Raw genomic sequence first — 60,948 nt, forward strand, 5'->3', positions numbered from 1 at the left:
TTTCTTCATTCTTTCTTTATAGATTAACGAATTTTCGTATGCTTCATGTCTTAATTCTTCTAATTCATTTAGTTGACTTAATCGTAGACGTCCGGCTTCATGTAAATCAAGATTACATGTCTTCAAAGCCCAAAATGCTTTGTGTTCAATTTCTACTGGAAGATGACATGCTTTTCCATAAACAAGTCTAAAAGGTGTGGTTCCAATTGGAGTTTTGTAGGCTGTTCTAAAAGCCCAGAGTGCATCCTCCAATTTAATGGACCATTCCTTCGGATTTGATCCTACGGTTTTCTCTAGAATACGTTTTAAAGCTCGGTTGGTATTTTCAACTTGTCCACTTGTTTGTGGATGATATGCGGTGGAGATTTTATGAGTTACTCCATATCTTTTAAGAACTTTCTCAAGTTGATTATTACAGAAATGAGTACCCCGATCACTTATTAAAGCTTTCGGTGTTCCAAACCTTGCAAAAAGACGTTTTAAAAAGTTGACTACAACTCGTGCATCGTTAGTTGGGAGAGCTTGTGCTTCCGCCCATTTAGATACATAATCAATGACTACGAGTATATATAGATTATTATTATATTTTGGAAATGGACCCATAAAGTCAATACCCCAAATGTCAAATACTTCACATACTTGGATGACATTTTGTGGCATTTCATCACGTTGACTTATTTTTCCGGCCCTTTGACATGCATCACAGGATTTGCAAAGAAGGTGTGCGTCTTTGTAAATTGTAGGCCAATAGAATCCAGCTTCATAAACTTTTCTTGCTGTTAGTTGAGGCCCATAATGCCCTCCTGTTGGTCCTGTGTGACAATGGTTTAATATTTTACTAGCTTCATCTCCAAATACACATCGGCGTATTATTCCATCGGGACAACTTTTAAACAGATGTGGATCTTCCCAGAAATAGTGTTTTATATCACTGAAGAATTTCTTTCGTCTTTGGTACGATAATCCTTTTTCAAGGAATCCACAAACTAAGTAGTTTTCATAGTCTGCAAACCATGGGATTTCTTTATAATCTATCTTCAATAGATATTCATCAGGAAAGTTGTATTGTATGGCCGATTCATTTAGAACTTCTAATTCAGGATTTTCAAGACGAGAAAGATGATCAGCGGCGAGATTTTCTGCTCCTCTTTTATCTCGGATTTCAATATCAAACTCTTGTAAGAGTAAGATCCAACGGATTAATCTTGGTTTAGCATCTTGTTTTGAAAATAGGTATCTAAGAGCAGAATGGTCGGTATAGACCACCGTTTTTGCTAGAACGAGATATGATCGAAATTTTTCAAAAGCAAAGACAATAGCAAGGAGTTCTTTTTCAGTAGTTGTATAGTTCGTTTGTGCTCCTTGTAATGTCTTACTAGCATAATATATAGGTTGAAATCGTTTTTCAATCCTTTGTCCTAAAACGGCTCCCATTGCAAAATCACTTGCATCGCACATTAGTTCAAATGGTAGATTCCAATTTGGTGTTATCATGATTGGTGCATTAGTGAGTTTCTCTTTAAGAATATTAAAATATTTGATACACTCATCTGAAAAGATGAATGGAGCATCCTTTTCTAGGAGTTTATTCATAGGAGTGGCAATTTTAGAAAAATCTTTTATGAAACGTCGGTAAAAACCGGCATGCCCTAGAAAACTCCTAACTCCTATAACATTGGTGGGATGTGGAAGTTTAGCAATTACATCTACTTTAGCTCTATCCACTTCAATTCCTTCTTTTGAAATTTTATGTCCAAGAACGATGCCTTCTTTAACCATGAAATGGCATTTCTCCCAATTAAGTACTAGATTTGATTTTTCGCATCTAATTAGCATTCTTTCCAGATTAACTAGACATGATTTAAATGTATCACCGAAGACTGAAAAGTCATCCATGAAAACTTCCATGCATTCTTCTATCATGTCGTGAAAAATCGCCATCATACACCTTTGAAAGGTTGCAGGGGCGTTACAAAGTCCAAATGGCATGCGTTTGTAAGCAAAAGTACCATAAGGGCACGTGAATGTGGTTTTCTCTTGATCTTCGGGTGCTATTGGAATTTGAAAATATCCGGAAAATCCATCTAGAAAGCAATAGTAACTATTTCCGGCTAATCTTTCCAACATTTGATCTATGAAAGGTAAGGGAAAGTGATCTTTTCTGGTGGCGTCATTTAATTTTCTATAATCAATACATACACGCCATCCTGTTACAGTCCTAGTAGGAATAAGCTCATTTTTCTCATTTGTAATGACAGTCATGCCACCCTTCTTCGGCACGCATTGAACTGGGCTTACCCATGGGCTATCAGAAATTGGATATATCAAACCTGCATCTAGCAGTTTAATAATCTCTTTTTTAACTACATCTTGCATATTAGGATTTAGTCTTCGTTGGCGTTGCACATACTTTTTATGACCTTCTTCCATAAGGATTTTATGTGTGCAATACGAAGGACTTATTCCTTTAATATCATGAATCTTCCATGCAATGGCTGGTTTATGAGCTTTCAACACAGAAATGAGTTGTGATTTCTCATTTTCAGTAAGAGAAGATGATATTATTACAGGTAATTCAGATTCACCATGTAAATAAGCGTATTCCAAATGGTTTGGAAGTGGTTTTAACTCTAATTTCGGAGGTTCTTCTATCGATGATTTATATCGATATCTGTCTTCTTCTTTTAGCATTTGAATTTCTGCTGTTGTTGGTTCATATCCATTAGCTATTAGTGTAGCTAACATTTCAGCTTCATCAATTGGTTCATTACCTTCTCCTAAAGAACATTCTCCTGTTCCTTGTAATTCTGGAAATTCTTCTAATAATTCTGCATGTGCATCTATAGTTTGAATATAATAACATGTATCATCTGCAGATTGTGGTTGTTGCATTGCTCTATCAACTGAAAAGGTAACACTCTCATCCTCTATACTTAGGGTCAGTTTCTTACCGAACACGTCTATCATTGCTTTAGCCGTGTTTAAGAATGGTCTTCCCAATATGAGAGGAACTTGAGAATCTTCTTCCATGTCCAAAACAACAAAATCTACTGGAAATACTAAAGTACCAACTTTAACTAGCATGTTCTCCATTATCCCTCTAGGATATTTTATTGATCTATCGGCTAGTTGTATGCTTATTCTGGTTGGTTTCAATTCTCCAAGGTCTAGTTTAGCGTATAGTGAATACGGCATTAGATTTATACTAGCACCTAAGTCTGCCAATGCTTCTATTGAACTAAGACTACCCAGAAAACATGGAATTGTGAAACTTCCTGGATCAGATAGTTTTTCTGGTATCTTATTCAACAGTACTGCTGAACAATTAGCATTCATAGTAACAGCCGAGAGTTCTTCCATTTTCTTTCTATTTGAGATTAGATCTTTCAAGAATTTAGCATATCTTGGCATTCCTGAAATCACATCAATGAAAGGAAGATTTACATTTATCTGTTTAAACATATCCAAAAATTTGGATTGCTCGGCTTCAAGTTTTTCTTTCTTCATTTTACTCGGGTAAGGAAGTGGTGGTTGATATGGTTTAACATAAGGTTTATCCTTAACTGTGTTATCTTCATTAACCTTTTCAACTACCGGTTCTTTTTCCTTATCTTGATCAGGTTGTGATTCTTGCGGAGTAGGAATAGTTTCATCAGAAGTTACAGGTATTTCAGGTGGTTTAAGTGTTGTACCACTTCTTGTGGTAATAGCTTTAGCTGTTTCATTCCGGGGGTTAGCATTTGTATCACTAGGTAGACTTCCCGATTTTCTTTCACCTATTAACCTTGCTAGGTTACTTACTTCTTATTCCAGATTTTGAATAGAAGCTTGTTGATTTCTAAATGCTTGAGCATTTTGTTCATTAGTTTGTTTTTGAGATGTGAAAAACTGCGTTTGAGTTTCAACTAGCTTCGTCATCATATCTTCTAAATTTGGCTTTTTATCATCGGTTTGTTGTGGTGGTTTGTTTTGAAAATTAGGTCTTTGCTGATTGTAAGTATTATTGGATACTTGTTGATTGCTAGGACCTTGTTGGTTGTTGTATGGAATATTTCGGTTATAATTCTGGTTTTGATTGTAAATCGGTCTTGGCGGTTGATAATTATTCTGATAATTATTTCCAGGCCTTTGGTTTATGTATGAAATATTCTCTCTTTGTTCCATTGTTAATTCAATACTGAGACAATCTTTTGTCAAATGTGGTCCTCCACACTGCTCACAACTAATTCGTATTGAGTGAATATCTTTAGTCATCTTTTCCATTCGTCTCTCCACAGCATCTATCTTTGCGGAAATGGAATCTAAGTCATGGCTAGAATCGGCTCTAGCTGCTTTAGATGATCTAATGATATCTTTTTCTTGGTGCCACTCATGTGAGTGGGAAGCAGTGTTATCAATAATTTTGTAAGCATCAGTTTCGGTTTTCTTCATAATAGAACCACCAGCTGCTATATCTATGTCTTTTCTTGTAGTGATGTCGCATCCTCGGTAGAATATTTGTACTATTTGACAGGTGTCTAAACCATGTTGCGGACATCCTCTTAATAACTTTCCATATCTTGTCCACGCCTCATATAGAGTTTCATTTGGCTTTTGTGTGAACGTAACAATTTCTGCTTGAAGTCTTACGGCTTTAGATGCAGGAAAGAATTGTTTAAGAAATTTGTCAATTAAAACGTCCCATGTATCAATCGCCCCTTCAGGTAACGATTCCAACCAATCTTTGGCTTCTCCCTTTAAAGTCCAGGGAAATAACATGAGATATATCTGTTCATCCTCCACTTCTTGGATTTTAAATAGTGTGCAGATTCTATTAAAGGTACGTAGATGTTCATTTGGATCTTCCTTCGGCGTACCACTAAATTGGCTTTGATTAGTCACCATGTGTAAAATTTGTCCTTTGATTTCATAATCTGGCGCATTAATGTTTGGATGAGTAATTGCGTGACCTTGGCCAGTGCGTTTAGCTCTCATTTGGTCTTCCATACTTAAAGGTTCCAGATTCTCCATAATTGAATTTGTTGAATCGGTATCACTAGATGATTCTGATTTAATGGTTCGTTCCTCAACAATCTCTGTTTGAATGATTGGTGGTTCCGGAGGAAGGTTTAGTGGTTCAGGATCTACGAACCGTTCCTGAATATTTTCCGGATTCTCAATTGTGAGGTTGGGTTCAAAAAATGGATTATCGGAAATTTGAACTGAAGTTCTTGGTCGACTGGATGACGATTCTAAAGAAAAATCAACGGTGGTTATATTTGCTAAATGTCTTGATCTAGTTACAGGTGGTGAACGTACAAAAGGTGGTGAACGTCTTGCTCGGTGCATTCACTGAATATCCTATTAGTTTTTTAAAAAGAAAGAAAAATTATAATAAGTTATCCAATCAATAGACTTTTCTGATTTTGCCCACGTTTCGAATAGCCAAAAGATGCAGCAGAGGGGCAGGATTCGTTTGGTCTCAATATAATTGAGGACTGTTTGGCTCCAATAACCCGGTCCACGTACAAATCCAACTATTACTACGAACCAGAAAATTTTGATGTCTATTAATTTAACCACTTAAAATAAATTTTCGTAATTTTAAGAAATTTAGATAAGAAGTAGAAAAAATTCTAAGTCCTAAAAACTAGAATAGCGAGAAATAAGAGAGAAAAAGAGTTCGTCGCAAAAGGTCGAAAAAGAAAAAAATGGTTGAAAAATAAAAGGTGACGGAAAAATAAAAGAAACTTATCAAAACTTAAAAATACTTAACTAACCTAACCTTATTACTACAACTAACTTAAAATTATAATCGCAAATTGAAATTACTAATTGGAATGATAATTGATACATAGTAAAAGGTCTAAAAATATTAAAGCTTACAGGAAAAACTAAATCCCAAATAGAAATAACTTAAAAAGAAACTAAAACTTAAAAAGGCGTCGCAAAATTTTAAAGTACCTAAATCTTAGTCTAAAGAAAAAAGCACTTAAGGAATTCTACGGCAAAGCCTAAAAATCTAGGAGTAAAAATAACTATAGCAAAAACTAAGTTTAAAATTAAATATGAGCTAAAAATACAAATATTACGCTAAAATGATTAAAAAGGGACAAAATATAAAAATATACAAAAAGTTGTAAAAAGTACAATTTTTATAAAAATATTATTTTTATATTTTTTTTTTTAATAAAACTACTAATTTTACAATTTAATAAAACTAATTTAAACAAAATAAAACAAATTAAATAAAAAGAAATTCTTAAAATAAAACTAATAATAATAATAATAATAATTAGGGTAAAATAATAATAATAATTAATTAATACCCGTAATTAATGCTGAATTAGGGCTTCTGTCCGTGTGTCAGGTACCCTCCGCGACTTGCGGTATTTAATGCTTCAAACCCCGCGACTCGCGGGGTTCAGAAATTCAGTTGACAGATTTAATTTTCGACGCGTTTTTTTCTTTATTTATTTATTTTTATTTTCTGTTTTCTATTTTTATATAAATAAAAGATATTAAAATAAAACTTATATTTTTATAAACTAAACTAAAAATAAAGAAACTTATAAAACTTAAATATTTAACAAAATCTTAAAAATACTTATATTTTTGTTTTTCTTTTTATATTTTTGAATAATTAAAACGTATTTTTACAAAAACGAATTTTTACAAAAACGAATTTTTAATAGAAGTAAGCTAAATTTTTTTTTTTTTATATTAGCGTTGCGCTTCCGGCGTTTAAGAGTGTCCCCGGCAGCGGCGCCAAAAATACTTGATGTGCAGCGGGGTGTATATAAAATAGTATTATTTTTAGTGCGAAAATACTATTAAATACGATACAATTTTACACAAGATATTTATTTATTTATAGAATGGATATACTTAAACCTTGCTACAACACTTATAGGCAGTGTACCTAATCGTACAGTAGTGTAGTTTTTAGTAAGTCCGGTTCGTTCCACAGGGAAATCTTTAAACAAAGCTCAACGCTATATTAGTTTACTTTTATAAAAATACAAATATATATATAAGTAATATTATTATTATAAAGGGGGGTTTTTACCGTTTAATGACCGGTTTGTCGATTTTAAAACTTTAGTCGCAGTTAAAACCTAATGTAAAATATTAAATAAATAAAAGACTTAATTTAAAGCGTAAAGTAAATAACGATAATGAAATTGCGAATAATAAAAGTGCGATAAAATAAAATTGCGATAATTAAAAAGTACGATAATTAAAAGTGCGATTAAATAACAATAAATAAAAGTGCGATAATTAGAAGTGCAATTAAATATAAAATAAAGAAAATTAAATATGAAATAAAAGAATTATGCTTATTTAAACTTCCGTAATCATGATGTTCGACGTGTTGATTTTAGTTTTTATGCCCATGGGTTAATTGTCCTTTGTCCTGGATTATTTAATCTGTCCGTCTGGTTTTTGTCCATAACAGTCCATCAGTCATAAATATAAAGTGCAAGTGTCCTCATCAAATTATTCTTATACCCGAAGTTAAATATTCCAACTAATTGGGGATTCGAATTGTAACAAGGTTTTAATACTTTGTTTAATGAATACACCAGGTTATCGACTGCGTGTAAACCAAGGTTTTACTACTTTGTTAACAATTACACCAATTACCCTTGAATGTAATTTCACCCCTGTTTTAATTATTCTAGTGGCTATTAATCCATTCTCGTGTCCGGTTAAATGAACGATTATTCGTACATATAATTACCCCGCCCATCGTGTCTGATTGAGTGTATATGGTAATTTATAAGGACGCCCAATTGTAAATCTTTATATTAACATTAACAAACTTTCATTTAGTTAAACAAATATAAAGCCCATTAATAGCCCATAGTCTAATTTCCACAAGTGTCGTTCTTTTGTCCAAACCCCAATTATGGTACAAAGCCCAATTACCCAATTTTAGTAATTAGCCCAACATCATGATTACTTCGTTTTAAATAAGCATAATAATAACTTAGCTACGAGACATTAATATAAAAAGGTTGAACATAACTTACAATGATTAAAAATAGCGTAGCGTTACACGGACAGAATTTCGACTTACACCCTTACAATATTCGCTAACATACCCTTATTATTAGAATTATAATTAAAATTAAAATATAAATTATAAATATAAATATAAATTTTACGTATGAATGAGGAAGAAAAAGATGATCGTTTTTTATCAGAATTCGGTTGGCTTTATAGGCAGTTTTCAAATTTAGGGCTCCGCGACTCGCGGCCCTTTTGGCCTTCACACTCCGCGAGTCGCGGAGATAGAAATTACAGCTCACATCTTTTGGAGTCTTTCTTGCCGACGGATTTTATATATAAATATAAAATATAAATAATTAATATAATTATTTATATATTATATTATATTCTTGTGCATAGTAGACTTGTAATTTTTAGTCCGTTGCGTCGAGCGTTGAGAGTTGACTCTGGTCCCGGTTCCGGATTTTCGAACGTCCTTGCGTACAATTTTATATTTTGTATTTTGCGTTTTGAATCTTGTACTCTTGTAATTTCGAGACGTTTCTTATCAATAATTGGAACCTCTTTGATTGTCTTTTGTACTTTTGAGCTTTTTGGTCGTTTGCGTCTTCAATTCGTCGAATCTGTCTTTTGTCTTCACCTTTTATTATTTAAACGAATATTACTTGTAAATAGAACAATTGCAACTAAAAGCTTGTCTTTCTTGAGGAATAATGCTATGAAATATATGTTCGTTTTTAGCATTATCAGATGCAAACCTCATACTTTTGATGGGACCGGGGGACCGGTTACTCTCACCCGATGGTTCGAACAAACGGAAGCCGTTTTTAGCATAAGAGGTTACCGAGACCAAGATAAGGTCAAATATTCCACCCACACTTTTTCCGGTATCGCTCTCACGTGGTGGAACACGTATGTACAATCGGTGGGTACCGATGAAGCCCACGCTCTCTCTTGGTCCGACTTAAAGGGGAAGATGATCACTGAATACTTCCCACGTGAAGATACTCGCAAGCTCGAGCAAGAACTAAGAACTCTAAAAGCGGTCGGAAATGACCTCAAGGCTTATAACCAACGATTTTCCAAATTAGCCTTTATGTGCCCAAACCTTGTGAACCCCGAGTCTTCAAGGGTTGAACTTTACATGGATGGTCTTCCAAAGAGCATCAAACACGGAGTAATGTCATCCAAACCCACTAATCATCAAGAAACTTTGAACATGGCCCGCAAATTGATAGAAACAGTGGACGAAATCGTAGTACCGGCACCTAAAGCAGAGGATAAGTCGGGTAGCAACAAAAGAAAATGGGAAGCCACTCCATCAAGCAACTACAACAACAACTTCACCAAAAATCCTTTCACCTCCGACGCCAAGAAAAGTTATGGCAGAGATAAACCCTTTTGCAACAAATGCCACAAACATCACTATGGTGAATGTGACAAATCATTTTTCCACCGGTGCCAAAGGAGTGGTCATGTGGCCAACGATTGTAGAAGTGCCTCCCCCATCGCTCAAAAGGGGCCCAATGCACCAAAACCGGGTGCTTGTTTTGAATGTGGCCAAACGGGTCATTTTAAAAATGCATGTCCGAAGAAGAAAGCTAACCCCAACACACGCGGCCGAGCTTTCAACATCAACACCGAGGAAGCCCGAGATGACAATGAATTAGTCACGGGTACGTTTCTTCTCAACAACACTTATGTTACTTGTTTATTCGATTCGGGTGCCGATAAGAGTTTTGTATCCAAGACTTTGACTCATTCTTTTAGCACTCCACCACTTCCACTAGATACCACTTATACCATTGAAGTGGCCAACGGGAAACTATTGAGTGCCGACACATATTACCGGGGGTGTACGTTAAACATTTTGGGTAATGAGTTTGAAATTGACTTGATACCCATGGAACTAGGAAGCTTCGATGTAATAATTGGTTAACAAAAACGAAATCTCACATCCTTTGTGATCTTAACGCAATCTGAATTCCTATCGAGAATGGTGAACCCTTGATTGTTTATGGTGATAAGAGTTGCACCGGAATCAACCTCGTCTCGTACCTTAAAGTTAGAAAACTACTCCGTAAGGGTTGTTTTGCGATCCTTGCCCACGTTAAGAAAGTCGAGTCCGATGAGAAGCATATCGATGATGTGCCAATTGTTAGTGACTTTTTCGATGTATTTCCCGACGAATTGCCGGGTCTTCCACCTCATCGACCGGTAGAATTCCAAATCGATCTTATTCCGGGAGCCGCACCCGTAGCACGTGCACCGTATAGACTTGCTCCATCCGAAATGCAAGAATTTCAAAGTCAAATCCAAGAACTACTTGACCGTGGTTTTATCCAACCTATCCATTCACCATGGGGCGCTCCGATTTTGTTTGTCAAGAAAAAAGACGGATCCCTACGAATGTGCATTGATTATTGTGAACTAAATAAACTGACGGTTAAGAACCGATATCCTCTTCCTCGCATCGATGACCTCTTTGATCAATTACAAGGATCTCATGTATATTCGAAAATCGATCTCCGCTCGGGTTATCATCAATTAAGGGTTAAGGGGGAAGATGTCTCCAAAACCGCTTTCCGAACTCGTTATGGTAGTTATGAATTTCTTGTAATGCCATTTGGTCTCACTAACGCACCAGCGGTGTTCATGGACCTCATGAACAGCGTGTTCAAACCATACCTCGACAAATTCGTTATCGTATTCATCGATGATATTTTGGTCTATTCTAAAAGTGAAGAAGAACACGAACAACGTCTCCGACTTGTGCTTGAACTCTTAGGACAAGAACGACTCTATGCTAAATTCTCCAAGTGTGAATTTTGGTTGAAGGAAGTTCAATTTCTTGGTCACGTTGTAAGTGATCAAGGTATTAAAGTCTATCCCACAAAAATCGAAGCCATTAGTAAATGGGAGACTCCTACTACTCCTACTCACATTCGTCAATTTTTGGATCTCGTCGGATACTATCGAAGATTTATCGAAAACTTCTCCTTGGTTGCTCGTCCTCTAACCGCGTTAACTCACAAGGGAAAGAAATTCATTTGGGCAACCGAACAAGAATCCGCATTTCAAATATTGAAGACAAAGCTAACCACCGCTCCTATCTTGTCACTTCCCGAAGGCAATGATGATTTTGTTGTATATTGCGATGCCTCGAAACATGGTTTTGGGTGTGTATTGATGCAACGAAAGAAAGTCATTGCTTATGCCTCTCGACAATTGAAAATTCATGAACGGAACTACACGACAGATGACCTCGAACTCAGAGCCGTTGTCTTTGCACTTAAAATGTGGAGACACTATCTTTATGGAACCAAGAATACTATCTTCACCGATCACAAAAGCCTTCAACACATCTTCGATCAAAAGCAACTAAACATGAGACAACTACGGTGGATTGAAACTTTAAACGATTATGATTGTGAGCTTCGTTACCATCCCGGGAAGGCAAACGTAGTAGCCGATGCCTTAAGTCGAAAAGAAAGAGCGGGGCCTCTTCGTGTCCGAGCTTTAAACATCACCATTCACACCAACCTCAATAGTCAAATTCGTGTAGCCCAAGACGAGGCTCTCAAAGACGAAAACATCTCTCTCGAACACTTGAACGTCCTCGCCTCTCGATTCGAAGTTAAGGAGACCGGGCTCCGATATTTCGACGGAAGGATTTGGGTGCCTAGTTATGGGGATTTATGAAACCTCATTCTAGATGAAGCCTACAAGTCACGATACTCGATTCACCCCGGCGCCAATAAGATGTACCACGACCTCAAAGAACAATATTGGTGGCCGAACATTAAAAGGGACGTCGCTACTTATGTTGGAAAATGCCTAACTTGCTCCAAAGTCAAAGCCGAACATCAAATACCGTCCGGACTACTTCAACAACTCGAGATCCCGCAATGGAAGTGGGAAGGGATAACAATGGATTTTATCACCAAACTACCAAAGACGGTGGGCGGTTATGATACTATTTGAGTTATTGTTGACCGCCTCACCAAATCCGCGCACTTCCTAGCCATGAAGGAAACTGACAACATGGAGAAACTCGCACAACTTTACATTAAAGAAATTGTAGCCCGACACGGTGTACCCTTATCGATTATCTCCGACCGAGATGGCCGATTTGTTTCTAGATTTTGGCGTACTTTACAAGAAGCATTGGGAACGCGTTTAGACATGAGCACCGCATATCATCCACAAACCGACGGACAAAGCGAACGCACAATTCAAACCTTGGAAGACATGCTACGAGCTTGCGTTATCGATTTTGGAAAAGCTTGGGACAAGCACTTGCCTCTCGCCGAATTCTCCTACAGCAATAGTTATCACGCGAGTATTAACGCCGCACCATTCGAAGCTTTATGATAGTGCTCCAAATGAACATATATTTAGTAGCAATATCCTCCCAACATGTAAATTATTTAGTTGTAATTGTCCTATTTTAAGTTGTAATCGTTTATATTAAATAAGTGCGAAGACAAAAGGCGAAAACGACGATTTGAAGACGCAAATGACCAAAAAGCTCAAATGTACAAGATACAATCCAAGTGGTTCAATTTATTGATAAGAAACGTCTAAAAATGACAAAAGTACAAGTTGAATGCAAAGTACAAGATATTAAATTATACGAAAGGACGTTCAAAAATCCGGAACCAGGACATGAGTCAACTATCAGCGCCCGACGCAACGGACTAAAAATTACAAGTCTACTATGCACAAGAATATAATATAATATATAAATAATTATATTAATTATTTATAATTTATATTTATATATAAATTATGTCGACAAGCTAAGATCCAAAAAATTGTGAGCTGAAAAATCAAACTCCACGACTCGCGGAGTTTGAAGGCCAAAAACTCCACGACTCGCGGAGCAGCCAGATTCCAAAATGCCTATAAAAGGCCACGAGCTTCTGCAGTTTTAAAAAAAAATATATATATACATAATAATAATAATACTCTGTAATATATAATAAATATATATATATATATATATATATATATATATATATATATATATATATAGTATAGGGTAGTTTTATATTAGATTAGTTCGGGTTATGTAAAGATTATTTTACGGGTTTTTGAAGTCGAAATTCTGTCCGTGTAACACTACGCGATAAATACTCAATGTAAGTTATGTTCTCCTTTTTAAATTAATGTCTCGTAACTAATTTATTATTATGCTTATTTGAGCCGAAGTAATTATGATGTTGGGCTAAATATTAAAGATGGGGTTATTGGGCTTTGTACCATAATTGGGGTTTGGACAAAAGAACGACACTTGTGGAAATTAGACTATGGACTATTAGTGGGATTTATATTAACTAAATGATACCTCATTAAATTAATATAGAGATTTACAATTTGACGTAGATATAAATAACCACATATGCTCGATCGGACACGATGGGCGGGATATCTATAAATACTAATAATTGTTCATTTGACCGGACACGGGGATGGATTAATAGTCAATGGACTCATTAAAACAGGGGTGGATTACATTCAAGGGTAATTGGTGTAATTGTTAACAAAGTATTAAAACCTTGAATTACACACAGTCGATAACCTGGTGTATTCATTAAACAAAGTATTAAGACCTTGTTACAGTTCGAATCCCCAGTTAGTTGGAATATTTGACTTCGGGCATAAGGTTAAATTTGCCGAGCATTTTATAATTATGATCGATGAACTATTGTGGACAAAAACCAGATAGGTTTCAAATACATCCAGGACAAAGGACAATTAACCCAGGACAATAAATTAAAATCAAAACGTCAAACATCATAGTTACGGAAGTTTAAATAAGCATAATATATTTTATATTTCCTCGTACTTTTATTTATTGTCATTTTAATTATTGTTATTTATTTTATATTGGTTAAATATCGTCATTTACTTTACGCTTCGCTTAAAATATAAAATCGACAAACCGGTCATTAAACGGTAAACCCCCTTTTATATATTATTATATATAATTATATATATTTTGTACAAATATAGTTATTTAAAATATAGTGTAAAATAAGCCAGCTCCCTGTGGAACGATCCGGACTTACTAAAAACTATACTACTCTACGATTAGGTACACTGCCTATAGTGTTGTAGTAAGGTTTAGGTATATCCCATTTGTAAATAAATAATTAAAACTTGTGTAAAATTGTACCATATTTAATAGTATTTCCTGCTAAAATTTAATAGTATTTTATACCCCTTAGCTATAACTATCAAGTTTTTGGCGCCGCTGCTGGGGACTCGGCGAAACGCTATATTTTTAATTTATTTTTGTATAAATATATTTATATATATTTTTAGAAAAACAATATAAAATTAAAAAAAAAACGTTTTTCAAACTCCACGACTCGCGGAGTTTGCAGGCTTAAAACTCCACGACTCGCGGAGCTACCCTGACAGGCGCACCCAGGAACCCTACTTCGCATTTATTACGGAATAATATTAATTATTATTATTTTAAAACCCTGATTAGGTTTAATTAATTTAATATTTAATTTTTAGTTTTAATTAAATTTGTAATAATTACTTTTAATTAGTTTTATTATATATAAAAATTAATACTTTTATAAAATAAAAATATAAAAATAATATTTTTATAAAAATTGTACTTTTTACAACTTTAAGTTTATTTTTATATTTTGTATTTTTAGTGTAATATTTGTATCTTTATTGTTCGTAGCTAGTTTTAAGTTCTAGTATTTTGCCGTAGCTTATTTTTATTTTTAGATTTTTAGGATTTGCCGTAAAATCCCTTAAGTGCTTTTTCTTTAGACTAAGATTTAGGTGCTTTAGAATTTTGCGACGCCTTTTTAAGTTTTAATACCTTTTTAAGTTATTGCCATTTGGGATATAGTTTTACTTGTAAGCTTTAATATTTTTAGACGCAACTTTTAATTTTTTTAGTTTTTAGTACCTTTTAAGTTACGACGCGCTACTTTCTTTTTATTTTTCAACCTTTTATTTTTCGACATTTTTTGACGCGCAATCTTTTTCTTTCTTATTTCTCGACACGCTAGTTTTTAGGACTTAGAAATTTTCTCTACTTCTTCTCTAAAATTCCAAACGAAAAATTATTTTAAGCGGTTAAATTGATAGACATCCAAATTTTTTGCTTCGTAGTAATAGTTGGATTTGTTAGTGGCTGAGTTGTGAGCTTCCGATTTAAAGAGTTCTGGCTCCCTGCTGCATCTATTGGCTATTTGAAACGTGGGCAAAAGCAGAAAAGTCTATTAATTTGATAACTTATATAATTTTTATATTTATAACTAATAGGATAATTAAAATTTGGTAATAAGCGCATTATGAAAAGTCTCGAAGATATTTTGGAAACTCTTTACAGCATACGAAATCAATACTCTCAACCGAGTGTTGATGACAATTCGTTCGGTCAATCTTGGATCACGAATGACGAAACAATAACTGGTTGTGAAATTTGTGGAGATTATCATTCAACATGGGAATGTTATTATTATGTTCCTATGGAAAATTACGCACCCATGGAACCTGAATGGAATGATTATGAAGAATACAATTCAAATTGGGATTATTCCCAAGAATATTTCCAAACTCAACAACCAGTAGACGAGGAAAATTACGTGTCTGAAAATTTATTAGACAATATGAAAATCAAACTCGAAGAACTCAATGCTCAAAATGAACAAATGAGAGAGTTTGTAAACCGGCAAGCTAAAACTCTATCAGACTACACACCTGTTGATCTGAGGAGTATTGTGCAAGAAAATCTCATATCATCGAATTTTGATGAATTCGAGAGCTCCGAAATCACCAACTATCCCGATGATACTTTTTATTCAGCTTTACTAATTTCACAACATATCGACACATTAGCCTCTACCGACGAAATCATCGATCCATCTATGGATGAAGAAGAAGTAAGGAAGACAAATTTGTACTCTTGGAAAAACGATAACGTTGAAAATTTTACCCCCGAGACCAAAATGGAGGGACTGATAAGTACCGTTAATGAAAGCAGCGCATGTATTCTCAGTCCCAAAAATATATATTGCAAAAGCATTTAAAAAGGGAGCAAATGAAACTCACCTAATGTATTTTGTAGTAAAAATACATATGACGACATTAAACAACTGAACAATGCAGGGTTGGCCTCGGATTCACAAACCTATATCAATTGTATATATTAAAACATGTAATCGTAGTCGAATATTTTATATGATATTATTATTAATAATATACTTGTTTATGTTATATGTTATATAGTTAGATTTAATATATTTAGTTTATATATTTTATATAGTTTATACTTATTATATTAAATATTAATATTGTTTAATTAATAACATTTTATTGATAAAATATAGTAATAAATAATATTAGTGTAATTGTAATATGTTTATATATAAAGTTTTTGTTTGTACTAATAACAATTATAATAACAGTGTTAATAATAATGATAATAATGATATTTAGTTTTTATTCTTATTTATAATTTTCATATTAATATTTATATCTGTAAATATTTTAGTGATAATGATGTTGATAACTCTAATAACAATTTTAACGATAGTAAAAACGTTACTTCCAATGATAAAACTGGTTGTTAACAGAAATAACCGAGTTTAAAAACAAATATTGTTACTTTTAGTAGTAATGGTAATAATAGTAATACTAATACTAAGATTAATAATATCTACAATAATGATAATAATGATAACATTAGTAATACTCATAATACTTGTAACTATGATATTATTAATAATAATTACTATAATACTAATAATAACAATAATCATAATGATAATAATAAAAATAATAATAATAATAATAATAATAATAATAATAATAATAATAATAATAATAATAATAATCCTACTCAAAATAATAATAATACATATAATAATAATAATAATAATAATAATAATAATAATAATAATAATAATAATAATAATAATAATAATAATAATAATAACTATAATACTTGTAATAATTTTAATAAATGAATAATAATAATAATAATAATAATAATAATAATAATAATAATAATAATAATAATAATAATAATAATAATAATAATAATAATAATAAAATTAGAATTACTACCTTAAATAATGAGATTTAAAAAGGATTGCCCTAGTCAGATTCGAACCCAGGACCACCAGATAACACAACAACACCCTGAACCATATAGCTGCTTCTACTTATCTGTTTTTATTTCCATATTAATTTATTTAACTAAACCTTCTGTTTCATCTTCTTCTTCACATTTCAAACAGCAATAACCTTAATCAAATCTAGTTATCGTGTTTACCCAATTGTTCAGAGACTTGTATTTTAATATAAATGACTTGATGTAATTGTTATTAAATCATAAAAGAAAATAATTAAAAAAATGAAGAACAATAGAAGTTGCTCGTCGCTGCTTATGAAAAAAAAAAAATTTGATTCCTTTTTTTTAACGTATTGGACAGAATTTAAAACATGAACTATATTTCAAATTGATCCTAAAAACTTTCTAAATCTTTAATTTATCCTGAAACACAGACATAAACTCGAATTTCCTGAAGAACTCGCTGTCTGACTTTTTTTACAAAAATATTTGACTCCAAAATTTGTAATCGATATGAAGAATTGGGTTTTGAGATTTTACATACAGCTTAAACGAAAAATTACTAACACAATTGCATTCAAGGATTTTGACAAATACTTTAATTTCGAGTATTGCTATAAATAAAAATGAAACAGAGGTTTCGACTGAAACAGAAAAAAAATAAATTAAGAAAATCTGTTGTATTTTTTGATTAACAATTATAGAGATCCTATATTGTGTCTGTGAATGGTGAAAGCAACAAAATTTGATTGAAAGAATTTGTATTGTTGTGGTGATTGAGGTCGACTGGATATCACGAGCCAAATAGGGTTTACAGGAAAAAAAATGTAAAGCTGTTAGTGATATCAAATAATTTTTGCGTATATATCTGTTCTTTTTATATATATCTTTATATTTTATATTATATTTATATTTATATTTCTTTTATTAATAATTAATATCTGTAAATATGTTAATGATAATAATGTTGTTAATATTAATAGTAACAATTATCATAATAATAACAATATTAATAATAATGATAACAATAATATAACAATTTAATGTTAATACATGATTATAGAATAATATTTTATAAGCTTCTATAGTATTTATAAATTACCTATTTTACAGTATTCATATAATTAATTATGTATATAACAATATAAGTATCTTTTATATATTATATATTTATCTAATTATATATGTGTATTTATATATATATATATAGAATTTATATATGTGTATGTATATATATCAGTATTTGTATACCTATATATATCGATTATGTATATATATGTATATTAAATATCTAAGGAAGTATAATATTATTAATTATATAAATATTACTATTAATTTTAATAATAATAATAATAATAATGTTAGTGATAATTTTAAATAACAATGTTAATGGTACTAATAATACTATCATTAATATTAATAATATTAATGAATATAACAATAATGTATCAACTATAATTTAATTTATAAATACATTTAATATATTAATATTACAATTATATAATATGATAGCATTTATTTAATATTTATATATTTTATATATTACAAATAATTATTAATATAAATCATATATATATTCGTATATATTTATTTTAATAGTGACTTAATTATTTTATTTCTCATTTTACATTTTTAATTCCAATTCATTAAAGTGTATTTTATTACTCAAAATATTATATATATACCCCTATATATATATATATATATATATATATATATATATATATATATATATATATATATATATATATATATATATACAATTGTTCGTGAATCGTCGAGCACAGTCTAAGGGTACTTGATTACAAGAATGTAAGTCCAAAAGTTTTGAGATTCAACATTACAGACTTTGCTTATCGTGTCGAAATCTTATAAAGATTAAGTTTAAATTTGATCGAAAATTTCCGGGTCGTCACATCGGAATGATAGGGGATATTCTTATATGCATCTTGTTAATGTCGGTTACCAGGTGTTCAATCCATATGAATGATTTTTGTCTCTATGCATGGGATGTATATTTATGAGAAATGAAAATGAAAATCTTGTGGTCTATTAAAATGATGGAAATGATTATTTATGTTAAACTAATGAACTCACCAACCTTTTGATTGACACTTTAAAGCATGTTTATTCTCAGGTATGAAAGAAATCTTCCACTGTGCATTAGCTCATTTTAAGGATATTACTTGAAGTCATTAATGGCATATTTCGAAAGACGTTGCATTCGAGTCGTTGAGTTCATCAAGATTATTATTAAGTCAATTATAGTTGGATATATTATGAAATGGTATGCATGCCGTCAACATTCGATGTAATGAAAGTTTGTCTTTTAAAACGAATGCAATGTTTGTAAAATGTATCATATAGTCGCGATGTAATCATATGTTATTGTATTCGTTCTTATGGATTAGGACGGGTCTTTACATGTGGTATCAGAGCGGTGGTCTTAGCGAACCAGGTTTTGCATTAGTGTGTCTAACTGATAGTTGTTTAGATGCATTAGTAGGTCTGGACTTCGACCGTGTCTGCATGTAAATAGTTTTGCTTATCATCTAGTGTCGAAAAATTAATTGCTTATCATCCTTAAAGTCTAGACACGTCTTACTGCCCCTATTACATAGACAGTGTATAGATAAATTCATATCTTAGCGTATATGTTATTGTTACCCTTGCCTGACAGCTTCCGTAGATTCCTTCGTAAATTATGGGATTTTAGTATTATATATGCATATGTAAATTATATATTGCAGGGTACTAATCTACATCCTATAATCTATTTCTTATCGAAAATCCTTCATCTGATCGTACGAGATGAATCCCTCAACCAGTTCGAGTCCCTCGAATTTCGATAGCTATTCCGATAGTTATTCAGACAACTATTCCGATATGAATATTCACCTGAGCTCCGAAAGTAGTGTAACCGGAATGGATCAACCAATTAGCCATCATTAATTCTGGATGAGTTGGGAATGGGTTCGTAGTCGACTTAATCAATGGAGACGCGAAGAAGGCGATCCTTTTCATCAACCGAATTCACCTCTGGCGATAAACCTGAAGCACTTACCGACGAACCTGTTCGAGACACCATTTTCTCTCTCATATCCAGAGTATCTCGTCATGATTATATACTATCTCAAAATTCGAAACCTTATTCATCTACTCGTTCCGACCGACAATCATTTCGGAGTAATAATTCAACGAGCTTCGCGCCCGAGTTGTAGCCTTGAAAAATATGGTGCAAAACGTACCAGCTTCAACAACATCACCGGCACCAATAGTATTACTAACATTAATATCAGTACCACCAACAACCCAAGTTTCAACATCACACGCCTCAACATCTCATTATGTACCTCGAGCATAATCATCATTCTATGAATCGTTCTACATTATCTATCTACGTTCTACATGACGATTATATAATTTCTAATGTTTTAGAGATTATTTATTCTAGTTCCAACCGAAAAATCAAATGAGATTAATATCATATTAACTCATAAATCCATGATTATATCTGAAGAAAATATATATGTATATATGCTTTCATAAAGATTGTAATTAAAAAAAAAATTTCTTTTGTACAAACTGTTAATGGTGAAAATATTTTAACGGGTAGGTAATACCCGAGGAATATTTGAATTTCACATTAATAAGTTACACTGTACATTCTTTGAATCTGATTCAACGTCCATTTACTATCCTACTTACATCCACAGATATACGAATCCGTTCACCACAGAATAACCATTTTCATTCAATTTCATATTTGAATTTTGATCTATCAGAATCCAACAAGTGGCATAATGAAGAAAATATTGGACAAAATAAAATTTGTTAGAAACAAACGAATTAACTAATTGAAATTTTATTAAGAATCCACGCTAACTGTTCCTAGCTAACTGTTCCTAGCTAACTGATTACATTTTATTTATCGCAATTTATTTTATTGCAATTTAATTCTCGCAATTTTATTTATTGTCATTTAATTTCTGTTATTTAATTTACGCACTTTATTTATTGTCATTTAAATACTGTTATTTACGCATTTTAAATATCGGAACACGTATACAATGTTTTGACATATCATATCGACGCATCTATATATATTATTTGGAATAACCATAGACACTCTATATGCAGTAATGATAGAGTTAGCTATACAAGGTTGAGGTTGATTCTACAATAATATATATACTTTGAGTTGTGATCGAGTCTGAGACATGTACACGGGTCACGATACGTATTAATTAATTCGAATATTATATATTAAACTATATATGAATTATTAGACTGTTAACTGTGGACTATCGACTGTGGACTAATAACATTGGACAATTAAAATGAATTAAAATATTGATTATAATATATGAAACTAAACATTTCTTCAATTTTGCCACTTGATTTCATCTTAAACCTCATTTGTATCTTGATGATTACAATTTGCGTTCAAACCTTTCATAATTCTTGAACACACCTCAATCGAGAGGATGAACCAACCGCACTTCATCTATGGAAGAAAAGATTGATGCATATAGTTATGCACCTAAAAACACTCCGAACCTGAGTAAACATTTAACATGTATCTGTGCTAGCTCCTTTGGCGTTGTTATTACCGAAAATAACTTTGCAATCCCTTTTCAAATTAGCCAATTTTGTCACAGCTTCAACAAATCAACTTCCACTTTCATTTGGATTAGCCTTATCATAACGTTGATATATAAGTTGCCTTTCGTCATCGTTACCGGGGACCATTTATATCTCACCACATTAGCATTAAACTTACCAGCAACTTCATTGCTCAATAGCTTAAGTCTCTCCGAAGAACCATTATATTTGTTCATTAAAACCCTATCATATACTCATCCGCATCTTGTAACGAGAATTGCCATACCAATTACCGGGAATCAGCAATCCGTACTTTGAAAACTCACATCATTACTACATCAACAGTTATATGTATACATATAACACCTATCTCTTAGAATCATGACCTTCCATTCTGAAATCCTGAAAAGCACCCAGTCTACGAATCAATACTCTGAATATTCAAAGAGTTGAATGAAGCAGCAGAAAATGTAAACGACCTTAACAGTCAAAAGTATGATGATAAAGAATGGAGTGTTGGAAACGCTTAATAGAAAATTTAGTACCAAAAAGAGGATTATGCGAAATTATGAAGGAGACCAAGGACAAATGCAAGGACCAAACTCTATATTCAAAGAATCCAGGTAATTATGGATCCAATGAAATCTTCAGCAAATATCTTGCTCCGAAGTCATGTTAAATCTTGTGGAAAATCTTTCTTCATCAACCTTCGATCTTAGAAATTCCAAAATATCATCATAAATATCTTCGATATTTCTGAGGATATTTTCATAAGTATTCCTGTCCGAAATTATTTATCTCTTCGTGCTATCTATATTACATCATAAAAGAAACTGTTTTAGTTTCTAAATTCTGAACCCTTCGAATTTAAAACATGAATGTTTTTGAAGTAGTGTTGAGAACTGATGCATGAGTTAGTATAATATAATGACACTTGATCAACGTGATTATATTACAGTAAGTCATGCTGAGTTTCTAATGGAACGTGATGATTCACAGATCATAACGTCATCATGTGCTATGTTACACGACTCTTACATTCTATCTAATCTATAAACATATCAAGAACATATTTCTTGATAGTTTTATCTTTTATCTTGTATTCTGGTAATTTAACCAATCAAGATCGTGCTAATACAATCTCTCTTAGAACATTAGTCATGTTCATTCGAAACTCCATACCTATGAATTCTGAATCATTATTCGCTTGACTTAAAGTCGGGAAGAGAAAATAAAAGTATGAATTAAGAAGGAAAGTATAGAAGATAGGAGTGTGGAAATAAGGAAACGAAGAGGGTGGATTTATAGTGGAATATCAGACAAAGAAATCGAGACAGATCATCGTATTTAACAAAAGAGGATTCTAATTTCCTTAATTACCGAAGAATCAAATCTTATTACAAAGATTTTCTTTAAATCCTTTGAATTCCGGAATTCAACCATGACTACGTCAAAAGTTAAGACAAAACTTTTCACTCTTTCATGATAGCTTCATTCGTACTCTTCGAATAATCGAATTGTTTTATCTATATTACTCTATGATGATAAAACTTTAATTTTCAGCTCGTATGCGTCATGAAAACATACTTATTGTTATTCATGACCATCCCAATCAAATTTTGGGATGAAATTTCTTTAACGGGTAGGTACTGTGACAACCCAGAAATTTTCGACCAAATTTAAACTTAGTCTTTATATGAATTCGACACGATAAGCAAAGTCTGTAATGTTGAGTCTCAAAAGTTTTGAACTGTATTCATGAAATCATTTAACCTTTGACTATTCCCGACGATTCACGAACAATTATTTGTAAATAAATATGTAGATATATGTATAAAAGTAAGTATATACAATAATTTGAAATAATAAAATACAATAGATCATTAAAATTAAAATTAAGTATGTAAAATAATATACAAAATAATAATTTGGTTATTTAAAATAAAGCTATATATAAATGTGTACGAATTCTATAAATAATTATTATGATATATATATATATATATATATATATATATTAGATTATACATAAAAGGTTAAAATATTATATGTATTATTAAATGATACCTAAATAATAATATATAATAATAATATATTAAATTTAATTACAAGTTATAATATAAGTTGTTAGTATTACTAATAGTAATATTAATATTAATATTAACATCAGTATTATTAATATTATTATACTAATATGAAAATAGAATACTTGTAACTTGGTATATCTTTTATATCACTTGTATTATTAAATATTATTATCATTATCATTAAATATTATCAAACTTATTAAAATTATTATTATTGTTATTATTAATATCGTTATTATAGTTAAATTAGTATTATGACTATTATCTTTGTAATTATCATTATCATTATTATTATAAGAAATACAAATTAATATTATTAATTTTTTTTATTGTTATCTTTATGAATAATATTATTGTTATCATTTTTTTATCATTATCATTACTTATTAACATTATAAATATTATGAAAATATTTATTTTTAATATTATTAATAATTATTATTAATATTTATTAAATATAAATTAGATTCAAATAACTACAAAATCTGTTAAAAATCATTATCTATACTGTAGAATCTGTCGAGTTAATTGTTATATATGTCCAAATCAAAATCACAGATAAGATCAAATGTTGTTATCAATCTGTTTCAAGATATATTTTTTATTAATTACTTCTGTCCTTATGATAAAAAAAATTGTCGACCATATTAGCTATAAGTTAAACGAATTATTCCATGACATTGAAAGCCATTCAAATCGTTCAACTCAGTTATCAATTATATGTTATAATTAATTCATCTGTAAGGACTTAACAGAAAATTTTCAAGAACAGACACGAACCTGCTTTGTTCTTTTTTTTTTGTAAAGTCTCAAATTCGAATCAACTTTCAAAATGTGTAAATGCCATGTGGTTAGGAATCTTTCATTTAAACTGCTTGCAAAGTTTCAAATTACAATTTTTAGTATCGAGCAAGAATTTTAGAGTCAAAGTATTAAATCCAAAAAGTCAAACGAACGTTTAAAGATCAAATTAAAGCTGTAGATGTTGTTACTGATGAAATTAGTGATTCATAAATTTTATATGAATCATTTTCAACATAATTCATGTTATAATATTTTCTTAAAACCGTTTATAAATCAAAATCAAGGATTGAGTTATGGTATTCATCACGTTACAGCATTTTTTTATTTTATTTTATTTTTTTGACTGAATTATAAAAAAATATCCTATACAGATAGTTCCTGGTTCGTTTACATCTTCTAATACTGTTAGTAATTTGTTATCATAATTTTGATATATATACTTTGGTCGAATTTGGAAGTGAAGAAGAGGAAAAGAATAAACAGAATTATTATCGAGTTTAAATAATAAACGGGTCATGTATATTTTAGAAAAACGGATTTAGTGATATGGTTAAGGGTGTTACCGGGTGGGCGAGAGGTCACGGGTTTGAGCCCGAGCTTGGGCGTGGACAGCAACATTTTTTTTTTACTCCTTGTGAGGTAGTTTATCACCATTACTCATTATTGTTATTATTATTATTATCATTATTAGTATTATGATTATTATTGTTATTGTTATAGTTAGTATTATAATTATTGTTATTACCATACTTATAAGTATTATAATTGTTATTATCATTTAGTATTATCATTACTAATATTATTATTTATAGTATTATTATTATATTATTTTCGCTAGTAATATTATTATGATTTCAAGAATACTAAACATGTTAAATTATAATAAAAAGTGTTATGATAAAGATTAGGAAATTGATTATAATTATATGAATACATATAGAATATGATTATGAATACAAATTAATATTAAAAGAAACTATAGTCATTAGTTATAAATTAAACACGAAAGATATGATTATTATAACTATGAATATACAGGTTTAATAATATTGTTAAGATTTAAAAAATATAGAAATTTTGGATATAAATATTATTGTGAAAATTATTAAAATCTTAACTAAAGTATGTTTTAAAAGAATTATTATAATTAATATTATCCTAGTTATTTTAATACAACTTAGTATTACTATCATTATTAATATCATTAATAACATTATTATTATCACTTTTATCAATATTATTATAAAATATCATTATTTTTATTAACTTTAGTATTATCAAAATTAATAATAATTTCATAAACAAATGATCTTCATATAAAAAGACATATATTTAATATACATAACTTAACTATATTAATATTACGATATGTAAAAATGAAAATGTTTAAATAAATAAGGAAACTTATAAATTATTAAATATAACAAGTACATCACTAATTATAATATATAGATTTATTCAATTACAAGTATATGTTTTAATATATATACACAAATGATATAGGTTCGTGAATCCAAGGCCAATCCTACACTTGTTCAATGTCGTCATATGTATTTTTACTACAAAATACAGTATTGTGAGTTTCATTTGTTCCCTTTTTAAATGCTTTTGCAATATATATTTTTGGGACTGAGAATACATGTGCTTTTATAAATGTTTGACGAAATAGACACAAGTAATTGAACTACATTCTATGGTTGAATGATCGAAGCCGAATATGCCCCTTTTGCTTGGTAACCTAAGAATTAGTAAACCGATCAACTAATTGACGTGAATCCTAAAGATAGATCTATTGGGCCTAACGAACCCCATCCAAAGTACCGGATGCTTTAGTACTTCGAATTCGTTTTTATCATGTCCGATGGATGTCCCGGAATGATAGGGGATATTCTTATATGCATCTTGTTAATGTCGGTTACCAAGTGTTCAATCCATATGAATGATTTTTGTCTCTATGCATGAGACGTATATTTATGAGAAATGAAAATGAAAATCTTGTGGTCTATTAAAATGATGGAAATGATTATTTATGTTAAACTAATGAACTCACCAACCTTTTGGTTGACACTTTAAAGCATGTTTATTCTCAGGTATGAAAGAAATCTTCCGCTGTGCATTAGCTCATTTTAAGGATATTACTTGAAGTCATTCATGGCATATTTTGAAAGACGTTGCATTCGAGTCGTTGAGTTCATCAAGATTATTATTAAGTCAATTATAGTTAGATATATTATGAAATGGTATGCATGCCGTCAACATTCGATGTAATGAAAGTTTGTCTTTTAAAACAAATGCAATGTTTGTAAAATGTATCATATAGAGGTCAAATACCTCGCGATGTAATCATATGTTATTGTATTCGTTCTTATGAATTAGGACGGGTCTTTACAGTTTACGATGGATTTAGAAGAGAGATGATGAGGTAAAGAGAGATGAAAATGGTGACGGGTTATGGTGGCTCGTTGGTGGTGTTGGGTATTATGAGGGATAGAGGTTAAACAGAAAAAGAATTCGATCTTGTGGTGTAGGTGGTCGAAGTTCCTGGGTGGTAAGATTGTTGTGGGTTTTATCAAAGGAGGGAATGATAATCGATGATGGTTCATTTATGTTTGCTTGTAACTATAAAAAAAAAATACATGAACCCATTGATGGGTTTGGTACGAGTTACAACAAAAAGGTAGTTTGTGGTGACCGTTGAGAGTAGCCGGGAGTGACTCTTGGTGAGTGAAAATTGTGGTATGTGAATTCAAGGTGGTTATACGTGGTGGTGTTTTATTTCTCAATTTACAGTGAAGATACATATAATGTGCCAATAAAAGATTTATGTATCCATCAAGAATCGAGTGAAGTTGTTTTGTAGTTAAGATTGGTCGACAGGGAAACAAATTGTGAGCAGATTGTGAGCAGGAAACGAATAAAGGAGATAGGGATTGTTAACAGATTTTGTTGTTTACTTGTAGTTGAATTCATTTGTAATCAAATTAGAGATATGAATATCAATTTAACATAGTTGATAGAGATGCAAAACTGTATCCAGACATATATCTATTTGATTCTATATGTAATTAGTTTTAATTAAATAAATAAGTAAAGTAACAATACAAAAAAAATAATAGATTAAAAAAATACTGTTATATACAAGAAATAATAGCGTAGTCAATTATACGTATCAAGTTTTATATTTATATATATTAAAAATATTAACATTAATAACAAAAATATAAAAATTTTATTTATGTTAATATAACAACTACATTTTAATAAATTAGGTAATACTTAATAATCATACAATATATATATTTACATATATTGAATATTTAGTACTTATACATTTTAATATATATCTTTATATGTATATATATATATATATGATTACATAATATGTGTTTGTATCATTTTAAAAATATAAATGTTTTATATATAAGTATTATATATATTTATTTAATATATTATATTCTTTCATCATAGAAATAAATTTCAACATATAGTATTTGTAACTTTTTGATGCACAGGATCACGATGGAAACAGGAATAACCGAAAAACACAAGACCAGGATATTTGTTTTGCCAAACGGCAGGGAGTCTAACGCGTTTTTGTGATATTTTATTGATCGTAAAAATAAAACTCCCCCAAACCTAATAACAATAAAGTGTTTAAATACTAAACAAATGGACAAACCCTTATTGAACTAAAATAGCAAAACAAATAAAGAACATAATTAGAAGCCAAATAAAACTGCAACTATGCAGCTACGTATCTTGTTTCCCAAGCTCATACTTTAACCTGGATCCCATCTGTTAACAGGAAGCCCATTAAAGCTGTCATCCAACAGCCCATTAACAGCTTGCAGCCCCTTAACACTATGCAACCCATTATGTTGCTTATTCCTTCATGGGTCCTTAATCTCACATGCACCTGCATCATCCTCCCCTTCTTCGGAAAGACTCGACCTCAAGTCAAGACCCTCATCGGGACCACCAACATGACATTCATTTAACAGTGGTTGAACCTCAAATGGGAGTTTACTGACCTCATTAGTACCCTCGGTAACGAATAAAGCATGCGTAAGATCATGCTGTTCTAATTTGTGTTCAAAGTCAGCGCGGTTAAGAAAGAGGTTTGGTTCAACTGATTCTTTCTTCTGTGTATCTAACGGGGCAAGTGTAATATTCCCGCCATCTTTGGAAAAAGTATAAGTATTACGAAACCCATCGTGGCGTGTTTTCCTATCAAATTGCCATGGTCGACCCAATAACAAATGACAAACGTCCATGGGAATGACCTCACACCAAACTTCATCACTATATTTTTTTCCAATCGAAAAATGTACCAAACAACATTTATTTACTTTCACATGATTACCTCGTTTAAGCCACGTTAGTTTGTACGGTTCCGGATGATCTTCGGTTTTTAGTCCAAGTTTCTCCACCATCTCCGTTGATACTACATTCTCGCAACTCCCACCATCAATTATCATCAAACAAATTTTACCCTTAGCCGTTACTTTGGTTCGGAATATATTATTACGGAGCCAAGAAGTTTCATCAGTTGTGTCAACCGCAACACTAAGTGCACGATGGACAAGGAGCGCTTCTCCCTGATCTGCATAAATGACCTCACTTTTTTCATGTTGTTCGTTTTCGCCCTCAGTATCGTATACAGGTTCCTCCTCATTATCCAATATGGTCACAGTTCTGTGGTTAGGACAATCACACGAATAATGACCAAAGGATTGACAGTTAAAACACTTTGGGCCCTTGCTACTGGATACCTGAGTCGTCGGTGTTCTTTGTTCACCTTTTCCTTTTTCAGGTTGAGGGTCATTGTTGGTAGGTAAGACATGTGTATCATGGACATAAGGAAGTTTACCCTTACCTCTTTTCTGTTGCTTTTCTACTCATAGGGCCAAGCTACACACATCAGAAAATGAGAGGTATTGTTGTAGGCTTACAACATCAGCTATTTCTCGGTTAAGAACACCCAAAAATCGAGCTATAATTTGCTCTTCTTCCTCTTTCGCACCACATCTCATACGCAACTTCTCAAACTCTTGAATAGTTTCTTCAACGCCCAATGAACGTTGTTGAAAACATTGATATGCAATGAAGGCCTCCTGCCTAAAATTTGCAGGCAAGAATTTTCGTTTGAGTAATTTTTTCATCTTCTCCCATGTGCTTACTTTTGATTTTCGGGCAGTAACCCTATCTTTCTTCACATGTTCCCACCATAAAGATGCGTGCTTGCGCAACTTTATGGCGACTAATTTCACCTTGAGGTTGTCGAGAATGTCTTTGAGATTAAAGATACGCTCCACCGTGCTAATCCAATCTAGGAAATCATCCGGATGCATAGATCCGGTAAACTCAAGAATCTCTACTTTCATCCCTAGACCACGCAACAGATCTTCTTTTTGTTCTCGACGAGGACCTCTAGGCGCGAAAGGATTCGTATCAGTCCATTGATCGCTCTTCTGATCTGAATCACTTTCTTCAAAATCATGGTCACAGTTGAATTCCAATTGAGCAATTCTTCTCTGTAAAGGTTCAATTTCGGCACAAGGATCGATGTTACCACTTCTTCTAATGAATCTGTGGTTACCACCTCTTCCGAAACCCCCATGAGAAGATTTATCTGCCATCCCTGAACTTCTGATACCAAATGATGCACAGGATCACGATAGCAACAGGAATAACCGAAAAACACAAGACCAGGATATTTTTTTTGCCAAACGGCAGGGAGTCTAACCCGTTTTTGTGATATTTTATTGATCGTAAAAATAAAACTCCCCCAAACCTAATAACAATAAAGAGGTTAAATACTAAACAAATGGATAAACCCTTATTGAACTAAAATAGGAAAACAGATAAAGAACATAATTAGAAGCCAAATAAAACTGCAACTATGCAGCTACGTATCTTGTTTTCCAAGCTCATACTTTAACCTGGATCCCATCTGTTAACAGGAAGCCCATTAAAGATGTCATCCAACAGCCCATTAACAGCTTGCAGCCCCTTAACAATAAGCAACATCCAACAGCCCATTAACAGCTTGCAGCCCCTTAACACTATGCAACCCATTATGTTGCTTATTCCTTCGTGGGTCCTTAATCTCACATGCACCTGCATCACTTTTATATATATATATATATATATATATATATATATATATATATATATATATATATATATATATATATATATATATATATATATTTCAATATACATATCATAATAATTATTTATAAGAATCATGTATACTTAAATATAGTTTTATTTTAATAATCACTTTATTACCTCATCTATCATTTTACATACTTATTCTTAATGAGTGAATTGTTTTCATATTATTATATAACTTATATTTACATATATATATATATATATATATATATATATATATATATATATATATATATATATATATATATATATATATATATATATATACACATCTTTATTTACACAACAGTTCGTGAATTGTTGGGAGTCGTCCAAGGTTAAATGAATACATGAACATAGTTCAAAAATTTTTAGACTCAAACTAACAGACTTTGCTTATCGTATCGAATTCATAAAAATATTAAGTTTAAATTTGGTCGAAAATTTCCCGGTCGTCACACTTACGGGGATGAAGCTAGATCAATTGAAAATTCGACTTATGATGTCTAACAACAATCTTAAGGAGGAGTGTTAGCGTATCTAAGCTTGTTATTAGACGTTAATCTTATGTTATGTAAACTTAGTTATTAAGAAAACTTAGTTACTAAGAAAACTTAACTATTAAGTATTCTTAGCTATTAAGTATTCTTAACTATTATGAATACTTAGCCATTATGTATTCTTATCCATTAAGGATACTTAGATATTTTAGTATCCTTAATTGCTAAGTAATTATCGATATTCGTGACCGTTAGCTCCTAAGATTTCTTAGAGGTTAAGAAAGTTAGTTTTTTAACCTATAAATAGATATTGTAATCAAGAGTTGTATAAGATAACAAATCTTCAAATAATACACTCAATCTTCTAATTATTTCTATTCTATACTTTCATTATTTATTCTAATCTACTTAACAACAAAATCTTGCTATTTTAATCTTTAGCAACAAAGTGTTGCTATTTAATCTTTGAAGTGTAGAATTCTATTATATTAACATTTACACCCCACTCCTGATGCTTTTAGTCTGGATGTGAACAGTAAAATAAATGTTGCCACTTACCCTTTTATTTCTCCTGTGATAAAATAAATGTAATAATCTACCCAAATCAGTGAAATTCGCTTGTGATAAAATAAATGCAATCATCTACCCAAATCGGTGAAATTCACTTTTGTAAGTATTAAATAAAACTATAGGCCTTATACTTAACGGTAGTAGCTGTAGTACACAAGTTGAGATGACCTTTGAATTACAAACAGTAGTAGTACACAAACATTATAAACAAACGTAAAATGAAATTTGTTTTAGGTTTATACAGGTCACACAAGAAACAAGTTAGAAAAAATCAGTTCTTTTTTCCAATAGCCAATATCTATACCCATGTAACCAAGTACACGAAAACCATTCCATTTGGGTCTACAAACCGAGTCTTTTTAAGATGTCGACCGACGTTAGTGGTGGCCGTGGTGGTTCTATGACAGTCGAAGTGCCATTTCATGAAGAAGCGTACGCTTTTGAGACCCATTAATCACTTGATTTGTTTCAGCCTTTTCTAACACATCTGTAACTATTCCAGATGCATGACCAAGCGCTTCCTCAGCTGTTCGTCTCAGAATAAAAGCCTGTACATACACAACCAATAACCAAACTACGCAACATATTTGTGGCAAAAAGTTTATTAAAAAATATTGGTGTATCGATTAAGACATGTGTATAGGTGTTATAAAAATGTGAGGGTTACCTGTCCATGGTGCGAAATAGTTAACGTGCATGGTGATTGTAACCATGGTTCACCGTCTATTTGAACGGGCAGTGGTGCAAGAAGCTGGATTTTAATGGACTTTCCTTGAGCAAGTCTTCTGGCTCGAGAAAGGCCCACCTGCCATACGGATCACATCGTTAGGCGCTCAGGCAAAAAGTGACATGACTTTTTTTTTTGAACGAGATTAGAGTCACTGACGGGGGCCATCAAAAAGTTCCCACCACCAGATCATATCCGTTCCACGTGTCAAGTATATTCCATCGAACAACTGCCATAGGACAGGCTCTGCGTGTAGTCACCCTTGGGAAGCACCCCCTGAAGACAGGCTCAGACAACGATGCCTCCAGAAGACTCCATAAATTGCATTATGAAATCCCCATGTGAGACTCGAACTCGAGACCTCACAAACACCCTGAAGGGCGGCAACCACTCAGCTAAATGGAGATGGTTTAAGTGACATGACTTAAATCACTATTTAAACAAAACAAAACGATGAATGTTTGACAAGGTATCATTTCAGACAGGTCTGAGGGTGGATTGATTAACAGGTCAAAACGGATTCAAGAAGATCAGCAAACCCTTTTTTTTCTTCTATCAATTCCTTTTTAGTGAAAAAAAATAGGCTGTAAAATTTTCTTATTGTCATTGGTGCCTTGTTTTGTTAGAAATACATGTTAGGATGTTTCATGCATCTTTTCGGTCACTTTCGACCCATTTCTTCTTTAGTTATGTCTTTTATTAAACAATCACCATATAACCTAAACAAATGGGCCAAAATTACCACGCATGTTCTAATCAAGCAAACGGAAGCCAACAAGTTACCTGAAGCTTTCCGAGATGCCAAGTGCCTGATATGCTCACAACCTCTAACATCTTATCGTGCATCGATTGAGGATCAAAATTATCATTGTTTTCATTTTCATTCTGCCATAAGTCTACACCGCCCATATAGCTCCCAATATTAGCAATAAGTACACCTTCTGCATCCTGCAAATATCAAAATTTCAAACTTATGTTTATTTTCTACTACAATTCAAAAAATGTCATATTTCAAACCACCAAAGAAAAACTAACCTCCGGAACCTCTATATCCGTACCATCAACCTCTACTCGAACTTGCCATGGATAATCAGCTAAAGTTCGGTCCATCATACTCCTCGCACCTTCTCTAGCATATAAAACTTTATTCATGAACTGCAATCACACCGTCAAAAAGTTCTTAGAAATAAAAAATCTTTACGTTTTTTTTTCGAAATGTCGAAAAATATGTGCACCTGGTTATAGAATTTCTCAGGATTCTCTTCCCTCAAATTATGAATATCAAGCGCGACCTTCGCATCACATCCCACCCCTGCAGTTATAAGTTTGAATTAAAATCAATCATCAACGATAATAAGTGGTCCGATATCAACACTACAACAAAAATGGTCTATGACGATCTTTTAGTAACAACTTATTATTTGGTCACTAATAACGTTATTTAGTTACCATTAAAAAATTCGTCACTAAATTGTGGTTACTAAATGATATTAGTGACCAAACAAATGGTCACTTTGGTCTCCATTAATGTTTTGCAACGGATCTATTGACGAGTAACTGGATTTAGTGACCAAATTAGTGTTGAGTGTTATTAGTGACCAATAGCTCTCGTCACTAAAGCTCGTTTTTCTTGTAGTGCAAAAATCTTACGTACCAAGATAATTGTTCATGAATTTTGGGGATCGAAGGGGTCTTCCCCTTTGATTTACGATAGAAACTTTCCAACGATCAAGAACCGTCAATGCGGCATGTTCTACGTGTTGCAACATCGTGCATAAGCCTCCTTGTTTTTCGACCGAACCCAAACCACCTCCCCATTGTAAGACTCGGGCCAAATCGTTCCCGGTTCCCGCAGGTAGAATCGCAACAGGAGGTGGAGATACAAAATTCTGCTTTTCGATTGCGTCCAATACCCACCCTGCTGTACCGTCCCCACCACATACAAGGACTTTAAAATGTGGTACTTTCCTAAATAAATAAAGACCGACTTCTGGACCTTCTTTCGAACTCAGCTCAAAGATCTACAACGTATTCAAGCAGGGTTTATTAAGATTAACTATAGGTGTCAAAATGGGTGGGTAATTCGGGCCAGGTAACTTGTAAAAAGTGTAACTTTGGTAAGTTCACATATGTGGGGTTAGACAGTTGGACCAGTCCACCAACATATTTTTAGTTTATAGTAACTGATAAGATCAAAAATAAGTATTTTATACAATAATAATAATAATAAGGATTTTTGTAACGATAGCTTTAACGACGACCCTTGAGGCTGCCGTTAAGGTGCAAAGAACACTTGTACTTTTTGATAACCGCCATGTAAAAGTCAAGTTAATTTCTTGGTACAACACATTAATGCTTCTTAACGACAGCCATAAGGGCTGTCGTTAGAAAGATCCAAACTTCATAAGTACCAACCTGAACAGGGTTTAACAGAATATTCAGCCGAAGCCTGATTGAATCTCCACGTTTAGCGCCACTTTTTTTGTTGATGAAAACTAAAAGAGGCCTTGCATCTGGATGCAAATTAACCAAATCATATCTCTGTTTCATTTGTACCTTCTGATCATCTCTCTGAATACTTCTTTTATAACTCATCTTTTTGTTCATCATATCACTATCACCATCGTCGTTTTTGATATCAGCATACGGCGCGCTTTCAGCAGACGATTCCGCTACACTACATTCACCATCATCTATATTCACCCGATTACGCTGCTTGTTTTTCTTACTTTGACTTGTAATACTTGCGCGAACAGAAGACGCAAGCTCATTGGCTCCAAACGTTAACGAACTCAAGAGTCCACCCGATGATGACCTGCTCAATATTTTCACATAAAGTGGCGATAAAATCAATCTTTTAAACGGACCCATATCGCAAATATCACCCGCTTCACGATACGTACTATGACAATCGACATGTATCAATCTTTGACACCATAAACAACACCATATTGGTGAACCACCAAGAAATGAAGCACTACACGGTTCTTCACAATGCGTACAAAACGATGTCCCTTCAGGTTGATCAATCACTTCGGTCCACCGAATAGCCCATTGGTGCAATACATGATCGGACCCCACCATCGACACACATTTACAATCTTTTTGTGCATTAGAAGAACAATTTAAGTGGGCCACAGCGCCACATATGCTACAACGATGAATAAAACTACCAGAAGACACCATTGGCCCGAGCGATTGAGATGGTGACATCGACTTTAGACATACGCAACAGTTTAAACTCTTCCCACGAGCTACGGTTTCTAAATACCAAGTGTGCGGTGCAACAAGCTCCTTGCTTGATTTCGGATCTTTTTTTGTACCTGCAATCGCTTTTGTCCAACTAAGACTAATGTTTCTTCTCCATTGAAACGCGGTGTAAACTATTGTTAATATACCAATAAGACCAGCAATAAAACATGAAATAATGAAGAGATTCGTTTCAGCTAGTTCGGATGGACTCTTGTTCATCCAAGCAGCGGGTAGGAAATGATCGTCTTCTCGATACTCGTCCATTTTACACAATTCTAACTCACATTCCTAATTCAAACATGTAATAATTGAAATCAAAATATTTTCAGTCATCTTGTATGTTCCAAAATTCGAGCTATTTCATCGACACTTCATCTTCAACTAGATAACATAAACTTGTATCGGGTTAAGTACTCAATAACACAAATGCATCACCTACAACGAAAATGAACAGCGTGTGCGCTTATTTGTATAATCAATGTATCTATAATTTGTTGTAGAATGATGAAACGAAAGCCTTCGTGACCAAAACGTATATAGAGCAGCATACTAGAAATCTAGAACGACAGAATATAAAATATACAATGTTCATTGACATCCCAAAAACTTGAACGTAAACAACAAATAAACATAAACAATAAGGATATAAAAAAAAGTAGGCAAAGAAGTAAACACAATCTCAATCACTGCAACTTTAGCCAACAATTATATTCACATTCAACATACTAAATTTTTTTGTGTGTGGCTAAAATAACGATTACTATTAAAATTAAGATGCCCTCATTTATAAATGAAGGATCCATAAATAATACATAAGAATCGACGACCATTAATGAAGGATCCATAAATAATACATAAGAATCGACGACCATTAAGGCTCGAATAGAGAAAACAAACAAGAGCAAACCTAAAAATAAAAATAGCTAACTCTATCCAAGCCTAAAACTCTACCGGCCAACCAAACAACCAATGATATCAAACAAAATGGCGCTCCAAACCTAAATAAATGATACAAGACTAAAAAAACCAAACGCCACAAACCTATAAAACAAACAACTAACGAGAAACACTCACCTAGGAGGCACCCTTGTCATTAAGATTATCCGGATGTGAAGTGATCCCCTCGATTTTTTCAAGATACTATAATTAAATAATTACTAAAATGCACATTTAACAAATAACTACTAACATGCACATTTAGCAAAAATAAATTCTTGATCCTTTTTTTTTTTTAAAGGCAAGCTCCTTAGAATAAGAATTAGAACAATATTAACCAATTTAGAAACATATCTTGAAGTGGCTAGAGAAAAGGGCCGTAAACGGTTACCGAAAAGCCTTATTAGGCCGTGTACATCTGAGTAAACTATTTTGAACGGAAAAATCTTTTTCACTTACCGGTTTACCGTTTTATTTCAACTAAAATATATAGTTTAAAGGGCCATACGAACAAAGCCCAGATCAACACACGGTGATATACTAGAGTATTTATGTATTTTTCCGTATGCAATGATCCAAATTAGAAAAGACATAAATGGGCATATATTCGAGGAAACGAACAAAAAAACCCTAAGATGGAAAAAAGCATCATGATCACAAAAAACAAACACAACATGAAAACGAATTAAATATACCTGGATTTTATTCGCCAATAAAAATGCAGATCATATATAGAGGATGAATGAATGTGCGTATGTGAATATTTTGAACGTGATTTTGTTGAAAGCTTTTGAATTTATTGTTGGGTATTTCAATTGTATTATATTATATTATTTCTTGAAACAAAAGAAGATTCCTTCAGGTTTGAGATATAGATACATGGATTGTGTTGTTGGTGGCATGAAAAGAACAGACAAGGGTCCACCTTGTACGAGGATTCATGTTATCTCTTGTTTTTTTGTTGTTGAAAATGACGCATGCCAGTCAACATGGAGGGCACGTGAGGACGGTCACGTGGTTATTATCTTTACATTTTTCACAAAGTGTAATGGAATCTTAACTTTTGATTAAAACGTTAAGAAGATAGAATTAATGTTTATGGTTTGGATGAAAAATCGGTTAAATTTGAGTGATTGGATTAGTCTGGTCAGGTTTATTTATCATTGGTCAAGTTTGAATTATTATAATTGATATGTTTATACAAAGCCAATAGATTCTAATTAAAACTAGTCACGTTATAAATTTAGTGTTGGAAACAATGTTTCAGATGGCTCTGCAAGAGAAGAGGAAGTGCAACAAAATCCTCAACCTCAAAATGCCCATGTTTCACATGTTAGGTTTCCTAATGAAGTAGGCTCGACTAGTAATGCGGTTCAATGAGAGGATGAGGAGGACGGAGAAGCATGGAATTGTTGGCATACAGAATCTAGTGAAATAAGAAAAGGCATGATCTTTAGAGACAAAGCAACTTATATATGATGTTCGGTTATGGAATATAAAAAAATCGAGAAATCATCGTGCAAGATAGTCGACCGGGTTATTGGAAGGCAAAATGCTACACAACTAGCGAACATTACAACGGTCACCCGCAAATAAGGGTTTGTTCGTGGAGAGTATCTGGTTCGATTAGAAATAAACATAAAGTTTGGCGTATATCTAAGTTTAGTGAAGAACACAATTGTTGTGGAAGCGTTCAGGAAAACAACAATCGTTCTTTAAGCTCTAGCTTGATTTCGAGTGACATTATCCATCTAGTGGATAAAGACATAGCTTTTCCGGTTAAACACACTCAAGCATATGTTAAACAAGTATATTTTTCTCTTACGCTAAGGCATGGAATGCTAGGCGTATTGCAATCGAACGTTTGTATGGAACTTATGAAAGTAATTTTGTTGATCTACCAAAGTATTTAAATGAATTGCTTTATACAAATCCTGATATAATTGTTCGTTTCTTACCCGAACCTCGAACTGAGAACAATGTCGAACTGAGAACAATGTCGACGACACCCATTTGAAAGGTAGTATAAGATTCTTACTGCCGTTGCGAAAAATGCTAACGAGCAAATACTACATGTTGCCTTCGCAATAGTTGATTGACACAAATGATAGTTGGAGTTGGTTTATGGAAATGTTCCAAGAACATGTCAATTCTCATAACAATTAAGAGTTGTGTGTTATATTCGATCGTCATCAAGGTATACTGCATGCGATGCAGGCAAATACATATGGTTGACATCATCAATTTTGTTTGCGCCACATTCATAGCAACTTACTGAAGCATTTTAAAAACCTTCCAGCCCTCAAAAAATTGTGTTGGAGAGCCGGTTCGACTATAAAACAATACATCTACCTCAATGTCATTCGGGTAATTAAAGCCCTTAGGCCAGAGGCTTAGAAGTATTTTAAAGAAGCGGATTCAAGATTATGGAGTGTGTTTAGGGACCCATAAGGGCGTCGTTGGGGTAACACAATGACAAACATAGTTGAATCCCTCAACAATAGATTGTCTCATGCCCGAATGATGCCGATAAAAGCGTGTATTGAATATTCATTTGACTACACCAGAAACCACTTCATCGACCAAGGAAAGAGGCATATTTTTTAGAATTACCATTGTCCAAGAAAATGTGGAAGATCTATCAAGATTATAGATTGTCTTGCTCTCATGTCATTTTTGTGTGTAGCCATCTAAAAGAGGATCAAAACAAAATGACTAGCAAAAAATACACAACTACCATGTGAAGAGAGCAATATAACCATGAATTTCATCCACTTAGAGACATGAATTAATGGGCAACGGTAAATTGGAGGATTAAAGTGGATCCAACGAGATCGATTAATCATAAGGGTAGGAAGAAAACAAAACGTTTTAAAAATCAGATGGATGAATGTGTCAACCAGGATAAACCAAAACCAAAATGTACTCTTTGCAGAGCTGAAGGTCACAACAGGACTACATTTCATTTAAGATATCAATATTTGTGTAATTGTATTAAGATATTAAATTGTCATGTAACGTTTGATTATGTATTTAAGTTAATTAATAAGAGTGTTTTGGTTTAAAAATGAATAATAATAATAATAATAATAATAATAATAATAATAATAATAATAATAATAATAATAATAATAATAATAATAAATTTGAAAATTTAGGGTTTTTGAAAAAACAACCTTCCCATGATCGGTTTCTGTACCTTTACCACAACTTTTATAGTTAGCTTTTACTGTTAAAATTAATGACTCAACCCCAAATTTTTCTATATTAACACACGTCTAATTCTTTTCCACACACTTAAATTCAAAACACGTCTAATTCTTCTCTATACATACAAATTCAAAACATGTTACTTGATAGTGCTCCAAATGAACATATATTTAGACACAATATCCTTCCAATATGTAAAGCTTTTAGTTACTATTGTTCTATTTTTATGTAATAATCGTTTAAATAAATAAGCGCGAAGACAAAAGAAGAAAACGACGATTTGAAGACGCAAACGACCAAAAAGCTCAAAACTACAAAGTACAATCCAAGTGGTTCAAATTATTGATAAGAAACGTCTCAAAAGTTGCAAGAGTACAAGACGCAAAACGCAAAGTACAAGATATTAAATTGTACGAAAGGACGTTCGAAAATCCGGAACCAGGACCTGAGCCAACTATCAACGCGCGACACAACGGAGTTAAAATTACAAATCAACTATGCACATGAATATAATATAATATATATATATAATTATATAAAATTATATATATTAAATAAATATGTCGACAAGCTAGGAGCCAAAAAGTATGTGACCAGGAAATGACGGCCATGTGATCGCATGGCCAGAAGGCACAAAACTCATGCACTCGCATGAGTTACTGTAGCAGGCCACATTATATAAAACTCACGTTTTCTGGCCGAAATAAAACACACATCTTTTTCTTTTCCTTCTCTGTAAGAAACATATATATATATATATATATATTTATAATTTAAAGTTTAATTTAAGTTTAATAATAATTGGGTTATTGTAAGAAATGTTTTAAGGTTTTGTAAGTCGAAACTCTGTCCGTGTAACGCTACGTGATTAATCACCACTGTAAGCTATGTTCTTCCTTTTTAAATTAATGTCTCGTAACTAAGTTATTATTATGCTTATTTGAGCCAAAGTAATCGTGATGTTAGACTAAATATTAAGATGGGGTTATTAGATTTTGTACCATAATTAAGGTTTGGATAAAAGACCGACACTTGTGGACATTGGACTATGACTATTAATAGATAAGGGGTATTGTCTAATTGAGCGACAACTCATTGGAACCTGTCGAACCTATCTTCAAATTAGTTAATCTAATAATTATTAAAATGATTATGTATGTCCTATTTAGTGACGTTTATGCGACATCTTTTACGATCATTTAATTAATTATTCGGGTTGGGTAATTGATTATTCATTCTGATCAAGTGGGTAAATTAATATTCATATCTCATTAAAACATGGGTGGATTACATACAAGGATAATTGGTGTAATTGTTTGTAGTGTCCCGAACTTTTCCATGTTTATATATATTAATTGAGATTGATATTTACATGATTAAATGTTTCCAACATGTTAAGCAATCAAACTTGTTAAGACTTGATTAATTGAAATATGTTTCATATAGACAATTGACCACCCAAGTTGACCGGCGATTCACGAACGTTAAAACTTGTAAAAACGACTTGACGATATATATATGGATATACATATGGTTAACATGAGATTATGATAAGTAAGTATCTCCATAAGTATATTAACAATGAGTTATATACATATAAACAAGACTACTAACTTAAGGATTTCGAAACGAGACATATATGTAACGATTATCGTTGTAACGACATTTAAATGTATATATATCATATTAAGATATATTAATATATCATAATATCATGATAATATAATAATTTAACATCTCATTAGATATAATAAACAATGGGTTAACAACATTAATTGAGATCGTTAACTTAAAGGTTTCAAAACAACACTTACATGTAACGACTAACGATGACTTAACGACTCCGTTAAAATGTATATACATGTAGTGTATTTAGATGTATTAAAATACTTTTGGAAGACTTCAAGACATATATCAAAACACTCATACTTAACGAAAATGGTTACAGTTACTTTCCCATTCTTTTCTTTCATCAAGAATTCTAGTCGTATTCTTACCCGTATTATACACAGCTTCAAAACGTACTTACTATGGGTATATACTAATAGGAACTAGCATGGGATTCCACTCTTGATTATGTCATGTATGACTAATCAATTTTAACTTCTACCATGAGCTAGTCAACTAACTAGAACTCCTTTTAACCCCACTCACCACTCACCAATTAACACTCATCATTCACTCCATTTCACTTCCAAATCTCTTTCTAATTCTCTCTCAACACACCCACACTATTATGAACGTATTTTTCCAGTAGTTAATCATCATCTTCATCAAAAATCACTTCAAGAATCAAGCTATAATCATCATAGGAAGAACACTTCAAGAATACTTCAAAAATCCCTTCAAGTTTACTAATTTACTTCCAAGCTTTCTAATCCATTCCAAGTAATCATCTAAGATCAAGAAACCTTTGTTATATACAGTAGGTTATCTTTCTTATTCAAGGTAATATTCATATTCAAACTTTGATTCAATTTCTATAACTATAAACTATCTTAATTCGAGCAAAAATCTTACTTGAACTTGTTTTTGTGTCATGATCCTACTTCAAGAACTTTCAAGCCATCCAAGATCCTTTGAAGCTAGATCATTTCTTGTCACTTCCAGTAGGTTTACCTACTAAACTTGAGGTATTAATGATGTTCATAACATCATTCGATTCATATATATAAAACTATCTTATTCGAAGGTTTAAACTCGTAATCACTAGAACATAGTTTAGTTAATTCTAAACTTGTTCGCAAACAAAAGTTAATCCTTCTAACTTGACTTTTAAAATTAACTAAACACATGTTCTATATCTATATGATATGCTAACTTAATGATTTAAAACCTGGAAACACGAAAAACACCGTAAAACCGGATTTACGCCGTCGTAGTAACACCGCGGGCTGTTTTGGGTTATTTAATTAAAAACTATGATAAACTTTGATTTAAAAGTTGTTATTCTGAGAAAATGATTTTTATTATGAACATGAAACTATATCCAAAAATTATGGTTAAACTCAAAGTGGAAGTATGTTTTCTAAAATGGTCATCTAGACGTCGTTCTTTCGACTGAAATGACTACCTTTACAAAAACGACTTGTAACTTATTTTTCCGACTATAAACCTATACTTTTTCTGTTTAGATTCATAAAATACAGTTCAATATGAAACCATAGCAATTTGATTCATTCAAAACGGATTTAAAATGAAGAAGTTATGGGTAAAACAAGATTGGATAATTTTTCTCATTTTAGCTACGTGAAAATTGGTAACAAATCTATTCCAACCATAACTTAATCAACTTGTATTGTATATTATGTAATCTTGAGATACCATAGACACGTATACAATGTTTCGACCTATCATGTCGACACATCTATATATATTTCGGAACAACCATAGACACTCTATATGTGAATGTTGGAGTTAGCTATACAGGGTTGAGGTTGATTCCAAAATATATATAGTTTGAGTTGTGATCAATACTGAGATACGTATACACTGGGTCGTGGATTGATTCAAGATAATATTTATTGATTTATTTCTGTACATCTAACTGTGGACAACTAGTTGTAGGTTACTAACGAGGACAGCTGACTTAATAAACTTAAAACATCAAAATATATTAAAAGTGTTGTAAATATATTTTGAACATACTTTAATATATATGTATATATTGTTATAGGTTCGTGAATCAACAGTGGCCAAGTCTTACTTCTCGACGAAGTAAAAATCTGTGAAAGTGAGTTATAGTCCCACTTTTAAAATCTAATATTTTTGGGATGAGAATACATGCAGGTTTTATAAATGATTTACAAAATAGACACAAGTACGTGAAACTACATTCTATGGTTGAATTATCAAAATCGAATATGCCCCTTTTTATTAAGTCTGGTAATCTAAGAATTAGGGAACAGACACCCTAATTGACGCGAATCCTAAAGATAGATCTATTGGGCTTAACAAACCCCATCCAAAGTACCGGATGCTTTAGTACTTCGAAATTTATATCATATCCGAAGGGTGTCCCGGAATGATGGGGATATTCTTATATATGCATCTTGTTAATGTCGGTTACCAGGTGTTCACCATATGAATGATTTTTATCTCTATGTATGGGATATGTATTGAAATATGAAATCTTGTGGTCTATTATTATGATTTGATATATATAGGTTAAACCTATAACTCACCAACATTTTTGTTGACGTTTTAAAGCATGTTTATTCTCAGGTGATTATTAAGAGCTTCCGCTGTCGCATACTTAAATAAGGACGAGATTTGGAGTCCATGCTTGTATGATATTGTGTAAAAACTGCATTCAAGAAACTTATTTTGTTGTAACATATTTGTATTGTAAACCATTATGTAATGGTCGTGTGTAAACAGGATATTTTAGATTATCATTATTTGATAATCTACGTAAAACTTTTAAACCTTTATTGATGAAATAAAGGTTATGGTTTGTTTTAAAATGAATGCAGTCTTTGAAAAACGTCTCATATAGAGGTCAAAACCTCGCAACGAAATCAATTAATATGGAACGTTTTTAATGAATAAGAATGGGACATTTCAGTTGGTATCAGAGCGTTGGTCTTAGAGAACCAGAATTTTGCATTAGTGTGTCTTATGTAGTTTGTTAGGATGCATTAGTGAGTCTGGACTTCGACCGTGTTTACTTGAAAAATGATTGCTTAACAAATTTTGTTGGAAACTATATATTTTTAACATGTGAATATTATGTGATATATTAATCTCTTAACGCGTTTGATATTATGTGATAGATGTCTACCTCTAGAACAAGTCCCATTGACTCACCTAATAATAATGAAGAGTCAAATGTAAATTGGAATGATTCGTGGACTGATTCACAAGTTCCCGAAGAGGAACCGGAAGAAGAGTCGGAACCAGAAGAAGAATCGGAATCGGAAGAAGAATCGGAACCGGATGAAGAAATAGAACCGGTGGGGGAAATAATAAAACGGTTAAGTAAAAGAAAATCCTCAACCAACCGACCAAGGTTAATTATGGTCAATGGTGTTTCCGCTAAGGAAGCAAAATATTGGGAGGATTACCAATTCTCCGATGAATCGGATTCCGACGAGAATTCCGATGATGTTATAGAAATTACCCCAACTGAATTTAAAAAGGCAAAAGAAAATAATAAGGGAAAGGGCATAAAAATAGAGAAATCTAATTCCAACCCCGATGAACTTTATATGTATCGTCAACCCCCAAAGTCCTTAAGTTGTAACAATGACCCGGGAACCTCTAAACCACCAGGTTTTTCTAAACCAATGTGGAAAATAACAGCTCGTATTAGGGGAACATCATATATCTCTAGAAACTTGGGAAAACGAACCAAAACCAAAGAAGAAGAAACAAGCGAGTCGGAATAAGATAGTTGTATTCGTGTGGTGTAATATATGTAATATAGTGTGCTTATGCTTTATGATATATGTAAAAATTGCTTGTATTAATAAGTATTTTTTTTATGAATCTAACTCTTGTCTATTTTACAGTATAAAAACACAAAATGGATAGACAACCCAATATTTTAAGAGACCTACCCGGAGACATGATTGATGAAATCTTGTCTAGAGTCGGTCAGAATTCCTCGGCACAACTATTTAAGGCGAGATCAGTTTGTAAGACATTCGAAGAACGTTCCAAGAATGATTTGGTTTATAAAAGGCTTTCGTTCGGAAGATGGGGGATATCACATTGGGAAATCCATAAGTTACGATGTGTTTACTTTGACGCATATATTGCGGGGAACCCAAATGCTATTTTACGCAACGGGTTAAGAAATTATTTTGACTCAGTATATCCAAATATAGGACTTCGTGATTTAGAAAAAGCGGCTAACATGCAACATAAAGAAGCATGTTATGCTTACGGGTTAGTAATGTTCGCTTCTCACCAAAGTGAGAACAAGAACATCGGGCTACAACTATTAAACAAAACGTTCCCTCAAGTGACGGAGTCGGTAATTGGGGTAAGAAATGAGGTTTTTAGGTTATTACGAGACTGTTGGTCATTACGTAACCCTCGTCCCTTTGACGACGTTACAACACGCTGTCTTATCAATGGCCATAACGGTTATGTTCCACAAGACCAAGGATGGGAAGTAATCCTAGTAAAACCAGAATGCATGACTTGTTTCTGGACGTATGAATTACGTGTCTTTATTGTCTTTGCTGAACGACTTGTGTACTAGCTAGAATTATCTTCACAACCATCTTGTATCAAATTTATTGTGTGCTATATTTCATGCTATATGTAAAATAAGTGGTATTGTAAGTTTGTAAAATATTGTGTAAAAGTTTGAACGCGAAATATTATTACAATCTGTTTTTCATATAGAATTGTAGTAGTTGAATTGTATATTAGCTACTAAGTATGAACTTAACGGGTAGGTACTACCCGAATTTAAACTTATAAAACGCTAATATGAAGAAAAAGCTTTTATAAATGAGTTCATATTATGCTACGAAATACTATTAACTACTCTTAATATTCTGTATGATTAACTTGTTCCATTTAACTATTTTGAAGGAAATGGCACCGACTACTCGACACACTGTGAATATGAATGAAGAGGAATTCCGTACTTTTCTAGCTTCAAATATAGCTGCAGTACAGGCTGCGCTATATACCAACAATAACCTTGGATCTGGCAATACAGGAAATCGTGTAGGATGCACCTACAAAGAATTCACTGCCTGCAAACCTTTGGAATTTGATGGAACCGAAGGACCGATCGGATTGAAACGGTGGACCGAGAAGGTCGAATCGGTGTTTGCCATAAGTAAGTGTACTGAAGAGGACAAAGTGAAGTACGCTACGCATACCTTTACAGGTTCTGCGTTAACATGGTGGAATACCTATCTAGAGCAAGTGGGACAAGATGATGCGTACGCACTACCGTGGTCAGCATTCAAGCACTTGATGAACGAGAAGTACCGTCCCAGAACCGAGGTCAATAAGCTCAAGACAGAACTTAGAGGGTTACGAACCCAAGGATTTGATATTACCACGTATGAAAGACGATTCACAGAATTGTGCCTATTGTGTCCGGGAGCATTCGAAGATGAGGAAGAGAAGATCGACGCGTTTGTGAAAGGATTACCAGAAAGAATCCAAGAAGATATAAGTTCACACGAGCCCGCCTCCATACAACAGGCATGTAGAATGGCTCACAAACTAGTGAACCAGATTGAAGAAAGAATTAAAGAACAGACTGCTGAAGAGGCCAATGTGAAGCAAGTCAAAAGAAAGTGGGAGGAAAACGGTGATAAGAATCACCAATACAATAACAACAGCAATTATAACAATAATCGCAACAACTATCCTAACAATCGCAACATCAATCGCAACTACAACAAACGGCCCAACAACAACAACAACAACAACAGCAACCACAACAATCATCTTAACAACAATAATAACCGCAACAACAACAACAATCAGAAGCAGCTATGCCAAAGGTGTGAAAAGTATCACTCGGGGTTCTGCACCAAATTTTGCAACAAGTGTAAAAGAAATGGTCATAGCGCGGCGAAGTGTGATGTCTACGGACCAGGGGTTAACAGAACGAAAGGAACAAATGGTGTCGGAACAAGTAATGGCGGAGCAAGTAGTGTCGGAGCAAGTTATGCCAATGTAGTTTGTTATAAATGTGGAAAACCGGGCCACATTATTAGAAATTGCCCGAACCAGGAGAACACGAATGGACAAGGCCGCGGAAGAGTTTTCAATATTAATGCGGCAGAGGCACAGGAAGACCCGGAGCTTGTTACGGGTACGTTTCTTATTGACAATAAATCTGCTTACGTTTTATTTGATTCGGGTGCGGATAGAAGCTATATGAGTAGAGATTTTTGTGCTAAATTAAGTTGTCCATTGACGCCTTTGGATAGTAAATTTTTACTCGAATTAGCAAATGGTAAATTAATTTCAGCAGATAATATATGTCGGAATCGAGAAATTAAACTGGTTAGCGAAACATTTAAGATTGATTTGATACCAGTAGAGTTAGGGAGTTTTGATGTGATAATCGGTATGGACTGGTTGAAAGAAGTGAAAGCAGAGATCGTTTGTTACAAAAATGCAATTCGCATTATACGAGAAAAAGGAAAACCCTTAATGGTGTACGGAGAAAAGGGCAACACGAAGCTACATCTTATTAGTAATTTGAAGGCACAAAAACTAATAAGAAAAGGTTGCTATGCTGTTCTAGCACACGTCGAGAAAGTACAAACTGAAGAAAAGAGCATCAATGATGTTCCCATTGCAAAAGAATTTCCCGATGTATTTCCGAAAGAATTACCGGGATTACCCCCACAGCGATCCGTTGAATTTCAAATAGATCTTGTACCAGGAGCTGCACCAATAGCTCGTGCTCCTTACAGACTCGCACCCAGCGAGATGAAAGAACTGCAAAGCCAATTACAAGAACTTTTAGAGCGTGGTTTCATTCGACCAAGCACATCACCGTGGGGAGCTCCTGTTTTGTTTGTTAAGAAGAAAGATGGTACATTCAGGTTGTGTATCGACTACCGAGAGTTGAACAAACTTACCATCAAGAACCGCTACCCACTACCGAGAATCGACGACTTATTTGATCAACTACAAGGCTCGTCTGTTTATTCAAAGATTGATTTACGTTCCGGGTATCATCAAATGCGGGTGAAAGAAGATGATATTCCAAAGACTGCTTTCAGAACACGTTACGGTCATTACGAGTTTATGGTCATGCCGTTTGGTTTAACTAATGCACCAGCTGTGTTCATGGACCTTATGAACCGAGTGTGTGGACCATACCTTGACAAGTTTGTCATTGTTTTCATTGATGACATACTTATTTACTCAAAGAATGACCAAGAACACGGTGAACATTTGAGAAAGGTGTTAGAAGTATTGAGGAAGGAAGAATTGTACGCTAAGTTTTCAAAGTGTGCATTTTGGTTGGAAGAAGTTCAATTCCTCGGTCACATAGTGAACAAAGAAGGTATTAAGGTGGATCCGGCAAAGATAGAAACTGTTGAAAAGTGGGAAACCCCGAAAACTCCGAAACACATACGCCAGTTTTTAGGACTAGCTGGTTACTACAGAAGGTTCATTCAAGACTTTTCCAGAATAGCAAAACCCTTGACTGCATTAACGCATAAAGGGAAGAAATTTGAATGGAATGATGAACAAGAGAAAGCGTTTCAGTTATTGAAGAAAAAGCTAACTACGGCACCTATATTGTCATTGCCTGAAGGGAATGATGATTTTGTGATTTATTGTGACGCATCAAAGCAAGGTCTCGGTTGTGTATTAATGCAACGAACGAAGGTGATTGCTTATGCGTCTAGACAATTGAAGGTTCACGAACAAAATTATACGACGCATGATTTGGAATTAGGCGCGGTTGTTTTTGCATTAAAGACTTGGAGGCACTACTTATATGGGGTCAAAAGTATTATATATACCGACCACAAAAGTCTTCAACACATATTTAATCAGAAACAACTGAATATGAGGCAGCGTAGGTGGATTGAATTATTGAATGATTACGACTTTGAGATTCGTTACCACCCGGGAAAGGCAAATGTGGTAGCCGATGCCTTGAGCAGGAAGGACAGAGAACCCATTCGAGTAAAATCTATGAATATAATGATTCATAATAACCTTACTACTCAAATAAAGGAGGCGCAACAAGGAGTTTTAAAAGAAGGAAATTTAAAGGATGAAATACCCAAAGGATCGGAGAAGCATCTTAATATTCGGGAAGACGGAACCCGGTATAGGGCTGAAAGGATTTGGGTACCAAGATTTGGAGATATGAGAGAAATGGTACTTAGAGAAGCTCATAAAACCAGATACTCAATACATCCTGGAACGGGGAAGATGTACAAGGATCTCAAGAAACATTTTTGGTGGCCGGGTATGAAAGCCGATGTTGCTAAATATGTAGGAGAATGTTTGACGTGTTCTAAGGTCAAAGCTGAGCATCAGAAACCATCAGGTCTACTTCAACAACCCGAAATCCCAGAATGGAAATGGGAAAACATTACCATGGATTTCATCACTAAATTGCCAAGGACTGCAGGTGGTTTTGATACTATTTGGGTAATAGTTGATCGTCTCACCAAATCAGCACACTTTCTGCCAATAAGAGAAGATGACAAGATGGAGAAGTTAGCACGACTGTATTTGAGGGAAGTCATCTCCAGACATGGAATACCAATCTCTATTATCTCTGATAGGGATGGCAGATTTATTTCAAGATTCTGGCAGACATTACAGCAAGCATTAGGAACTCGTCTAGACATGAGTACTGCCTATCATCCACAAACTGATGGGCAGAGCGAAAGGACGATACAAACGCTTGAAGACATGCTACGAGCATGTGTTATTGATTTCGGAAACAGTTGGAATCGACATCTACCGTTAGCAGAATTTTCCTACAACAACAGCTACCATTCAAGCATTGAGATGGCGCCGTTTGAAGCACTTTATGGTAGAAAGTGCAGGTCTCCGATTTGTTGGAGTGAAGTGGGGGATAGACAGATTACGGGTCCGGAGATTATACAAGAAACTACCGAGAAGATCATCCAAATTCAACAACGGTTGAAAACCGCCCAAAGTCGACAAAAGAGCTACGCTGACATTAAAAGAAAAGATATAGAATTTGAAATTGGAGAGATGGTCATGCTTAAAGTTGCACCTTGGAAAGGCGTTGTTCGATTTGGTAAACGAGGGAAATTAAATCCAAGGTATATTGGACCATTCAAGATTATTGATCGTGTCGGACCAGTAGCTTACCGACTTGAGTTACCTCAACAACTCGCGGCTGTACATAACACTTTCCACGTCTCGAATTTGAAGAAATGTTTTGCTAAAGAAGATCTCACTATTCCGTTAGATGAAATCCAAATCAATGAAAAACTCCAATTCATCGAAGAACCCGTCGAAATAATGGATCGTGAGGTTAAAAGACTTAAGCAAAACAAGATACCAATTGTTAAGGTTCGATGGAATGCTCGTAGAGGACCCGAGTTCACCTGGGAGCGTGAAGATCAGATGAAGAAGAAATACCCGCATCTATTTCCAGAAGATTCGTCAACACCTTCAACAGCTTAAAATTTCGGGACGAAATTTATTTAACGGGTAGGTACTGTAGTGTCCCGAACTTTTCCATGTTTATATATATTAATTGAGATTGATATTTACATGATTAAATGTTTCCAACATGTTAAGCAATCAAACTTGTTAAGACTTGATTAATTGAAATATGTTTCATATAGACAATTGACCACCCAAGTTGACCGGCGATTCACGAACGTTAAAACTTGTAAAAACGACTTGACGATATATATATGGATATACATATGGTTAACATGAGATTATGATAAGTAAGTATCTCCATAAGTATATTAACAATGAGTTATATACATATAAACAAGACTACTAACTTAAGGATTTCGAAACGAGACATATATGTAACGATTATCGTTGTAACGACATTTAAATGTATATATATCATATTAAGATATATTAATATATCATAATATCATGATAATATAATAATTTAACATCTCATTAGATATAATAAACAATGGGTTAACAACATTAATTGAGATCGTTAACTTAAAGGTTTCAAAACAACACTTACATGTAACGACTAACGATGACTTAACGACTCCGTTAAAATGTATATACATGTAGTGTATTTAGATGTATTAAAATACTTTTGGAAGACTTCAAGACATATATCAAAACACTCATACTTAACGAAAATGGTTACAGTTACTTTCCCATTCTTTTCTTTCATCAAGAATTCTAGTCGTATTCTTACCCGTATTATACACAGCTTCAAAACGTACTTACTATGGGTATATACTAATAGGAACTAGCATGGGATTCCACTCTTGATTATGTCATGTATGACTAATCAATTTTAACTTCTACCATGAGCTAGTCAACTAACTAGAACTCCTTTTAACCCCACTCACCACTCACCAATTAACACTCATCATTCACTCCATTTCACTTCCAAATCTCTTTCTAATTCTCTCTCAACACACCCACACTATTATGAACGTATTTTTCCAGTAGTTAATCATCATCTTCATCAAAAATCACTTCAAGAATCAAGCTATAATCATCATAGGAAGAACACTTCAAGAATACTTCAAAAATCCCTTCAAGTTTACTAATTTACTTCCAAGCTTTCTAATCCATTCCAAGTAATCATCTAAGATCAAGAAACCTTTGTTATATACAGTAGGTTATCTTTCTTATTCAAGGTAATATTCATATTCAAACTTTGATTCAATTTCTATAACTATAAACTATCTTAATTCGAGCAAAAATCTTACTTGAACTTGTTTTTGTGTCATGATCCTACTTCAAGAACTTTCAAGCCATCCAAGATCCTTTGAAGCTAGATCATTTCTTGTCACTTCCAGTAGGTTTACCTACTAAACTTGAGGTAGTAATGATGTTCATAACATCATTCGATTCATATATATAAAACTATCTTATTCGAAGGTTTAAACTCGTAATCACTAGAACATAGTTTAGTTAATTCTAAACTTGTTCGCAAACAAAAGTTAATCCTTCTAACTTGACTTTTAAAATTAACTAAACACATGTTCTATATCTATATGATATGCTAACTTAATGATTTAAAACCTGGAAACACGAAAAACACCGTAAAACCGGATTTACGCCGTCGTAGTAACACCGCGGGCTGTTTTGGGTTATTTAATTAAAAACTATGATAAACTTTGATTTAAAAGTTGTTATTCTGAGAAAATGATTTTTATTATGAACATGAAACTATATCCAAAAATTATGGTTAAACTCAAAGTGGAAGTATGTTTTCTAAAATGGTCATCTAGACGTCGTTCTTTCGACTGAAATGACTACCTTTACAAAAACGACTTGTAACTTATTTTTCCGACTATAAACCTATACTTTTTCTGTTTAGATTCATAAAATACAGTTCAATATGAAACCATAGCAATTTGATTCATTCAAAACGGATTTAAAATGAAGAAGTTATGGGTAAAACAAGATTGGATAATTTTTCTCATTTTAGCTACGTGAAAATTGGTAACAAATCTATTCCAACCATAACTTAATCAACTTGTATTGTATATTATGTAATCTTGAGATACCATAGACACGTATACAATGTTTCGACCTATCATGTCGACACATCTATATATATTTCGGAACAACCATAGACACTCTATATGTGAATGTTGGAGTTAGCTATACAGGGTTGAGGTTGATTCCAAAATATATATAGTTTGAGTTGTGATCAATACTGAGATACGTATACACTGGGTCGTGGATTGATTCAAGATAATATTTATTGATTTATTTCTGTACATCTAACTGTGGACAACTAGTTGTAGGTTACTAACGAGGACAGCTGACTTAATAAACTTAAAACATCAAAATATATTAAAAGTGTTGTAAATATATTTTGAACATACTTTAATATATATGTATATATTGTTATAGGTTCGTGAATCAACAGTGGCCAAGTCTTACTTCTCGACGAAGTAAAAATCTGTGAAAGTGAGTTATAGTCCCACTTTTAAAATCTAATATTTTTGGGATGAGAATACATGCAGGTTTTATAAATGATTTACAAAATAGACACAAGTACGTGAAACTACATTCTATGGTTGAATTATCAAAATCGAATATGCCCCTTTTTATTAAGTCTGGTAATCTAAGAATTAGGGAACAGACACCCTAATTGACGCGAATCCTAAAGATAGATCTATTGGGCTTAACAAACCCCATCCAAAGTACTGGATGCTTTAGTACTTCGAAATTTATATCATATCCGAAGGGTGTCCCGGAATGATGGGGATATTCTTATATATGCATCTTGTTAATGTCGGTTACCAGGTGTTCACCATATGAATGATTTTTATCTCTATGTATGGGATATGTATTGAAATATGAAATCTTGTGGTCTATTATTATGATTTGATATATATAGGTTAAACCTATAACTCACCAACATTTTTGTTGACGTTTTAAAGCATGTTTATTCTCAGGTGATTATTAAGAGCTTCCGCTGTCGCATACTTAAATAAGGACGAGATTTGGAGTCCATGCTTGTATGATATTGTGTAAAAACTGCATTCAAGAAACTTATTTTGTTGTAACATATTTGTATTGTAAACCATTATGTAATGGTCGTGTGTAAACAGGATATTTTAGATTATCATTATTTGATAATCTACGTAAAACTTTTAAACCTTTATTGATGAAATAAAGGTTATGGTTTGTTTTAAAATGAATGCAGTCTTTGAAAAACGTCTCATATAGAGGTCAAAACCTCGCAACGAAATCAATTAATATGGAACGTTTTTAATCAATAAGAATGGGACATTTCATTGTTAACAAAGTATTAAAACCTTGGATTACGCGCAGTCGATAACCTTGTGTAATTATTAACAAAGTATTAAAACCTTGTTACAGTTCGAATCCCTAATTAGTTGGAATATTTGACTTCGGGAATAAGGTTAATTTGATGAGCATTTTATAATTATGACCGATGGACTATTATGGACAAAAACCAAATAGGTATCAAATAATCCAGGACAAAGGACAATTAACCCGGGTAATAAATTAAAATCAACACGTCGAACATCATGATTACGGAAGTTTAAATAAGCATGATATTTTTATTTCATATTTCATCGTACCTTTATTTACTGTCATTTTAATTACTGCAATTTACTTTATCGCAATTTAAATTCTGTCATTTATATTATCGTCATTTATCTTTACGCTTTATTTAAAATTGACAAACCGGTCATTAAACGGTAAAAAAACCCCTTTTATAATAATATTACTATATATAATTATATATATTTTATATAAATATAGTTGTTAAAAATATAGCGTTAAACTCAGCTAGCTCCCTGTGGAACGAACCGGACTTACTAAAAACTACACTACTCTACGATTAGGTACACTGCCTATAAGTGTTGTAGCAAGGTTTAGGTATATCCCATCTGTAAATTAATAAAACCTGTGTAGTATTTCGTAGTATTTCGTAACAAAAATATAACTATTTCGTACTCCTCTACTTTAACATCAAGTTTTTGGCGCCGCTGCCGGGGAACCGGCGAAACGCTATATTTTTACGCTATATTTCTTATCTCTAATTTTGTAAAAATATTTTGTATTTATATAAAAACATATAAAAAATAAAAAAAAAATAAAAAATAAAAAAATAAAAAATTTCTATATATATATATATATATATATATATATATAAGTGTTTAAATCTATATATATAATTTTAAGATATATAAAATTAAAAAATATATTTTTATTTTTAGAATTTTAAATATACGTTTTTTTATATAAATATTTTATACAACAACAACAACAATACCCAATTCCACTAAAGTGGAGTATGGGGGAGATTAGATGCGGACAACCCTTTCCTCTACCCTAAAGTAAAAGGGAAGTCATTCCTCCACCCACGGATACCTATCGGTCCCCAGGTAGAGGAAGTCGTCCCTCCCTATTCTGTAGAGCAGAGAGGCTGCTTCCTAGGGACCTCCGACCAGAAAGAACCATGAAAATCGATATGTGGAGTAAAAAATAAACAAGTAAAGTTGATAAAACAGAAACTTCACCATGAATAATGTATACTCCAATACGATATGTATAGGTAAATAAAGCATATAACAATATAATGTAATATAGCATATAAGTAAAATATGTGAGTGTCAAATAAGTAAGTATAACAAGTCATGTAAGTACAATAAGTATACGTAAACATGTTGGTAAGAAGCATGTAGGTATAAATATTTTATATAAATTAAAATCAGAAAATAAAAATCAAAATAAAAAAAATATAAGTAATTGGGCCGAGCCTGTTCGAAGCCCAATATGCTTCTGGTATCTTGTTCCATGCGATCGCATGGCCCGGGTGACCAATATTCATGCAATCGCATGAGGGACACTGACAGGCCAGAAACCTTGGACTGCATTAATTATGTAGGGTTTTAATTTTATAATAATAATTATTATTAGGGTTTAGTTATAATATTAAATAGTTTTTAGTTTTAATTTATATTTTGTAATATTAAGTTTTAATATTATTATTAAATATATAGATTAATATTTTTATAAAATATAATATAAAAATAATATTTTTATAATTTTTATTTTTATCATTTATTTCGTATCATTCGCTATATAGTTTTAAGTTTAGTATTTTGCAGTAGTTATTTTTATATTTATAGTTTTTAGGCTTTGCCGTAAAATCACTTAAGTGCTTTTTCTTTATAATTAAGATTTAGGCGTTTTAGAATTTTGCGACGCAGTTTTAGATTTTAGTGCCTAATTAAGTTATTGCCGTTTTGGATATAAAATTCCTTTTAAGCTTTAATACCTTTAGGCGCAACTTTTTAGATTTAGTTTTTAGACTTTTAAGTTTCGACGTTTTTCTTTCTTATTTTTATTTTTTGACCTTTTATTTTTCGACGTTTTTCGACGTTTTTCGACGCACTCTTTTTCTTTCTTATTTCTCGACGCTCTAGTTTTTTAGGACATAGAATTTTCTATTTCTTCTCTAAAATTTCAAAACAAAAAATTATTTTAAGCGGTTAAATTGATAGACATCCAAAATTTTCTGGTTCGTAGTAATAGTTGGATTTGTTAGTGGCGAGTTGTGGGCTTCCGATTTAAAGGGTCCTGGCTACCTGCTGCATCTATTGGCTATTCGAAACGTGGGAAAAATCAGAAAAGTCTATTAATTTGATAACTTATATAATTTTTTTCTTTTATAACTAATAGGATATTCAGTGAATGCACCGAGCAAAACGTTCACCACCTTTCATACGTTCACCACCTTTCATACCTTCACCACCTGTAACTCGATCAAGACATCTATCCAACATTGTCGCCGTTGATTTTTCTTTAGAATCGTCATCTAGTCGACCAATGAAATGTCTCGTTCTTATTGATTAAAAACGTTCCATATTAATTGATTTCGTTGCGAGTTTTTGACCTCTATATGAGACGTTTTTCAAAGACTGCATTCATTTTAAAACAAACCATAACCTTTATTTCATCAATAAAGGTTTAAAAAGCTTTACGTAGATTATCAAATAATGATAATCTAAAATATCCTGTTTACACACGACCATTACATAATGGTTTACAATACAAATATGTTACAACAAAATAAGTTTCTTGAATGCAGTTTTTACACAATATCATACAAGGATAGACTCCAAATCTCGTCCTTATTTAAGTATGCGACAGCGGAAGCTCTTAATAATCACCTGAGAATAAACATGCTTAAAACGTCAACAAAAATGTTGGTGAGTTATAGGTTTAACCTATATATATCAAATCATAATAATAGACCACAAGATTTCATATTTCAATACACATCCCATACATAGAGATAAAAATCATTCATATGGTGAACACCTGGTAACCGACATTAACAAGATGCATATATAAGAATATCCCCATCATTTCGGGACACCCTTCGGATATGATATAAATTTCGAAGTACTAAAGCATCCGGTACTTTGGATGGGGTTTGTTAGGCCCAATAGATCTATCTTTAGGATTCGCGTCAATTATGGTGTCTGTTCCCTAATTCTTAGATTACCAGACTTAATAAAAAGGGGCATATTCGATTTCGATAATTCAACCATAGAATGTAGTTTCATGTACTTGTGTCTATTTTGTAAATCATTTATAAAACCTGCATGTATTCTCATCCCAAAAATATTAGATTTTAAAAGTGGGACTATAACTCACTTTCACAGATTTTTACTTCGTCGGGAAGTAAGACTTGGCCACTGGTTGATTCACGAACCTATAACAATATATACATATATATCAAAGTATGTTTAAAATATATTTACAACACTTTTAATATATTTTGATGTTTTAAGTTTATTAAGTCAGCTGTCCTCGTTAGTAACCTACAACTAGTTGTCCACAGTTAGATGTACAGAAATAAATCAATAAATATTATCTTGAATCAATCCACGACCCAGTGTATACGTATCTCAGTATTGATCACAACTCAAACTATATATATTTTGAAATCAACCTCAACCCTGTATAGCTAACTCCAACATTCACATATAGAGTGTCTATGGTTGTTCCGAAATATATATAGATGTGTCGACATGATAGGTCGAAACATTGTATACGTGTCTATGGTATTTTAAGATTACATAATATACAATACAAGTTGATTAAGTTATGATTGGAATAGATTTGTTACCAATTTTCACGTAGCTAAAATGAGAAAAATTATCCAATCTTGTTTTACCCATAACTTCTTCATTTTAAATCCGTTTTGAGTGAATCAAATTGCTATGGTTTCATATTGAACTCTATTTTATGAATCTAAACAGAAAAAGTATAGGTTTATAGTCGGAAAAATAAGTTACAAGTCGTTTTTGTAAAGGTAGTCATTTCAGTCGAAAGAACGACGTCTAGATGACCATTTTAGAAAACATACTTCCACTTTGAGTTTAACCATAATTTTTGGATATAGTTTCATGTTCATAATAAAAATCATTTTCTCAGAATAACAACTTTTAAATCAAAGTTTATCATAGTTTTTAATTAACTAACCCAAAATAGCCCGCGGTGTTACTACGACGGCGTAAATCCGGTTTTACGGTGTTTTTTGTGTTTCCAGGTTTTAAATCATTAAGTTAGCATATCATATAGATATAGAACATGTGTGTAGTTAATTTTAAAAGTCAATTTAGAAGGATTAACTTTTGTTTGCGAACAAGTTTAGAATTAACTAAACTATGTTCTAGTGATTACGAGTTTAAACCTTCGAATAAGATAGTTTTATATATATGAATCGAATGATGTTATGAACATCATTACTACCTCAAGTTTAGTAGGTAAACCTACTAGAAGTGACAAGAAATGATCTAGCTTCAAAGGATCTTGGATGGCTTGAAAGTTCTTGAAGTAGGATCATGACACAAAAACAAGTTCAAGTAAGATTTTTACTCGAATTAGGATAGTTTATAGTTATAGAAATTGAATCAAAGTTTGAATATGAATATTACCTTGAATAAGAAAGATAATCTACTATATATAACAAAGGTTTCTTGATCTTAGATGATTACTTGGAATGGATTAGAAAGCTTGGAAGTAAATTAGTAAACTTGAAGGGATTTTTGAAGTGTTCTTGAAGTGTTCTTCCTATGATGATTATAGCTTGATTCTTGAAGTGATTTTTGATGAATATGATGATTAACTACTGGAAAAATACGTTCATAATAGTGTGTGTATGTGTTGAGAGAGAATTAGAAAGAGAATTGGAAGTGAAATGGAGTGAATGATGAGTGGTAATTGGTGAGTGGTGAGTGGGGTTAAAAGGAGTTCTAGTTAGTTGACTAGCTCATGGTAGAAGTTAAAATTGATTAGTCATACATGACATAATCAATAGTGGAATCCCATGCTAGTTCCTATTGGTATATACTCATAGTAAGTACATTTTGAAGCTGTGTATAATACGGGTAAGAATACGACTAGAATTCTTGATGAAAGAAAAGAATGGAAAAGTAACTGTAACCATTTTCGTTAAGTATGAGTGTTTTGATATATGTCTTTAAGTCTTCCAAAAGTATTTTAATACATCTAAATACACTACATGTATATACATTTTAACTGAGTCGTTAAGTCATCGTTAGTCATTACATGTAAGTGTTGTTTTGAAACCTTTAAGTTAACGATCTCAATTAATGTTGTTAACCTATTGTTTATTATATCTAATGAGATGTTAAATTATTATATTATCATGATATTATGATATATTAATATATCTTAATATGATATATATACATTTAAATGTCGTTACAACGATAATCGTTACATATATGTCTCGTTTCGAAATCCTTAAGTTAGTAGTCTTGTTTATATGTATATAACTCATTGTTAATATACTTATGGAGATACTTACTTATCATAATCTCATGTTAACCATATGTATACCCATATATATATATCGTCATGTCGTTTTTACCAGTTTTAACGTTCGTGAATCGCCGGTCAACTTGGGTGGTCAATTGTCTATATGAAACATATTTCAATTAATCAAGTCTTAACAAGTTTGATTGTTTAACATGTTGGAAACATTTAATCATGTAAATATCAATCTCAATTAATATATATAAACATGGAAAAGTTCGGGTCACTACAGTACCTACCCGTTAAATAAATTTCGTCCCGAAATTTTAAGCTGTTGAAGGTGTTGACGAATCTTCTGGAAATAGATGCGGGTATTTCTTCTTCATCTGATCTTCACGCTCCCAGGTGAACTCGGGTCCTCTACGAGTATTTCATCGAACCTTAACAATTGGTATCTTGTTTTGCTTAAGTCTTTTAACCTCACGATCCATTATTTCGACGGGTTCTTCGATGAATTGGAGTTTTTCGTTGATTTGGATTTCATCTAACGGAATAGTGAGATCTTCTTTAGCAAAACATTTCTTCAAATTCGAGACGTGGAAAGTGTTATGTACAGCCGCGAGTTGTTGATGTAACTCAAGTCGGTAAGCTACTGGTCCGACACGATCAATAATCTTGAATGGTCCAATATACCTTCGATTTAATTTCCCTCGTTTACCAAATCGAACAACGCCTTTCCAAGGTACAACTTTAAGCATGACCATCTCTCCAATTTCAAATTCTATATCTTTTCTTTTAATATCAGCGTAGCTCTTTTGTCGACTTTGGGCGGTTTTCAACCGTTGTTGAATTTGGATTATCTTCTCGGTAGTTTCTTGTATAATCTCCGGACCCGTAATCTGTCTATCCCCCACTTCACTCCAACAAATCGGAGACCTGCACTTTCTACCATAAAGTGCTTCAAACGGCACCATCTCAATGCTTGAATGGTAGCTGTTGTTGTAGGAAAATTCTGCTAATGGTAGATGTCGATCCCAACTGTTTCCG

At 32.7% G+C, this 60,948-nt stretch overlaps 1 protein-coding gene across 1 annotated transcript; it reads right to left on the reverse strand.

The window, feature by feature from the left end:
• Nucleotides 1-32,233: 32,233 nt before the first annotated feature.
• LOC139892390 (diacylglycerol kinase 1-like) lies at nucleotides 32,234-36,078 on the reverse strand. Its single transcript, XM_071875457.1, has 7 exons — nucleotides 34,978-36,078; nucleotides 34,217-34,583; nucleotides 33,798-33,874; nucleotides 33,598-33,717; nucleotides 33,346-33,510; nucleotides 32,503-32,640; nucleotides 32,234-32,383 (listed from the first exon to the last, which is right to left on the reverse strand). Exons 1-7 carry the CDS (start codon nucleotides 36,076-36,078, stop codon nucleotides 32,234-32,236), a joined length of 2,118 nt encoding a protein of 705 aa, XP_071731558.1.
• Between the last annotated feature and the right edge of the window lie 24,870 nt (nucleotides 36,079-60,948).

This window comes from Rutidosis leptorrhynchoides, chromosome 2 (assembly GCF_046630445.1).
Source record: "Rutidosis leptorrhynchoides isolate AG116_Rl617_1_P2 chromosome 2, CSIRO_AGI_Rlap_v1, whole genome shotgun sequence".
NCBI classification, from domain to species: Eukaryota; Viridiplantae; Streptophyta; class Magnoliopsida; order Asterales; family Asteraceae; genus Rutidosis; species Rutidosis leptorrhynchoides.

Coding starts and splice junctions, on each gene's coding strand:
- LOC139892390 (XM_071875457.1), bottom strand. CDS start 36,078: ATGGACGAGTATCGAGAAGACGATCATTTCCTACCCGCTGCTTGGATG. Junction 32,641..33,345: donor GGCATCTCGGAAAGCTTCAG/GTAACTTGTTGG, acceptor TCCGTATGGCAG/GTGGGCCTTTCTCGAGCCAG. Junction 32,384..32,502: donor CTATTTCGCACCATGGACAG/GTAACCCTCACA, acceptor GTGTATGTACAG/GCTTTTATTCTGAGACGAAC.